This window comes from Mesoplodon densirostris, unplaced genomic scaffold (genome assembly GCF_025265405.1).
Source record: "Mesoplodon densirostris isolate mMesDen1 unplaced genomic scaffold, mMesDen1 primary haplotype scaffold_37, whole genome shotgun sequence".
Taxonomy (NCBI): Eukaryota; Metazoa; Chordata; class Mammalia; order Artiodactyla; family Ziphiidae; genus Mesoplodon; species Mesoplodon densirostris.
The window spans coordinates 11,455,404-11,527,492 of record NW_026778196.1 but is presented as its reverse complement, the minus strand read 5'-3'; positions in this window follow the sequence as shown (position 1 = coordinate 11,527,492).

Sequence of the window (72,089 nt, the reverse complement as noted above, 5' to 3'; positions counted from 1 at the left end):
TCACAATGCCCCATGACGCTGGTCAGCACAATTATCCATGGACTTCTCATCACAATGCACCATGACTTTTGTCATCACAATGTTCAATACACTTGTCATCACAATGCTCTCTGACTATTGACCTCAGTATGCACCTTGAACTCTTTCATGAGAAGGCTCCATGCCTTTTTCATCACAATGATCCATGCCAGTTTCATCTCAATGCTCCAAGACCCCTGTGATCACAATGCTCCTTGCACTTGTCATTGCAAAGCTCCATGACGCATGTCATCAGAATGCGCCATGGCCTTCTCATCATAATGCTCCATGCCCTTGTCATCACAATGCTCCAAGACCCCTGTAATCACAATGTTCCCTGCGCATTTTCATCAGAATGCTCCATGAGACTTGTCATCACAGGGATCCATGGCCTTCACATCACAGTGCTCCACGGCCTTGCCATCACAGCGCTCCATTCCCTTGTCAGGACAATGCTCCATGACCCCTGTCATCACAACACTCCATGAATATTTTCAGCCCAATGCTCCATGTCCCTTGTCATCACAATGATGCATGCCCTTGTCATCCCAATGCTCCATGACACCTGTATTCACAATGCTCCGTGACGCTTGTCATCACAATGCTCCATGATACCTGTCATCAAAATTCTCCATGCCTTTGTCAGCAAAATGCTACATGACCTTGTCATTACGATGCTCTATGCGCTTGTCATCACAATACTCCATTACCAATGCCATCACAATCCTCCATGAAACTTGGGATCACATTGCTTCATGCCCTTGTCATTACAATGCTCCATGCTCGTTGAAATCAAAATGATCCATGACCTCTGTCATCACAATGCTCCAAACACTTGTGATCACAATGTTCCATAACTCTTGTCATCACAACGCTCCATGATGCCTGTCATCACAATAATCCATGCACTTTTCATCACAATGCTCCATGACCTTTGTCATCACAGTTCTCAATACAGTTGTCATCACAATGCTCCCTGACACTTGTCTTCAGAATGCTCCTTGAACCGTGTCACGAAGAGGCTCCATGCCTTTTCATCACAATGCCCCATGCCGTTTTGATCCCAATGCTCCATGCCATTGTCATCAAAATACTCCACAAGATTGTCATCAGAATGCTGCATGACCCTTGTCATCACAATTCTCCAAGCACTTGTCAGCACAATGTTCCCTGACCCTTGTCATCACAATGCTCCAAGGCATTGTCATCACAATGCTCTATTACCTTTGTCATCAGAATCCTCCATGACACTTGGCAGAACAATGCTCCATGCCATTGTCATCACAATGGGCCATTACATATGTCATCACAATGCTCCCTGACACCTGTCTTCACAATACAGCATGACCTGGTCATTAAAATGCTCCATTCCCTTGTCATCACAATGCGCCATTCGAACTGTCATCACAATAATCTATGAAACATATTAAACCAATGATCCATGCCCTTGTCATCACAATGATCCATGCCCTTGTTATCACAATGCTCCATTAACCCTGTCATCACAATGCTCCGTGACTCCAGTCATCACAATGCTTCATGACCTTTGTCATCACAATGTTCCATGCCCTCATCATCAACAGTCTCTGTGACATTTTTAACGACAATGCTCCATGAACTTTTCATCACAATGCTCTTTGACCCTTTTCATCAAAATGCTCTATGCCTTTCTCACACAATGCTCAATTACACTTGTCATCACAATAATCCATGCGCTTCTCAGCACAATGAGCCATGACACGTCATCACAATGCGTCATGCGCTTGTCATCACAGTGATCCACAATCTTGTCATCACAATGCTCCATAAAACTTGTCATCACAATGCTCCATGCACTTCTTATCAAAATGCTCTCTCACCACTGATATCACAATGTTACATCACTATTTGTCACAATACACCCTCACCCCTGTCATCACAATGTTCCATGACTCCTGTCATCACAATGTTCCCTGCCCTTCTCATCACAATGCACAACGCCCTTGCCATCAAAATGCTCCATGACCTTTGTCATCACAAAGATCCATGACCCTTGGCATCACAATGCTCCATGTCATTGTCATCACAATGCTCCATGAACGATCTCATCACATTGCTCCTTGCCCTTGTCTTCACAAAGCTCCATGACACATGTCATCAGAATGCTCCATGGCCTTCTTATCACAATGCTCCATGCCCTTGCCATCACAATGCTCCATTACTCCAGTCGTAACCATGCTCCATGACCCCTGCAATCACGATGTTCCATGGCCTTGTCAACACAAAGCTCCATGACCCCGCTCATCACAATGGTCCAAGAACACTGTAATCACAATGCTCTATGCCCCTTTTCATCTCAATTATCCATGAACACAGTCATCACAATGCACCATGCCCATTATCATAATGCTTCATGCTATTGTCATCACAATGAAATCAAAATGCTCCATGACCTCTGTCATAACAATGCTCCAAACCCTTGTGATCACAATATTCCATATCACTTGTCATCACAATGCCCCATGACGCTCGTCATCACAGTTATCCATGGTCTTCTCATCACAATGCTCCATGACCTTTGTCATCATAATGCTCAATACACTTGTCATCAACATGCTCCCTGACAATTGTTGTCTGTATGCTCCTTGCAACCTGTCCTGACAAGGCTCCATGCCTTTTTCATCACAATGATCCATGCCCTTTTCATCACAATGCTCCAAGACCAATGTAATCACAATGCTCATGCCCTTGTCATCACAAATCTCAAAGACGCATGCCATCAGAATGCTCCTTGGACTTCTCCTCACAATGCTCCATGCCCTTGTCATCACAATGTTCCACGACCCCTGTAATCACAATGCTCCATTCCCCTTTTCATCTGTGTGCTCCATGAGACTTGTCATCACAAGGCTCCATGCTTTTGTCATCACAATGCTCCAGGACCTTGTCATCAAAATGCTTCACGACCTTGTCATCAAAATTTTCAATGGCCCTTGTCATCATAATGCTCCAATCCCTAATCATCACAATGCTCCATTATATTTGTCATCACAATCCTCCATTACATTTGGTATCACAATGCTCCATGCCATTGTCTTCGCAATGGACAATGACATATTTCATCAGAATGCTCCCTGACACCTGTCTTCACAATACTCCATGACCTTATTATCACAATGCTCCATGCCCTTGTCATTACAATGCACCATTCCCACTCTCATCACAATAATCTATGAAACTTGTCAGACCAATGCTCCATGCCACTCTCATCACAATGTTCCATGCCCTTGTCGTCACAATGCTCCGTGACACTGTCATCACAATGCTACATCCCCTTATCATCACAATGTTCCATGACCCCTGCCATCACAATGTTCCCTAAGTCCTGTCATCAAAATGCTCAATGACCCTTTCCATCCCAAAGCTCCAAGACCCCTGACATCACAATGTTCTATAACCCCTGCCATCAAAATGTTCCATTACACTTTTTATCAAATCGCTGCATGACCTGGTCATCAAAATGCTCCCTGCCATTCTCATCAAAATGCTCCATGACTTGTCATCACAAAGCTCCAAGACCCTTGGCATCACAATGCTCCATGTCATTGTCATCACAATGCTCAATGAACACTCTCATCACATTGCTCCATGCCCTTGTCATCACAAAGATCCATGACACTTGTCATCACAATGCTCGATGCCCTTCTCATCACAATGCTCCATGCCCTTGTCATTACAGTCCTGCATGACCCATGTATCACAGTGTTCCGTGCCCTTGTCATCACAATGCTCCATGCCCACTCTCATCACAATAATCCATGAAACATTTCAGACCAAATTTACATACCCTTCTCATCACAATGCTCCATTACCCCGTCATAACAATGCACCATGACACCTGCCATCACAATGATCCACGGCCTAGTCATCACAAGATTCCATGATAATTCTCATCACAATGCTCAAGACACCTAATATCACAGTGCTCCATGCCCTGATCATCACAATGCTCCATGATGCATGTCATCAGAATGTTCCATGGCCTTCTCATCACAATGCTCCTTGCACTTGTCATCACAATGCTCCAAGACCCTTGTAATCACAATGCTCCATGCCCCAATTCATCTCAATGCTCCATGAAATCTGTCATCACAATGCTCCAAGACCATTGTAATCATAATGCTGCATGCCCCTTTTCATCTCAATGCTCCATGAACCGTGTCATCACAATGCACCATGCCCATCATCATAATGCTTCAGGCTATTGTCATCACAATGAAATCAATATTCTGCATGACCTCTGTCATCATAATGCTCCAAACCCTTGTGATCACAATGTTGCATAACACGTATCATCAAAACACCCCATGACGCTCATCATCACAATTATCCATGGTCTTCTCATCACAATGCTCCATGATCTTTGTCATCACAATGCTCAATACACTTGTCATCACAATGCTCCCTGACCCTTGTCGTCAGTATGCTCCTTGAACCCTGTCATGACAAGTTTCCATGCATTTTTCATCACAATGATCCATGACCATTTCATCACAGTGCTCCAAGGTCTCTGTAATCACAATGCTCCATGCCCTTGTCATCACAAAACTCCATGACGCATGTCATCAGAATGCTTCATGGCCTTCTCATCACAATGCTCTATGCCCTAGTCATAACAATGCTCCAAGACCCCTGTAATCACAATGCTCCATGCCCCTTTTCATCAGAATGCTCCATGAGACTTGCCATCACAAGTCTCCATGGTCTTCTCATCACAATGTTCCAGGACCTTGATATCAGCATGATCCATTCCCTTGTCATCACAATGCTCCATGACCCCTGTCATCACAATAATCCATGAACATTTTCTGCCCAATGCTCCACGACCTTCTCATCACAATGCTCCATTGCCAATATCATCACAATGCTCCATGACCAGTGTCATCAAAACACTCCATGAAAACTGACAACACAATGATCCAGGACTCTTGTCATCACAATGCTCCATTCCCTTGTCGTCACAATGCTACATGACACCTGTCATCACAACTCTTCATGAACATTTTCAGCCCAGTGCTCCATGACCCTTGTCATCAAAATGATCCATGCCCTTGTCATCCCAATGCTCCATGACCCCTGTATTCACAATGCTCCTTGACGCTTGTCAACACAGTGCTCCATGACACATGTCATCACAATGGTCCATGCCTTCGTCATCAACAGTCTCTGTGACCTTTTTAACCACAATGCTCCATGAACACTTCATTACAATGCTCTTTGACCCTTGTCATCACAATGCTCTATGCCTTTCTCAGCACAATGCTCCATGACCCTTGTCATCACAAAGCTCCATGCGCTTGTCAGCACAATGCTCCATGACACATGTCATCACAATGCACCATGCGCTTGTCATCACAGTGCTCCCCAACATTGTCATCACAATGCTCCATGCACTTCTCATCAAAATGCTCTCTCACCACTGATATCACAATGCTACATCACTATTGGTCACAATACTCCCTCACCCCTGTCATCACAATGTTCCATGACTCCTGTCATCACAATGCTACATGCACTTATCATCACAATGTTCGATGACACCTGAAATCACAATGTTCCATAACACCTGTCATCAAAATGTTCCATGACACTTTTCATCAAATTGCTCCATGACCCTGTCATCAGAATGCTCCCTGCCCTTCTCATCACAATGCACCACGCCCTTGCCATCAAAATGCTCCATGACCTTTGTCATCACAAAGATCCATGACCCTTGGCATCACAATGCTCCATGTCATTGTCATCACAATGCTCCATGAACGCTCTCATCACATTGCTCCATGCACTTGTCTTCACATAGCTCCATGACACGTCATCAGAATGCTCCATGGCCTTCTCATCACAATGCTCCATGCCCTTGCCATCACAATGCTCCATTACCCCTGTCATAACAATGCTCCATGACCCCTGCCATCACGATGTTCCATGGCATTGTCATCAAAGGCTCCATGACCCTTCTCATCACAATGCTTCAAGAACACTGCAATCACAATGCTCTATGCCCCTTTTCATCTCAATGATCCATGAACCTTGTCATCACAATGCACCATGCCCATCATCATAATGCTTCATGCTATTGTCATCACAACGAAATCAAAATGTTCCATGACCTCTGTCATAACAATGCTCCAAACACTTGTGATCACAATATTCCATAACACTTATCACCACAATGCCCCATGACGCTCGTCATCACAATTATCCATGGTCTTCTCATCACAATGCTCCCTGACCTTCGTCATCACAATGCTCAATACACTTGTCATCAACATGCTCCCTGACACTTGTTGTCTGTATGCTCCTTGAACCCTGTCATGACCAGGCTCCATGCCTTTTTCATCACAATGATCCATGCCCTTTTCATCACAATGCTCCAAGTCCTATGTAATCACAATGCTCCATGCACTTGTCATCACAAAGCTCAATGACGCATGCCATCAGAATGCTCCTTGGTCTTCTCCTCACAATGCTCCATGCCCTTGTCTTCACCATGTTCCGAGACCCCTGTATTCACAATGCTCCATTCCCCTTTTCATCAGTATGCTCCATGAGACTTGTCATCACAAGGCTCCATGGTTTTGTCATCACAATGCTCCAGGACCTTGTCATCACAATGCTTCACGACCTTGTCATCAAAATTTTTAATGGCCCTTGTCATCATAATGCTCCAAACCCTAATCATCACAATGCTCCATTATATTTGTCATCACAATCCTCCATTACATTTGGTATCACAAAGCTCCATGCCATTGTCATCGCCATGGGCCATGACATATGTCATCACAAAGCTCCCTGACACCTGTCTTCACAATATTCCATGACCTTATCATGACAATGCTCCATGCCCTTGTCATCACAATGCACCATACCCAATCTCATCACAATTATCTATGAAACTTGTCAGACCAATGCTCCATGCCACTGTCATCACAATGTTCCATGCCCTTGTCATCACAATGCACCATGACCCCTGTCATCACAATGCTCCGTGACTCCAGTCATCACAATGCTTCATAACGTTTGTCATCACAATGGTCCATGCCCGTGTCATCACAAGGCTCTGTGACCTTTGTAACCACAATGCTCCATGAAATTTTCATCACAATTCTCTGAGAAACTTGTCATCACAATGCTCCATGTCTTTGTCAGAACAATGCTCCATGACCATTGTCATCACAATGTGCCACGTGCATTTCATCACGACGTTCCAAACCTTGTCATTGCAATGCTCCATAAACCTTGTAATCACAATGGTCCATGCACTTCTCTTCAAAATGCTCTCTCACCAGAGATGTCACAATATTCCATCACTAGTCATCACAATACACCCTCATCCTTGTAATCACAATGTTCCATGACACTGTCATCACAATGCTACATCCCCTTATCATCACAATGTTCCATGACCCCTGCCAGCACAATGTTCCATAAGCCCTGTCATCAAAATGCTCCATGACCCGTTCCATCCCAAAGCTCCAAGAACCCTGCCATCACAATGTTCTATAACCCCTGCCATCAAAATGTTCCATTACACTTTTTATCAAATTGCTGCATGACCCGGTCATCAAAATGCTCCCTGCCCTTCTCATCAAAATGCTCCATGACTTGTGATCACAAAGCTCCAAGACCCTTGGCATCACATTGCTCCCTGTCATTGGCATCACAATGCACCATGAACCCTCTCATCACATTGCTCCATGCCCTTGTCATCACAAAGCTCCATGACACTTGTCATCACAATGCTCGATGCCCTTCTCATCACAATGCTCCATGCCCTTGTCATTACAGTCCTGCATGACCCATGTATCACAGTGTTCCGTGCCCTTGTCATCAAAATGCTCCATGCCCACTCTCATCACAATAATCCATGAAACATTTCAGACCAAAGTTCCATACCCTTCACATCACAATGCTCCATTACCCCTGTCATAACAATGCACCATGACACCTGCCATCACAATGATCCACGGCCTAGTTATCACAAGGTTCCATGATAATTCTCATCACAATGCTCAAGACAACTGATATCACAATGCTCCATGCCCTGGTCATCACAAAGCTCCATGATGCATGTCATCAGAATGTTCCATGGCCATCTCATCACAATGCTCCATGCACTTGTCATCACAATGCTCCAAGACCCTTGTAATCACAATGCTCCATGCCCCATTTCATCTCAATGCTCCATGAAATCTGTCATCACAATGCTCCAAGACCCTTGTAATCACAATGCTCCATGTCCTTTTTCATCTCAATGCTCCATGAACCCTGTCATCACAATGCACCATGCCCATCATCATAATGCTTCAGGCTATTGTCATCACAATGAAATCAATATTCTGCATGACCTCTGTCATCATAATGTTCCAAACCCTTGTGATCACAATGTTGCATAACACGTATCAGCAAAACACCCCATGACGCTCATCATCACAATTATCCATGGTCTTCTCATCACAGTGCTCCATGATCTTTGTCATCACAATGCTCAATACACTTGTCATCACAATGCTCCCTGACCCTTGTCGTCAGTATGCTCCTTGAACCCTGTCATGACAAGTTTCCATGCATTTTTCATCACAATGATCCATGACCATTTCATCACAATGCTCCAAGGTCCCTGTAATCACAATGCTCCATGCCCTTGTCATCACAAATCTCCATAATGCATGTCATCAGAATGCTCCATGGAATTCTCATCACAATGCTCTATGCCTAGTCATAAAAATGCTCCAAGACCCCTGTAATCACAATGCTCCATGCCCCTTTTCATCAGAATGCTCCATGAGACTTGCCATCACAAGTCTCCTGTAATCACAATGCTCCATGCCCCTTTTCATCAGAATGCTCCATGAGACTTGCCATCACAAGTCTCCATGGTCTTCTCATCACAATGTTCCAGGACCTTGACATCACCATGATCCATTCCCTTGTCATAACAATGCTCCATGACCCCTGTCATCACAATAATCCATGAACATTTTCTGCCCAATGCTCCACGACCTTCTCATCACAATGCTCCATTGCCAATATCATCACAATGCTCCATGACCACGGTCATCAGAACACTCCATGACACCTGACAACACAATGATCCAGGACTCTTGTCATCACAATGCTCCATTCCCTTGTGGTCACAATGCTACATGACACCTGTCATCACAACTCTCCATGAACATTTTCAGCCAGTGCTCCATGACCCTTGTCATCACAATGATCCATGCCCTTGTCATCCCAATGCTCCATGACCCCTGTATTCACAATGTTCCTTGACCCCTGTCATCACAGTGCTCCATGACACATGTCATCACAATGGTCCATGCCTTCGTCATCATCAGTCTCTGTGACCTTTTTAACCACAATTCTCCATGAACATTTCATCAAAATGCTCTTTGACCCTTGTCATTACAATGCTCTATGCCTTTCTCAGCACAATGCTCCATGACCCTTGTCATCACAATGCTCCATGTGCTTGTCAGCACAATGCTCCATGACACATGTCATCACAATGCACCATGGGCTTGTCATCACAGTGCTCCACAACATTGTCATCACAATGCTCCATAAAATTTGTCATCACAATGCTCCATGCACTTCTCATCAAAATGCTCTCTCACCACTGATATCACAATGCTACATCACTATTTGTCACAATACTCCCTTACCCCTGTCATCACAATGTTCCATGACTCCTGTCATCACAATGCTACATGCACTTATCATCACAATGTTCGATGACCCCTGACATCACAATGTTCCATAACACCTGTCATCAAAATGTTCCATGACACTTTTCATCAAATTGCTCCATGACCTAGTCATCAGAATGCTCCCTGCCCTTCTCATCACAATGCACAAAGCCCTTGCCATCAAAATGCTCAATGACCTTTGTCATCAAAAAGATCCATGACCATTGGCATCACAATGCTCCATGTCATTGTCATCACAATGCTTCATGAACGCTCTCATCACATTGCTCCATACCCTTGTCTTCACATAGCTCCATGACACATGTAATCAGAATGCTCCATGGCCTTCTCATCACAATGCTCCATGCCCTTGCCATCATAATGCTCCATTACCCCTGTCATAACAATGCTCCATGACCCCTGCCATCACGATGTTCCATGGCCTTGTCATCACAAGGCTCCATGACCCTTGTCATCACAATGATCCAAGAACACTGTAATCACAATGCACTATGCCCCTTTTCATCTCAATGATCCATGAACCCTGTCATCACAATGCACCATGCCCATCATCATAATGCTTCATGCTATTGTCATTACAACGAAATCAAAATGTGCCATGTCCTCTGTCATAACAATGCTCCAAAACCTTGTGATCACAGTATTCCATAACACTTGTCATCACAATGCCCCATGATGCTCGTCATCACTCTTATCCATGGTCTTCTCATCACAATGCTCCATGACCTTCGTCATCACAATGCTCAATACACTTGTCATCAACATGCTCCCTGACACTTGTTGTCTGTATGCTCCTTGACGCCTGTCATGACAAAACTCAATGCCTTTTTCATCACAATGATCCATGACCTTTTCATTCCAATGCTCCAAGTCCCATGTAATCACAATGGTCCATGCAATTGTCATCACAAAGTTCAATGATGCATGCCATCAGAATGCTCCTTGGTCTTCTCCTCACAATGCTCCATGCCCTTGTCTTCACAAAGTTCCAAGACCCCTGTAATCACAATGCTCCATTCCCCTTTTCATCAGTATGCTCCATGAGACTTGTCATCACAAGGCTCCATGGTTTTGTCATCACAATGCTCCAGGACCTTGTCATCACAATGCTTCAAGACCTTGTCATCAAAATTTTCAATGGCCCTTGTCATCATAATGCTCCAAACCCTAATCATCACAATGCTCCATTATATTTGTCATCACAATCCTCCATTACATTTGGTATCACAAAGCTCCATGCCATTGTCATCACCAAGGGCCATGACATATGTCATCACAATGCTCCCTGACACCTGTCTTCACAATATCCCATGACCTTATCATCACAAAGCTCCATGACGCATGTCACCAGAATGTTCCTTGGACTTCCAAACACAATGCTCCATGCACTTGTCATCACAATGTTCCATGACCTTTCTCATCACAATTCTCAATACACTTGTCATCACAATGCTCCCTGACACTTGTCGTCAGGATGCTCCATGAACCCTGTCATTACAAGGATCCATGCGTTTTTCATCAGAATGATCCATGCCCTTTTCATCACAGTGCTCCAAGACCCCTGTAATCACAATGCACCATGCCCTTATCATCACAAATCTCGATGACGCATGTCATCAGAATGTTCCATGGACTTCTCATCACAATTCTCCATGCCCTTGTCATCACAGTGCTCCAAGACCCCTGTAATCACAATGCTCCATGCACTTGTCTTCACAGAGCTCCATGACGCATGTCATCAGAATGTTCCAAGGACTTCCCAACACAATGCTCCATTCCCTTGTCATCACAATGCTCCAAGACCCCTATAATCACAATGCTCCATGCCCCTTTTCATCTCCATGCTCCATGAACCCTGTCATCACAATGCACCATGCCTATCGTCATAATGCTTCAGGCTATTGTCATCACAATGAAATCAAAATGCTCCATGACCTCTGTCATCACAATGCTCCAAACCCTGGTGATCACAATGTTACATAACACTTATCATCACATCACCCCTTGACGCTCATCATCACAATTATCCATGGTCTTCTCATCACAGTGCTCCATGACCTTTGTCATCACAATTCTCAATTCACTTGTCATCACAATGCTTCCTGACACTTGTCGTCAGTATGCTCCATGAACACTGTCATGACAAGCCTCCATGACTTTTTCATCACAATGATCCAAGCCCTTTTCATCGCAATGTTCCAAGACTCCAGTAATCACAATGCTGCATGCCCTTGTCATCACAAAGCTCCATGACGCATGTCATCAGAATGTTCCATGGACTTCTCATCACAATGATCCATGCCCTTGTCATGACAATGCTCCAAGACCCCTGTAATCACAATGCTCCATGCCCCTTTTCATCTCAATGAACTATGAACCCTGTCATCACAATGCTCCATGCCCTTGTCATCACAAAGCTGCATGACACATATCATCACAAAGTTCCATGGACTTCTCATCACAATGCTCCATGCCCTTGTCATCACAATTCTCCAAGACCCCTGTAATCACACTGCTCCATGCCACATTTCATCTCAATGCTCCATGAACCCTGTCATCACAAGGCACCATGCCCATCATCATAATGCTTCAGGCTATTGTCAACACAATGAAATCAAAATGTTCCATGACCTGTGTCATCACAATACTCCAAACCCGGGTAATAACAAAGTTGCATAACACTTATCATCACAACACCCCATGACGCTCATCATCACATTTATCCAAGGTCTTCTCATCACAAGGCTCCATGAACTTTGTCATCACAATTCTCAATACACATGTCATCACAATGATCCCTGACACTTGTCTTCAGTATGCTCCATGAACCCTGTCATGACAAGGCTCCATGCCTTTTTCATCACAATGATCCCTGCACTTTTCATCACAATGCTCCAAGACCCCTGTAATCACAATGCTCCATGCACTTGTCATCACAAAGCTCCATGACGCATGTCATCAGAATGTTCCATGGACTTCTCATCACAATGCTCCATGCCCTTGTCATCACAATGCTCCAAGACCTCTGTAATCACAATGCTCCATGCCCCCTTTTCATCTCAATGCTCCATGAACCCTGTCATCACAAGGCACCATGCCCATCATCATAATGCTTCAGGCTATTGTCAACACAATGAAATCAAAATGCTCCATGACCTCTGTCATCACAATGCCCCAAACCCGGGTAATAACAAAGTTGCATAACACTTATCATCACAACACCCCATGACGCACATCATCACATTTATCCAAGGTCTTTTCATCACAATTCTCCATGACCTTTGTCGTCACAATTCTTAATACACGTGTCATCACAAGGCTCCCTGACACTTGTCGACAGTATGCTCCATGAACCCTGTCATGACAAGGCTCCATGCCTTTTTCATCAAAATGATCCATGCCCTTTTCATCACAATGCTCCAAGACCCCTGTAATCACAATGCTCCATGCCCTTGTCATCACAACGCTCCATGACTCATGTCATCAGAATGTGCCATGGACTTCTCATCACAATGCTCCATGCCCTTGTCATCACAATGCTCCAAGACACCTGTAATCACAATGCTCCATGCCCATTTTCATCTCAATGCTCCATGAACCCTGTCATCACAATGCACCATGCCCATTGTCATAATGCTTCAGGCTACTGTCATCACACTGAAATCAAAATGCTCCATGACCTCTGTCATCACAATGCTCCAAACCCTGGTGATCACAATGTAGCATAACACTTATCATTACAACACCCCATGACGCTCATCATCACAATTATCCATGGTCTTCTCATCACAATGCTCCATGACGTTTTTCATCACAATTCTCAATAAAATGGTCATCCCAATGCTCCCTGACACTTGTCGTCAGTATGCTCCATGAACCCTGTCATGACAAGGCTCCATGCCTTTTTCTTCACAATGATCCATGCCCTTTTGTTCACAGTGCTCCAAGACGCCTGTAATCACAATGCTCCATGACGTATGTGATCAGAATATTCCATGGACTTCTCATCACAATGCTCCATGCCCTTGTCATCACAATGTTCCAAGACGCCTCTAATCACAATGCTCCATGCATATTTTCATCTCAATGCTCAATGAACCCTGTCATCACAATGCACCATGCCCATCGTCATAATGCTTGAGGCTATTGTCATCACAATGAAATCAAAATGGTCCATGACCTGTGTCATCAAAATGCTCCAAACCCTGGTGATCACAATGTTGCATAACACTTATCTTCACAACACCCCATGATGCTCATCATCACAATTATCCATGGTCTTCTCACCACAATGCTCCATGAATTTTGTCATCACAATTCTCAATACACTTGTCATCACAATGCTCCCTGACACTTGTCGTCAGTATGCTCCATGAACCCTGTCATGACAAGGCTCCATGCCTTTTTCATCACAATGATCCATGCCCTTTTCATCACAGTGTTCCAAGACCCCTGTAATCACAATGCTCCATGCCCTTGTCATCACAAAGCTCCATGACACATGAGATCAGAATGTTCCATGGACTTCTCATCACAATGCTCCATGCCCTTGTCATCACAATGCTCCAAGACCCCTCTAATCACAATGTTCCATGCCCGTTTTCATCTCAAAGCTCCATGAACCCTGTCATGACAAGGCACCATGCCCATCATCATAATGCATCAGGCTATTGTCAACACAATGAAATCAAAATGCTCCATGACCTCTGTCATCACAATGCTCCAAACCATGGTGATCACAATGTTGCATAACACTTATCATCACAAAACCTCATGACGCTCATCATCACATTTATCCATGGTCTTCTCATCACAATGCTCCATGACCATTTTCATCACAATTCTCAATACACTTGTCATCACAATGCTCCCTGACACTTGTGGGCAGTATGCTCCATGAACCCTGTCATGACAAGGCTCCATGCCTTTTTCATCACAATGATCCATGCCCTTTTCATCACAGTGTTCCAAGAACCCTGTAATCACAATGCTCCATGCCCTTGTCATCACAAAGCTCCATGACACATGAGATCAGAATGTTCCATGGACTTCTCATCACAATGCTCCATGACGTTTTTCATCACAATTCTCAATAAAATGGTCATCCCAATGCTCCCTGACACTTGTCGTCAGTATGCTCCATGAACCCTGTCATGACAAGGCTCCATGCCTTTTTCTTCACAATGATCCATGCCCTTTTGTTCACAGTGCTCCAAGACGCCTGTAATCACAATGCTCCATGACGTATGTGATCAGAATATTCCATGGACTTCTCATCACAATGCTCCATGCCCTTGTCATCACAATGTTCCAAGACGCCTCTAATCACAATGCTCCATGCACATTTTCATCTCAATGCTCAATGAACCCTGTCATCACAATGCACCATGCCCATCGTCATAATGCTTGAGGCTATTGTCATCACAATGAAATCAAAATGGTCCATGACCTGTGTCATCACAATGCTCCAAACCCTGGTGATCACAATGTTGCATAACACTTATCTTCACAACACCCCATGATGCTCATCATCACAATTATCCATGGTCTTCTCACCACAATGCTCCATGAACTTTGTCATCACAATTCTCAATACACTTGTCATCACAATGCTCCCTGACACTTGTCGTCAGTATGCTCCATGAACCCTTTCATGACAAGGCTCCATGCCTTTTTCATCACAATGATCCATGCCCTTTTCATCACAGTGTTCCAAGACCCCTGTAATCACAATGCTCCATGCCCTTGTCATCACAAAGCTCCATGACACATGAGATCAGAATGTTCCATGGACTTCTCATCACAATGCTGCATGCCCTTGTCATCACAATGCTCCAAGACCCCTCTAATCACAATGCTCCATGCCCGTTTTCATCTCAAAGCTCCATGAACCCTGTCATGACAAGGCACCATGCCCATCATCATAATGCATCAGGCTATTGTAAACACAATGAAATCAAAATGCTCCATGACCTCTGTCATCACAATGCTCCAAACCCTGGTGATCACAATGTTGCATAACACTTATCATCACAAAACCTCATGACGCTCATCATCACATTTATCCATGGTCTTCTCATCACAATGCTCCATGATCATTGTCATCACAATTCTCAATACACTTGTCATCACAATGCTCCCTGACACTTGTGGGCAGTATGCTCCATGAACCCTGTCATGACAAGGCTCCATGCCTTTTTCATCATAATGATCCATGCCCATTTCATCACAATGCTCCAAGACCCCTGTAATCACAATGCTCCATGCACTTGTCATCACAAAGCTCCATGACGCATGTCATCAGAATGTTCCATGGACTTCTCATCACAATGCTCCATGCCCTTGTCATCACAATGCTCCAAGACCTCTGTAATCACAATGCTCCATCCCCCCTTTTCATCTCAATGCTCCATGAACCCTGTCATCACAATGCACCGTGCCCATCATGATAATGCTTCAGGCTATTGTCAACACAATGAAATCAAATTGCTCCGTGACCTCTGTCATCACAATGCTCCAAATCTGGGTAATAACAATGTTGCATAAAACTTATCATCACAACACCCCATGACGCTCATCATCACATTTATCCATGGTCTTCTCATCACAATGCTCCATGACCTTTTTCGTCACAATTCTTAATACACTTGTCATCACAATGCTCCCTGACACTTGTCGTCAGTATGCTCCATGAACCCTGTCAAGACAAGGCTCAATGCCTTTTTCATCACAATGATCCATGCCCTTTTCCTTTCAATGCTCCAAGACTCCTGTAATCACAATGCTCCATGCACTTGTCATCACAAAGCTGCATGACGCATGTCATCAGATTGTTCCATGGACTTCTCATCACAATGCTCCATGCCCTTGTCATCACAAAGCTCCAACCCCTGTAATCACAATGCTCCATGCCCCTTTTCATCTCAATGCACCATGAACCCTTTCATGACAATTCACCATGCCCATCATCATAAAGCTTCAAGCTATTGTCATCACAATGAAATAAAAATGCTCCATGACCTCTGTCATCACAATGCTCCAAAACCTGGTGATCACAATGTTGCATAACACTTATCATCACAACACCCCATGACGCTCATCCTCACAATTATCCATGGTCTGCTCATCACAATGCTCCATGAACTTTGTCATCACAATTCTCAATACACATGTCATCACAATGATCCCTGACACTTGTCGTCAGTATGCTCCATGAACACTGTCATGACAAGGCTCCATGCCTTTTTCATCACAATGATCCCTGCCCTTTTCATCACAATGCTCCAAGACCCCTGTAATCACAATGCTCCATGCACTTGTCATCACAAAGCTCCATGACGCATGTCATCAGAAAGTTCCATGGACTTCTCATCACAATGCTCCATGCCCTTGTCATCACAGTGCTCCAAGGCCCCTATAATCACAATGCTCCATGCCCTTGTCATCACAAAACTCCATGATGCATGTCATCAGAATGTTCCATGGACTTCTCATCACAATGCTCCATGCCCTTGTCATCACAATGCTCCAAGACCTCTGTAATCACAATGCTCCATGCCCCTTTTCATCTCAAGGCACCATGAACCCTGTCATCACAAGGCACCATGCCCATCATCATAATGCTTCAGGCTATTGTCAACACAATGAAATCAAAATGCTCCATGACCTCTGTCATCACAATGCTCCAAACCCAGGTAATAACAATGTTGCATAACACGTATCATCACAACACCCCATGACGCTCATCATCACAATTATCCATGATCTTCTCATCGCAATGCTCCATGACTTTTGTCATCACAATTCTCAATACACTTTTCATCACAATGCTCCCTGACCCTTGTCGTCAGTATGCTCCATGAACCCTGTCATGACAAGGCTCCATGCCATTTTCATCACAATGATACAAGCCCTTTTCATCGCAATGCTCCAAGACCCCTGTAATCACAATGCTGCATGCCCTTGTCATCACAAACTCCATGACACATGTCATCAAAATGTTCCATGGAATTCTCATCACAATTCTACATGCCATTGTCATCACAGTGCTCCAAGACACCTATAATCACAATGCTCCTTGCACTTGTCATCACAAAGCTCCATGACGCCAGTCATCAGAATGTTCCATGGACTTCTCATCACAATGCTCCATGCCCTTGTCATCACAATGTTCCAAGACCCCTCTAATCACAATGCTCCATGCCCTTTTCATCACAATGCTCCATGCACATGTCTTAACAGAGCACCATGACGCATGTCATCAGAATGTTCCAAGGACTTCCCAACACAATGCTCCATGCCCTTGTCATCACAATTCTCCAAGACCCCTGTAATCACAATGCTCCATGCCCTTTTTCATCTCAATGCTCAATGAACCCTGTCACCACAATGCATCATGTCCATCGTCATAATGCTTCAGGTTATGGTCATCACAATGAAATCAAAATGCTCCATGACCTCTGTCATCACAATGCTCCAAACCCTGGTGATCACAATGTTACATAACACGTATCATCACATCACCCCTTGAGGCTCATCATCACAATTATCCATGGTCTTCTCATCACAGTCCTCCATGACATATGTCAGCACATTTCTCAATACACTTGTCATCACAATGCTTCCTGACACTTGTCGTCAGTATACTCCATGAACCCTGTCATGACAAGGCTCCATGACATTTTCATCACAATGATCCAAGCACTTTTCAACGCAATGCTCCAAGACCCCTGTAATCACAATGCTTCATGCCCTTGTCATCACAAAGCTCCATGACGCATGTCATCAGAATGTTCCATGGAATTCTCATCACAATTCTCCATGCCCTTGTCATCACAATGCTCCAACACCCCTGTAATCACAATGATCCATGCCCCTTTTCATCTCAATGAACTATGAACCCTGTCATCACAATGCTCCATGCTCTTGTAATCACAATGCTCCATGAGGCATGTGATCAGAATGTTCCATGGACTTCTCATCACAATGCTCCATGCACTTGTCATCACAATGCTCCGAGACCCCTCTAATCAAAATGCTCCATGCCCATTTTCATCTCAATGCTCAATGAACCCTGTCATCACAATGCACCATGCCCATCGTCATAATGCTTCAGGCTATTGTCATCACAATGAAATCAAAATGCTCCGTGACCTCTGTCATCACAATGCTCCAAAACCTGGTGATCACAATGTTGCATAACACTTATCATCACAACACACCATGATGCTCATCATCACAATTATCCATGGGCTTCTCACCACAATGCTCCATGAACTTTGTTATCACATTTCTCAATACACTTGTCATCACAAGGCTCCCTGTCACTTGTCATCAGTATGCTCCATGAACCCTGTCATGACAAGGCTCCATGCCTTTTTCATCACAATGATCCATGCCCTTTTCATCACAGTGTTCCAAGACCCCTGTAATCACAATGCTCCATGCCCTTGTCATCACAAATCACCATGACGCATGTGATCAGAATGTTCCATGGACTTCTCATCACAATGCTCCATGCCCTTGTCATCAAAATGCTCCAAGACCGCTCTAATCACAATGCTCCATGCCCCTTTTCATCTCAAAGCTCCATAAACCCTGTCATCACAAGGCACCATGCACATCATCATGATGCTTCAGGCTATTGTCAACACAATGAAATCAAAATGCTCCATGACCTCTGTCATCACAATGCTCCAAACCAGGGTAATAACAATGTTGCATAACACTTATCATCACAAAACCCCATGACGCTCATCATCACATTTATCCATGGTCTTCTCATCACAATGCTCCCTGACCATTGTCATCAGAATTCTCAATACACTTGTCATCACAATGCTCCCTGACACTTGTGGTCAGTATGCTCCATGAACACTGCCATGACAAGGATCCATGCCTTTTTCATCATAATGATCCATGCCCTTTTCCTTGCAATGCTCCAAGACTCCTGTAATCACAATGCTCCATGCATTTGTCATCACAAAGCTCCATGACGCATGTCATCAGAATGTTCCATGGATTTCTCATCACAATGCTCCATGCTTTTGTAATCACAATGCTCCAAGACCTCTGTAATCACAATGCTCCATGCCCACTTTTCATCTCAATGCTCCATGAACCCTCTCATCACAAGGCACCATGCCCATCATCATAATGCTTCAGGCTATTGTCAACAAAATGAAATCAAAATGCTCCATGACCTCTGTCATCACAATGCTCCAAACCCGGGTAATAACAGTGTTGCATAACACTTATCATCACAACACCCCATGACGCTCATCATCTCATTTATCCAAGGTCTTCTCATCACAATGCTCCATGACCTTTGTCGTCACAATTCTTAATACAGGTGTCATCACAAGGCTCCCTGACACTTGTGGTCAGTATGCTCCATGAACCCTGTCATGACAAGGCTCCATGCCTTTTTCATCACAATTATCCATGCCCCTTTCCTCGCAAATCTCCAAGACTCCTGTAATCACAATGCTCTATGCAGTTGACATCACAAAGCTCCATGACACATGTCATCAGAATGTTCCATGGACTTCTCATCACAATGCTCCATGCCCTTGTCATCACAGTGCACCAAGACCACTATAATCACAATGCTCCATGCCCTTGTCATCACAAATCTCAATGACGCATGTCATCAGAATGTTCCATGGACTTCTCATCATAATGCTCCATGGCCTTGTCATCACAATGCTCCAAGAACCCTGTAAGCACAATGCTCCATGACCCTTTCATCTCAATGCACCATGTACCCTGTCATCACAAGGCATCATGCCCATCATCATAATGCTTCAGGCTATTGTCAAAACAATGAAATCAAAATGCTCCATGACCTCTGTCATCACAATGCTCCAAACACGGGTAATAACCATATTGCATAACACTTATCATCACAACACCCCATGACGCTCATCATTACATTTATCCATGGTCTTCTCATCACAATGCTCCCTGACCATTGTCATCACAATTCTCAATACACTTGTCCTCACAATGCTCCCTGACCCTTGTCGTCAGTATGCTCCATGAACCCTGTCATGACAAGGCTCCATGCCTTTTTCATCACAATAATCCATGCCGTTTTCATCACAGTGCTCCAAGACCCCTATAATAACAATGCTCCATACCCTTGTCATCACAAAGCTCCATGACGCATGTGATCAGAATATTCCATGGATTTCTCATCACAATGCTCCATGCCCTTGTCATCACAATGCTCCAAGAACCCTGTAATCACAATGCTCCATGGCCCTTTTCATCTGAATGCTCCATGAACCCTGTCATCACAATGCACCATGCCCATCATCATAATGCTTCAGGCTATTGTCATCCCAATGAAATCAAAATGCTCCATGACCTCTCTCATCACAATGCTCCAAACCCTGGTGATCACAATGTTTCATAACACTTATCATCACAACACCCCATGACGCTCATCATCACAGTTATCCATGGTCTTCTCATCACAATGCTGCATGACCTTTGTCATCACAATTCTCAATACAGTTGTCATCACAATGCTCCCTGACCTTTGTCGTCAGTATGATCCATGAACCCTGTCATGACAAGGCTCCATGCCTTTTTCATCACAATGATCCATGCCCTTTTCATCACAATGCTCAATGAACCCTGTCATCACAATGCACCATGCCCATCGTCATAATGCTTCAGGCTATTGTCATCACAATGAAATCAAAATGCTCCATGACCTCGGTCATCACAATGCTCCAAACCCTGGTGATCACAATGTAGCATAACACTTATCATCACAACACCCCATGATGCTCATCATAACAATTATCCATGGGCTTCTCACCACAATGCCCCATGAACATTGTTATCACATTTCTCAATACTTTTGTCATCACAATGCTCCCTGACACTTGTCGTCAGTATGCTCCATGAACCCTGTCATGACAAGGCTCCATGCCTTTTTCATCACAATGATCCATGCCCTTTTCATCACAATGCTCCAAGACCCCTGTAATCACAATGCTCCATGCCCTTGTCATCACAAATCTCCATGACGCATGTGATCAGAATGTTCCATGGACTTCTCATCACAATGCTCCATGCCCTTGTCATCACAATGCTCCAAGACCCCTCTAATCACAATGCTCCATGCCCGTTTTCATCTCAAAGCTCCATGAACCCTGTCATCACAAGGCACCATGCCCATTATCATAATGCTTCAGGCTATTGTCAACACAATGAAATCAAAATGCTCCATGACCTCTGTCATCACAATGCTCCAAACCCGGGTAATAACAATGTTGCATAACTCTTATCATCACAACACCCCATGACGCTCATCATCACATTTATCCAAGGGCTTCTCATCACAATGCTTCATGACCTTTGTCATCACTATTCTTAATACACGTGTCATCACAAGGCTCCCTGACACTTGTCGTCAGTATGCTCCATGAACCCTGTCATGACAAGGCTCCATGCCTTTTTCATCACAATTATCCATGCCCTTTTCCTCGCAAAGCTCCAAGACTCCTGTAATCACAATGCTCCATGCAGTTGACATCACAAAGCTCCATGACACATGACATCAGAATGTTCCATGGACTTCTCATCACAATGCTCCATGCCCTTCTCATCACAGTGCTCGAAGACCCCTACAATCACAATGCTCCATGCCCTTGTCATCAAAAAACTCCATGACGCATGTCATCAGAATGTTCCATGGACTTCTCATCACAATGATCCATGCCCTTGTCATCACAATTCTCCAAGACCCCTGTAATCACAATGCTCCATGCCCCTTTTCATCTCAATGCACCATGAACCTTGTCATCACAAGGCACCATGCCCATCATCATAATGCTTCAGGCTATTGTCAACACAATGAAATCAAAATGCTCCATGACCTCTGTCATCACAATGCTCCAAACCCGGGTAATAAAAATGTTGCATAAAATTATCATCACAACACCCCATGACGCTCATCATTACATTTATCCATGGTCTTCTCATCACAATGCTCCATGACCATTGTCATCACAATTCTCAATACACTTGTCATCACAATGCTCCCTGACACTTGTCGTCAGTATGCTCCATTAACCCTGTCATGACAAGGCTCCATGCCTTTTTCATCACAATGATCCATGCCCTTTTCATCACAGTGCTCCAAGAACCCTGTAATCAAAATGCTCCATGACGCATGTGATCAGAATGTTCCATGGACTTCTCATCACAATGCTCCATGCCCTTGTCATCACAATGCTCCAAGACCCCTCTAATCACAATGCTCCATGCCCCTTTTCATCTCAATGCTCCATGAACCCTGTCATCACAATGCACCATGCCCATCGTCATAATGCTTCAGGCTATTGTCATCACAATGAAATCAAAATGCTCCAAGACCTCTGTCATCACAATGCTCCAAACCCTGGTGATCACAATATTGCATAACAATTATCATCACAACACCCCATGATGCTCATCATCACAATTATCCATGGTCTTCTCACCACAATGCTCCATGAACTTTGTCATCACAATTCTCAATACACTTGTCATCAAAATGCGCCCTGACACTTGTCGTCAGTATGCTCCATGAACCCTGTCATGACAAGGCTCCCTGCCTTTTTCATCACAATAATCCATGCCCTTTTCATCACAGTGTTCCAAGACCCCTCTAATCAGAATGCTCCATGACCTTATCATCAGAAACCTCCATGACGCATGTGATCAGAATGTTCCATGGACTTTTCATCCCAATGCTCCATGCCATTGTCATCAAAATATTCCTCAAGCTTGTCATCAGAATGCTCCATGACCCTTGTCATCACAATTCTCCATGCACTTCTCAGCACAATTCTCCCTGACCCTTGTCATCACAATGCTCCAAGCCATTGTAACCACAATGCTCAATTACGTTTGTCATCAGAATCCTCCATGACACTTGGCATCACAATTCTCCATGCCATTGTCATTACAATGGGCCATTACATATGTCATCACAATGCTCACTGACACCTCTCTTCACAATACTGCATGACCTGGTCATCACAATGCTCCATGCACTTGTCATCACAATGTGCCATTCCAACTCTCAACACAATAATCCATGAAACTTATTAGACCAATGCTCCATGCCCTTGTTATCACCATGCTCCATGCCCTTGTTATCACAATGTTCAAAACCACTATAATTAGAATGCTCCATGCCCCTTTTCATCAGTATGCTCCATGAGACTTGTCATCACAAGGCTCCATGGTTTTCTCATCACAATGCTCCAGGACCTTGTCATCACAATGCTTCACGACATTGTCATGAAAATTCTCAATGGCGCTTGTCATCATAATGCTCCAAGCCCTAGTCATGACAATGCTCCATTATATTTGTCATCACAATCCTCCCTTACATTTGGCATCAGAATGCTCCATGCCATTGTCATCGCAATGGAACATGACATATGTCATCACAATGCCCCCTGACACCTGTCTTCACAATACTCCATGCCCTTATCATCACAATGCTCCATGCCCTTGTCATCACAATGCACCATGTCCACTGTCATCACAATAATCTATGAAACTTGTCAGACCAATGCTCCATGCCCCTGTCATCACAATGGTCCATGACTCCTGTCATCACAATGCTTCAAAACGTTTCTTATCACAACGGTCCATTCCCGCGTCATCACAAGGCTCTGTGACCTTTGTAACCACAATGCTCCATGAACTTTTCATCACCATGCTCCGTGACCCTTGTCCTCACAATGCTCCATGCCTTTGTCAGAACAATGCTCCATGACCTTTGTCATCACAATGTGCCATGCGCTTTTCATCACAATGATCCAGAACCTTGTCATCACTATGCTCCATAAACCTTGTAATCACAATGCTCCATGTACTTCTCATCCAAATGCTCTCTCACATGAGATATCACAATGTTCCATCACTAGTCATCACAATCCTCCCTCACCCTTGTTATCACAATGTTCCATGACCCCTGTCATCACAATGCTACATCCCCTTATCACCACAATGTTCCATGACCCCTGACATCACAATGTTCCATAACCCCTGTCATCAAAATGTTCCATTACACTTTTCATCAAATCGCTGCATGACCCTGTCATCAAAATGCTCCCTGCCGTTCTCATCACAATGCACCACACCCTTGTCATCAAAATGCTCCATGACCATTGTCATCACAAAGCTCCATGACACTTGTCTTCACAATTCTCGATGCCCTTCTCAACACAATGCTCCATGCCCTTGTCATTACAATCCTCCATGACCCATGTATCACAGTGTACCGTGCCCTTGTCATCACAATGCTCCATGCCCACTCTCATCACAATAATCCATGAAACATTTCAGACCAATGCTCAATGCCATTCTCATCACAATGCTCCATTAACTCTGTCATAACAATGCTCCATGACCCCTGCCATCACAATGATCCAAGGCCTTGTCATCACAAGGCTCCATGACCCTTGTCATCACAATGCTCCAAGACCCATGTAATCACAAAGCTCCATGACGCATGTCATCAGAATGTTCCATGGCTTTCTCCTCACAATGCTCCATGCCCTTGTGAACACAACGCTCCAAGAAACCAGTAATCACAATGCTCCATACCCCTTTTCATCAGAATGCTCCATTAGACTTGTCATCACAAGTCTCCATGGTCATCTCATCACAATGATCCACGACCTTGTCATCACCATGCTCCATTCCCTTGTCATCACAATGCTCCATGACCCCTGTCATCACAATACTCCATGAACATTTTCAGCCCAATGCTCCATGACCCTTGTCATCAAAATGATCCATGCCCTTCTCATCCCAATGCTCCATGACCCCTGTATTCACAATGCTACATGACACTTGTCATCACAGTACTCCATGACACCTGTCATCACAATGCTCCATGCCTTTGTCAGCAAAATGCTACATGAACTTGTCATTACAATGCTCTATGCGCTTGTCATCACAATACTCCATTACCATTGTCATCACAATCCTCCATGAACCTTGGGATCCTATTGCTTCATGCCATTGTCATCACAATGCTCCATGCTCCTTGAAATCAAAATGATCCATGACCTCTGTCACCACAATGCTCCAAACACTTGTGATCACAATGTTCCATAACACTTGTCATCACAACGCTCCATGATGCCTGTCATCACAATACTCCATGCCCTTTTCATCACAGTGCTCCATGAAGTTGTCATCACAATTCTCAATACACTTGTCATCACAATGCTCCCTGACCCTTCTCGTCAGAATGCTCCTTGAACCCTGTCACGAAAAGGCTCCATGCCTTTTCCATCACAATGCCCCATGCCGTTTTTATCCCAATGCTCCATGCCATTGCCATCAAAATACTCCACAAGCTTGTCATCAGAATGCTCCATGACCCTTGTCATCACAATTTTCAATGCACTTGTCAGCACAATGCTCCATGACCCTTGACATCACAATGCTCCAATCCATTGTCACCAAAATGCTCCATTACCTATGTAATCAGAATCCTCCACTACACTTGGCATCACAATTCTCCATGCCATTGTCATCACAATGGGCCATTACATATGTCATCATAATGCTCCCTGACACCTCTCTTCACAATACTGCATGACCTGGTCATCACAATGCTCCATGCCCTTGTCATCACAATGCGCCATTCCAACTGTCATCACAATAATCCATGAATCTTATTAGACCAGTGCTCCATGCCCTTGTCATCACAATGCTCCATGCCCTTTTTATCACAATGTTCCAAGACCCCTGTAATCAGAATGCTCCATGCCCCGTTTCATCAGTATGCTCCATGAGACTTGTCATCACAAGGCTCCATGGTTTTCTCATCACAATGCTCCATGCCCTTGTCATCACAATGCTCCTTGTCCCCTGTCATCACAATGCTCCGTGATATTTGTCATCACAATACTCCATTACATTTGACATCACAATGCTCCATGCCACGGTCATCGCAATGGACCATGACGTATGTCATCACACTGCCCCCTGACACCTGTCTTCACAATACTCTATGCCATTATCATCACAATGCACCATGCCACTGTCATCACAATGCACCATGTCCACTGTCATCACAATAATCTATGAAACTTCACAGACCAATGCTCCATGTCCCTGTCATCACAATGCTACATAATTCTAGTCATCACAGTGCTTCATAACGTTTCTCATCACAACGGTCCATGCCCGCGTTATCACAAGGCTCTGTGACCTTTGTAACCACAATGCTCCATGAACTTTTCATCAAAATGCTCCGTGACGCTTGTCATCACAATGCTCCATGCCTTTGTCAGAACAATGCTCCATGACCCTTGTCATCACAATGTGCCATGCACTTTTAATCACAATGATCCACAACCTTGTCATCACTATGCTCCATAAACCTTGTAATCACAATGCCCCATGCACTTCTCATCCAAATGCTCTCTCACATGAGATATCACAATGTTCCATCACTAGTCATCACAATCCTCCCTCACCTCTGTTATCACAGTGTTCCATGTCCCCTGTCATCACAATGCTACATCCCCTTATCAGCACAATGTTCCATGACCCCTGACATCACAATGTTCCATAACCCCTGTCATCAAAATGCTCCATGACACTTTTCATCCCAAAGCTCCATGACCCCTGGCATCACAATGTTCTATAACCCCTGTCATCAAAATGTTCCTTTACACTTTTCATCAAATTGCTGCATGACCCTGTCATCAAAATGCTCCCTGTCCTTCTCATCACAATGCACCACACCCTTGTCATCAAAATGCTCCATGACCATTGTCATCACTAAGCTCCATGACCTTTGGCATCAGAATGCTCCATGTCATTGTCATCACAATGTTACATGAACCCTCTCATCACATTGCTCCATGCCCTTGTCATCACAAAGCTCCATGACACTTGTCATCACAATGCTCGATGCCTTTCTGATCAAAATCCTCCTTGCCCTTGTCATTAAAATGCTCCATGTCCCATGTATCACAGTGTACCGTGCCCTCGTCATCACAATGCTCCATGCCCACTCTCATCACAATAATCCATGAAATATTTCAGACCAATGCTCAATGCTCTTCTCATCAAAATGCTCCATTACCTCTGTCATAACAATGCTCCATGACCACTGCCATGACAATGTTGCACGGCCTTGTCATCACAAGGCTCCATGTCCCTTGTCATCACAATGCTCCAAGACCCATGTAATCACAATGTTCCATGCCCTTGTCATCACAAAGCTCCATGACGCATGTCATCAGAATGTGTCATGTCTTTCTCCTCTACAATACTCCATGCCCTTGTCATCACAATGCTCCAAGACCCTCGTAATCACAAGGCTCCATGCACCTTTTCATCAGAATGCTCCATGAGAATTGTCATCACAAGTCTCCATGGTCATCTCATCACAATGCTCCAGGACCTTGTCATCACCATGCTCAATTCCCTTGTCATCACAATGCTCCATGACCCCTGTCATCACAATACTCCATGAACATTTTCAGTCCAGTGCTCCATGACCTACTCATCACAATGCTCCATGACCACCGTCATCACAACATTCCATGACACCTGACAACACAATGATCCGGGACTCTTGTCATCACAATGCTCCAAGACCCCTGTAATCACAATGCTCCATGACCCCTGTCATAACAATACTCCTTGAACATTTTCAGCCCAGTGCTCCATGACCCTTGTCATCACAATGATCCATGCCCTTGTCATCCCAATGTTCCATGACCCCTGTATTCACAATGCTCCGTGATGCTTGTCATCACACAGCTCCATGACACCTGTCATCACAATGCTCCATGCCTTTGTAAGCAAAATGCTACATGACCTTGTCATTACAATGCTCTATGCGCTTGTCATCACAATACTCCATTTCCATTGTCATCACAAACCTCCATGAACCTTGGGATCCTATTGCTTCATGCCGTTGTTATCACAATGCTCCATGCTCCTTGAAATCAAAATGATCCATGACCACTGTCATCACAATGCTCCAAACCCTTGTGATCACAATGTTCCATAACACCTGTCATCACAACGCACCATGATGCCTGCCATCACAAAACTCCATGCCCTTTTCATCACAATGCTCCATGAGCACTGTCATCACAATTCTCAATACACTTGTCATCACAATGCTCCCTGACACGTGTCGTCAGAATGCTCCTTGAACCCTGTCACAAAAAGGCTCCATGCCTTTTTCATCACAAAGCCCCATGCCGTTTTCATCCCAATGCTCCATGCCATTGTCATCAAAATACTCCACAAGCTTGTCATCAGAATGCTCCATGACCCTTGTCATCACAATTCTCCATGCACTTGTCAGCACAATGCTCCCTGACCCTTCTCATCACAATGTTTCAAGCCATTGTCACCACAATGCTCCATTACATTTGTCATTATAATCCTCCATGACACTTGGCATCACAATGCTCCATGCCATTGTCATCACAATTTGCCATTACATATGTCATCACAATGCTCCCTGACACCTCTCTTCACAATACTGCATGACCTGGTCATCACAATGCTCCATGCCCTTGTAATCACAATGCGCCATTCCAACTGTCATCACAATAATCCATGAAACTTATTAGACCAATGCTCCATGCCCTTGTCATCATAATGCTCCATGCACTTGTTTTCACAATGGTCCAAGACCCCTGTAATCAGAATGCTCCATGCCCCTTTTCATGAGTATGCTCCATGAGACTTGTCATCACAGGGCTCCATGGTTTTCTCATCACAATGCTCCAGGACCTTGTCATCACAATGCTTCACAATATTGCTAAGAAAATTCTCAATGGCCCTTGTCATCATAATGCTCCAAGCCCTAGTCATCACAATGCTCCATGATATTTGTCATCACAATCCTCCCTTACTTTTGGCATCACAATGTTCCATGCCATTGTCATCGCAATGGACCATGACATATGTCACCACAATGCCCCCTCACACCTGTCTTCACAATACTCCATGACCTTATCATCACAATGCTCCATTCCCTTGTCATCACAATGCTCCATGCCCTTGTCATCACAATGCACCATGTCCACTGTCATCACAATAATCTATGAAACTTGTCAGACCAATGCTCCATGACTCTGTCATCACAATGCTCCATGCCCTTGTCAACTCAGTGCTCCTTGACACATGTCATCACAATGCTCCGTGACTCCAGTCATCACAATGCTTCATAACGTTTGTCATCACAACTGTCCATGCCCGCATCATCACAAGGTTCTGTGACCTTTGTAACCACAATGCTCCATGAACATTTCATCACAATGCCCCGTGACACTTGTCATCACAATGCTCCATGCCTTTGTCAGAACAATGCTCCATGACCCTTGTCAACACAATGTGCCATGCACTTTTCATCACAATGATCCACCACCTTTTCATCGCTATGCTCCATAAAATTGTAATCACAATGCTCCATGCACTTCTCATCCAAATGCTCTCTCACATGAGATATCACAGTGTTCCATCACTAGACATCACAATCCACCCTCACCCCTGTTATCACAATGTTCCATGACCCCTGTTATCACAATGCTACCTCCCCTTATCAGCACAATGTTCCATGAACCCTGACATCACAATATTCCATAACCCATGTCATCAAAATTCTCCATGACCCTTTTCATCCCAAAGCTCCATGACCCCTGGCCTCACAATGTTCTATAACCCCTGTCATCAAAATGTTCCATTACACTTTTCATAAAACTGCCGCATGACACTGTCATCAAAATGCTCCCTGCCCTTCTCATCACAATGCACCATGCCCTTGTCATTAAAATGCTCCATGACATTTGTCATCACAAAGCTGCATGACCCTTCGCATCACAATGCTCCATGTCATTGTCATCACAATGCTCCATGAACACTCTCATCACATTGCTCCATGCCCTTGTCATCACAAAGCTGCATGACCCTTCGCATCACAATGCTCCATGTCATTGTCATCACAATGCTCCATGAACCCTCTCATCACATTGCTCCATGCCCTTATCATCACAAAGCTCCATGACACTTGTCATCAAAATGCTCGATGCCCTTCTCATCACAATGCTCCATGCCATTGTCATCACAATGGGCCATTACATATGTCATCACAATGCTCCCTGACACCTCTCTTCACAATACTGCATGACCTGGTCATCACAATGCTCCAGGCCCTTGGCATCACAATGCGCCATTGCAACTGTCATCACAATAATCCTTGAAACTTATTAGACCAATGCTCCATGCCCTTGTCATCACAATGCTCCATGCCCTTGTAATCACAATGTTCCAAGACGCTTGTAATCAGAATGCTCCATGCCCCTTTTCATCAGTATGCTCCATGAGACTTTTCATCACAAGGCTCCATGGTTTTCTCATCACGATGCTCCAGGAACTTGTCATCACAATGCTTCACGACATTGTCATGAAAATTCTCAAATGCTCTTGTCATCAACATGCTCCAAGCCCTAGTCATCACAATGCTCCATTATTTTTGTCATCACAATCCTCCATTATATTTGGCATCACAATGCTCCATGCCATTGTCATCGCAATGGACCATGATATATGTCATCACAATGCTCCCTGACAACTGTCTTCACAATACTCCATGCCCTTGTCATCACAATGCTCCATGCCCTTCTCATCACAATGCACCATGTCCAAAGTCATCACAATAATCTATGAAACTTGTCATACCAATGCTCCATACACCTGTCAACACAATGCTCCATGCACTTGTCATCACAATGCTCCATGAACCCTGTCTTCACAATGCTCCGTGACTCCAGTCATCACAATGCTTCATAACGTTTGTCATCACAACAGTCCATGCCCGCCTCATCACAAGGCTCTGTGACCTTTGTAACCACAATGCTCCATGAACTTTTCATCACAATGCTCCGTGACACTTGTCATCACAATGCTCCATGCCCACTCTCATCACAATAATCCATGAAACATTTCAGACCAATGCGCATTTTCCTTCTCATCACAATGCTCCATTACCACTGTCATAACAATGTTCCATGACCACTGCCATCACAATGTTCCACGGTCTTGTCATCCCAAGGCTCCATGACCATTGTCATCACAATCCTCCAAGACCCATGTAATCACAATGCTCCATGCCCTTGTCATCACAAAGCTCCATGACGCATGTCATCAGAATGTTCCATGGCCTTCTCCTCACAATGCTCCATGCCCTTGTCATCACAACGCTCCAAGACCCCCATAATCACAGTGCTCCATGCTTCTTTTCATCAGAATGCTCCATTAGACTTGTCAACACAAGTCTCCATGGTCATCTGAACACAATGCTCCAAGACCTTGTTATCACCATGCTCCATTCCCTTGTCATGACAATGCTCCAAGACACCTGTCATCACAGTACTCCATGAATATTTTCAGCCCAATGCTCCATGACCTTCTCATCACAATGCTCCATATCCAATATCATCACAATGCTCCATGACCACTGTCATCACAACACTCCATGACACCTGACAACACTATGATCCGGGACTATTGTCAATACAATGCTCCAAGACCCCTGTAATCACAATGCTCCGTCACCCCTGTCATCACAATACGCCATGAACATTTTCAGCCCAAAGCTCCATGACACTTGTCATCACAATCATCCATGCCCTTGTCATCCCAATGCTCCATGACCCATGTATTCACAATGCTCCGTGACCCTTGTCATCACAATGCACCATGCCCATCATCATAATGCTTCAGGCTATTGTCATCACAATGAAATCAATATTCTCCATGACCTCTTTCATCATAATGCTCCAAAACCTTGTGATCACAATGTTCCATAACACTTATCATCACAACATCTCATGACGCTCATCATCACAGTTATCCATGGACTTCTCATCACAATGCTCCATGATCTTTGTCATCACAATGCTCAATACACTTGTCATCACAATGCTCCCTGACACTTGTCGTCAGTATGCCCCTTGAACCCTGTCATGAGAAGGCTCCATGCCTTTTTCATCACAATAATCCATGACCTTTTCATCACAATGCTCCAAGATCCCTGTAATCACAATGCTCCATGCCCTTCACATCAAAAAGCTGAATGACGCATGTCATCAGAATGTTCCATGGACTTCTCATCACAATGCTCCATGCCCTTTTCATCACAATGCTCCAAGACCCCTGTAATCACAATGCTCCATGCTCCTTTTCATCATAATGCTCCATGAGACTTGTTATCACAAGTCGCCATGGCCTTCTCATCACAATGCTCCAGGACCTTGTCCTCACCATGCTCCATTCCCTTGTCATCACAATGCTCCATGACCCCTGTCATCACAACACTCCATGAACATTTTCAGCCCCATGTTCCATGACCTTCTCATCACAATGCTCCATGGCCAATATCGTCACAATGCTCCATGACCACTGTCATCACAACACTCCATGACACCTGACAACACAATGATCCGGGACTCTTGTCATCACAATGCTCCATTCCCTAGTCATCACAATTCTTCATGACCCCTGTCATCACAACACACAATGAACATTTTCAGCCCAGTGCTCCATGACCCTTGTCATCACAGTGATCCATGCCCTTGTCATCCCAATGCTCCATGACCCCTGAATTCACAAAGCTCCGTGACGCTTGTCATCACAGTGCTCCATGACACATGTCATCACAATGCTCCATGTCTTTCTCAGCAAAATGCTACATGACCTTGTCATGACAATGCTCTATGCGCTTGTCATCACAATACTCCATTTCCATTGTCATCACAATCCTCCATGAACTTTGGGATCACATTGCTTCATGCCGTTGTCATCACAATGCTCCATGCTCCTTGAAATCAAAATGATCCATGACCTCTGTCATCACAATGCTCCAAACCCTTGTGATCACAATGTTCCATAACACTTGTCATCACAACGCTCCATGATGCCTGTCATCACAATACTCCATGCCGTTTTCATCACAATTCTCCATGACCTTTGTCATCAAAATTCTCAAGACACTTGTCATCACAATGCTCCCTGGCACTTGTCATCAGAATGCTCCTTGAAACCTGTCACGAAAAGGCTCCATGCCTTTTTCATCTCAATGCCCCATGCCGTTTTCATCACAATGCTCCGTGACCCTTGTCATTACAATTCTCCATGCACTTGTCAGCACAATGTTCCCTGACCCTTCTCCTCACAATGCTCCAAGCCATTGTCATCACAATGCTCCATTACCTTTGTCATCAGAATCCTTCATGACACTTGGCATCACAATAATCCATGCCATCGTCATCACAATGGGCCATTACATATGTCATCACAATGCTCCCTGACACCTCTCTTCACAATACTGCATGACCTGGTCATCACAATGCTCCAGGCCCTTGGCATCACAATGCGCCATTGCAACTGTCATCACAATAATCCTTGAAACTTATTAGACCAATGCTCCATGCCCTTGTCATCACAATGCTCCATGCCCTTGTAATCACAATGTTCCAAGACGCTTGTAATCAGAATGCTCCATGCCCCTTTTCATCAGTATGCTCCATGAGACTTTTCATCACAAGGCTCCATGGTTTTCTCATCACGATGCTCCAGGAACTTGTCATCACAATGCTTCACGACATTGTCATGAAAATTCTCAAATGCTCTTGTCATCAACATGCTCCAAGCCCTAGTCATCACAATGCTCCATTATTTTTGTCATCACAATCCTCCATTATATTTGGCATCACAATGCTCCATGCCATTGTCATCGCAATGGACCATGACATATGTCATCACAATGCTCCCTGACAACTGTCTTCACAATACTCCATGCCCTTGTCATCACAATGCTCCATGCCCTTCTCATCACAATGCACCATGTCCAAAGTCATCACAATAATCTATGAAACTTGTCATACCAATGCTCCATACACCTGTCAACACAATGCTCCATGCACTTGTCATCACAATGCTCCATGAACCCTGTCTTCACAATGCTCCGTGACTCCAGTCATCACAATGCTTCATAACGTTTGTCATCACAACAGTCCATGCCCGCCTCATCACAAGGCTCTGTGACCTTTGTAACCACAATGCTCCATGAACTTTTCATCACAATGCTCCGTGACACTTGTCATCACAATGCTCCATGCCCACTCTCATCACAATAATCCATGAAACATTTCAGACCAATGCTCATTTTCCTTCTCATCACAATGCTCCATTACCACTGTCATAACAATGTTCCATGACCACTGCCATCACAATGTTCCACGGTCTTGTCATCCCAAGGCTCCATGACCATTGTCATCACAATCCTCCAAGACCCATGTAATCACAATGCTCCATGCCCTTGTCATCACAAAGCTCCATGACGCATGTCATCAGAATGTTCCATGGCCTTCTCCTCACAATGCTCCATGCCCTTGTCATCACAACGCTCCAAGACCCCCATAATCACAGTGCTCCATGCTTCTTTTCATCAGAATGCTCCATTAGACTTGTCAACACAAGTCTCCATGGTCATCTGAACACAATGCTCCAAGACCTTGTTATCACCATGCTCCATTCCCTTGTCATGACAATGCTCCAAGACACCTGTCATCACAGTACTCCATGAATATTTTCAGCCCAATGCTCCATGACCTTCTCATCACAATGCTCCATATCCAATATCATCACAATGCTCCATGACCACTGTCATCACAACACTCCATGACACCTGACAACACTATGATCCGGGACTATTGTCAATACAATGCTCCAAGACCCCTGTAATCACAATGCTCCGTCACCCCTGTCATCACAATACGCCATGAACATTTTCAGCCCAAAGCTCCATGACACTTGTCATCACAATCATCCATGCCCTTGTCATCCCAATGCTCCATGACCCATGTATTCACAATGCTCCGTGACCCTTGTCATCACAATGCACCATGCCCATCATCATAATGCTTCAGGCTATTGTCATCACAATGAAATCAATATTCTCCATGACCTCTTTCATCATAATGCTCCAAAACCTTGTGATGACAATGTTCCATAACACTTATCATCACAACATCTCATGACGCTCATCATCACAGTTATCCATGGACTTCTCATCACAATGCTCCATGATCTTTGTCATCACAATGCTCAATACACTTGTCATCACAATGCTCCCTGACACTTGTCGTCAGTATGCCCCTTGAACCCTGTCATGAGAAGGCTCCATGCCTTTTTCATCACAATAATCCATGACCTTTTCATCACAATGCTCCAAGATCCCTGTAATCACAATGCTCCATGCCCTTCACATCAAAAAGCTGAATGACGCATGTCATCAGAATGTTCCATGGACTTCTCATCACAATGCTCCATGCCCTTTTCATCACAATGCTCCAAGACCCCTGTAATCACAATGCTCCATGCTCCTTTTCATCATAATGCTCCATGAGACTTGTTATCACAAGTCGCCATGGCCTTCTCATCACAATGCTCCAGGACCTTGTCCTCACCATGCTCCATTCCCTTGTCATCACAATGCTCCATGACCCCTGTCATCACAACACTCCATGAACATTTTCAGCCCCATGTTCCATGACCTTCTCATCACAATGCTCCATGGCCAATATCGTCACAATGCTCCATGACCACTGTCATCACAACACTCCATGACACCTGACAACACAATGATCCGGGACTCTTGTCATCACAATGCTCCATTCCCTAGTCATCACAATTCTTCATGACCCCTGTCATCACAACACACAATGAACATTTTCAGCCCAGTGCTCCATGACCCTTGTCATCACAGTGATCCATGCCCTTGTCATCCCAATGCTCCATGACCCCTGAATTCACAAAGCTCCGTGACGCTTGTCATCACAGTGCTCCATGACACATGTCATCACAATGCTCCATGTCTTTCTCAGCAAAATGCTACATGACCTTGTCATGACAATGCTCTATGCGCTTGTCATCACAATACTCCATTTCCATTGTCATCACAATCCTCCATGAACTTTGGGATCACATTGCTTCATGCCGTTGTCATCACAATGCTCCATGCTCCTTGAAATCAAAATGATCCATGACCTCTGTCATCACAATGCTCCAAACCCTTGTGATCACAATGTTCCATAACACTTGTCATCACAACGCTCCATGATGCCTGTCATCACAATACTCCATGCCGTTTTCATCACAATTCTCCATGACCTTTGTCATCAAAATTCTCAAGACACTTGTCATCACAATGCTCCCTGGCACTTGTCATCAGAATGCTCCTTGAAACCTGTCACGAAAAGGCTCCATGCCTTTTTCATCTCAATGCCCCATGCCGTTTTCATCACAATGCTCCGTGACCCTTGTCATTACAATTCTCCATGCACTTGTCAGCACAATGCTCCCTGACCCTTCTCCTCACAATGCTCCAAGCCATTGTCATCACAATGCTCCATTACCTTTGTCATCAGAATCCTTCATGACACTTGGCATCACAATAATCCATGCCATCGTCATCACAATGGGCCATTACATATGTCATCACAATGCTCCCTGACACCTGTCTTCACAATACTGCATGATCTGCTCATCACGATGTTCCATGCCCTTGTCATCACAATGCGCCATTCCAACTCTCATCGCAATAATCCATGAAACTTATTAGACCAATGTTCCATGCCCTTGTCATCAAAATGCTCCATGCCCTTGTTAACACAATGCTCCATGACCTCTGTCATCACAATGCTCCATCATTCCAGTCACCACAATGGTTCATACCCTCGTCATCAACAGTCTCTGTGACCTTTTTAACCACAATGCTCCATGAACTTTTCATCACAATGGTCCTTGACCCTTGTCATCACAATGCTCTATGCCTTTCTCAGCACAATGCTCTATGACCCTTGTCATCACAATGCACCATGCGCTTCTCATTACAATGCTCCACAATCTTGTCATCACAATGCTCCATAAAATTTGTCATCACAATGCTCCATGCACTTCTCATCAAAATGCTCTCTCACCACTGATATCACAATGCTACATCACTATTTGTCACAACACTCCCTCACCCCTGTCATCACAATGTTACATGACTCCTGTCATCACAATGCTACATGCACTTATCATCACAATGATCGATGAGCCCTGACATCACAATGTTCCATAACACCTGTCATCAAAATGTTCCATGACACTTTTCATCAAATTGCTCCATGACCCTGTCATCACAATGCTCCCTGCCCTTCTCATCACAATGCACAACGCCCCTGCCATCAAAATGCTCCATGACCTTTGTCATCACAAAGATCCATGACCATTGGCATCACAATGCTCCATGTCATTGTCATCACATTGCTCCATGCCCTTGTCTTCACATAGCTCCATGACACATGTCATCAGAATGCTCCATGGCCTTCTCATCACAATGCTCCATGCCCTTGCCATGACAATGCTCCATTACCCCTGTCATAACAATGCTCCATGACCCCTGCCATCACGATGTTCCATGGCCTTGTCATCACAAGAATCCATGACCGTTCTCATCACAATGCTCTAAGAACACTGTAATCACAATTCTCTATGCCCCTTTTCATCTCAATGATCCATGAACCATGTCATCACAATGCACCATGCCCATCATCATAATGCTTCATGCTATTGTCATCACAATGAAATCAAAATGCTCCATGACCTCTGTCATAACAATGTTCCATACCCTTGTGATCACCATAATCCATAACACTTATCATCACAACACCCCATGACGCTCATCATCACAATTATACATGGTCTTCTCTTCACAATGCTCCATGATCTTTGTCTTCACAATTCTCAATACACTTGTCATCACAATGCTCCCTGACACTGGTCGTCAGTATGCTCCTTGAACCGTTTCATGACAAGGCTCCATGCCTTCTTCATTATAATAATCCATGCACATTTCATCACAATGCTCCAAGATGCCTCTAATCACAATGCTCCATGCACTTGTCATCTAAAAGCTCCATGACACTTGTCATCAGTATGCTCCATTCCCTAGTCATCACAATGCTCCATGACCCCTGTCATCACAACACTCCATGAACATTTTCATCCCAGTGCTCCATGACCCTTGTCATCACAATGCTCCATGCCCTTGTCATCACAATGCACCATGTCCACTGTCATCACAATAATTTTAGAAACTTGTCAGACAAATGCTCCATGCCCCTGTCATCACAATGCTACATGATTCCAGTCATCACAGTGCTTCATAACGTTTCTCATCACAACGGTCCATGCCCGCGTTATCACAAGGCTCTGTGACTTTTGTAACCACAATGCTCCATGAACTTTTCATCACAATGCTCCGTGACCCTTGTCATCACAATGCTCCATGCCTTTGTCAGAACAATGCTCCATGACCCTTGTCATCACAATGTGCCATGTGCTTTTCATCACAATGATCCACAACCTTGTCATCACTACGCTCCAAAAACCTTGTAATCACAATGCCACATGCACTTCTCATCCAAATGCTCTCTCACATGAGATATCACAATGTTCCATCACTAGTCATCACAATCCTCCCTCACCCCTGTTATCACAATGTTCCATGTCCCCTGTCATCACAATGCTACATCCCCTTATCAGCACAATGTTCCATGACCCCTGACATCACAATATTCCATAACCCCTGTCATCAAAATGCTCCATGAGCCTTTTCATCCCAAAGTTCCATGACCCCTGGCATCACAATGTTCTATACACCCTGTCATCAAAATATTCCTTTACACTTTTCATCAAATTGCTGCATGACCCTGTCATCAAAATGCTCCCTGTCCTTCTCATCACAATGCACCACACCCTTGTCATCAAAATGCTCCATGACCATTGTCATCACAAAGCTCCATGACGCTTGGCATCAGAATGCTCCATGTCATTGTCATCACAATGCTCCATGAACCGTCTCATCACATTGCTCCATGCCCTTGTCAAAACACAGCTCCATGACACTTGTCATCACAATGCTCGATGCCTTTCTCATCACAATGCTCCATGCCCTTGTCATTAAAATGCTCCATGTCCAATATATCACAGTGTACCATGCCCTTGTCATCACAATGTTCCATGCCCACTCTCACCACAATAATCCATGAAACATTTCCGACCAATGCTCAATGCTCTTCTCCTAACAATGTTCCCTGCCCTTGTAATCACAATGCACCATGTCCACTCCCATCACAATAATCTATGAAAATTGTCAGGCCAGTGCTCCATGCCCCTGTCATCACAATGATCCATGCCCTTGTCATCACAATTCTCCATGACCCCTGTCATCACAATGCTCCTTGACTCCAGTCATCACAATGCTTCATAACGTTTGTCATCACAACGGTTCATGTCCGCGTCATCAAAAGGCTCTGTGACCTTTGTAACCACAATGATCCATGAATATTTCATCAAAATGCTTCGTGACCCTTGTCATCACAATGCTCCATGCCTTTGTCAGAACAATGCACCATGACCCTTGTCATCACAATGTGCCATGCGCTTTTCATCACAATATGCCATGCGCTTTTCATCACAATGATCCACAAACTTGTCATCGCTATGCTCCATAAACCTTGTAATCACAATGTTCCATGCACTTCTCATCTAAATGCTCTCTCACATGAGATATCACAATGTTCCATCACTAGTCATCACAATCCTCCCTCACCCCTGTTATCACAGTGTTCCCTGACCCCTGTCATCACAATGCTACATCCCCTTATCAGCACAATGTTCCATGAACCATGACATCACAATGTTCCATAACCCATGTCATCAAAATGCTCCATGACCCTTTTCATCCCAAAGCTCCATGACCACTGGCATCACAATGTTCTATAACCCCTGTCATCAAAATGTTCCATTACACTTTTCATCAAATTGCTGCATGACACTCTCATCAAAATGCTCCCTGCCCTTCTCATCACAATGCACCACACACTTGTCATCAAAATGCTCCATGATCTTTGTCATCACAAAGCTCCATGACCCATGGCATCACAATGCTCCATGTCATTGTCATCACAATGTTCCATGAAGCCTCTCATCACATTGCTCCATGCCCTTGTCATCACAAAGCTCCATGACACTTGTCATCACAATGCTCCATGCCCTTCTCATCACAATGCTCCATGCCCTTGTCATTACAATCCTCCATGACCCATGTATCACAGTTTACCGTGCCCTTGTCAGCACAATGCTCCCTGACCCTTGTCATCACAGTGCTCCAAGCCATTGTCATCACAATGCTCCATTACCTTTGTCATTAGAATCCTCCATAACTCTTGGCATCACAATGCTCCATGCCATTGTCATCACAATGGGCCATGAGCTTTTCATCACAATGATCCACAACCTTGTCATCGCTATGCTCATAAACCTTGTAATCACAATGCTCCACGCACTTCTGATCCAAATGCTCTCTCACATGAGATATCACAATGTTCCATCACTAGTCATCACAATCCTCCCTCACCCCTGTTATCACAATGTTCCATGACCCCTGTCATCAAAATGCTACATCCCCTTATCAGCACAATGTTCCATGACCCCTGACATCACAATGTTCCATAACCCCTGTCATCAAAATGCTCCATGACCATTTTCATCCCAAAGCTCCATGACCCCTGGCATCACAATGTTCTATAACCCCTGTCATCAAAATGTTCCATTACACTTTTCATCAAACTGCCGCATGACACTGTCATCAAAATGCTCCCTGCCCTTCTCATCACAATGCACCATGCCCTTGTCATTAAAATGCTCCATGACATTTGTCATCACAAAGCTGCATGACACTTCGCATCACAATGCTCCATGTCATTGTCATCACAATGCTCCATGAACACTCTCATCACATTGCTCCATGCCCTTGTCATCACAAAGCTCCATGACACTTGTCATCACAATGCTCGATGCCCTTCTCATCACAATGCTCCATGCCATTGTCATCACAATGGGCCATTACATATGTCATCACAATGCTCCCTGACACCTCTCTTCACAATACTGCATGACCTGGTCATCACAATGCTCCAGCCCCTTGGCATCACAATGCGCCATTGCAACTGTCATCACAATAACCCATGAAACTTATTAGACCAATGCTCCATGCCCTTGTCATCACAATGCTCCATGCCCTTGTTATCACAATGTTCCAAGACCCTTGTAATCAGAATGCTCCATGCCCCTTTTCATCAGTATGCTCCATGAGACTTTTCATCACAAGGCTCCATGGTTTTCTCATCACAATGCTCCAGGTACTTGTCATCACAATGCTTCACGACATTGTCATGAAAATTCTCAAATGCTCTTGTCATCAACATGCTCCAAGCCCTAGTCATCACAATGCTCCATTATTTTTGTCATCACAATCCTCCATTACATTTGGCATCACAATGCTCCATGCCATTGTCATCGCAATGGACCATGACATATGTCATCACAATGCTCCCTGACAACTGTCTTCACAATACTCCATGCCCTGTCATCACAATGCTCCATGCCCTTCTCATCACAATGCATCATGTCCAAAGTCATCACAATAATCTATGAAACTTGTCATACCAATGCTCCATGCACCTGTCAACACAATGCTCCATGCACTTGTCATCACAATGCTCCATGACCCCTGTCTTCACAATGCTCCGTGACTCCAGTCATCACAATGCTTCATAACGTTTGTCATCACAACAGTCCATGCCCGCCTCATCACAAGGCTCTGTGACATTTGTTACCACAATGCTCCATGAACTTTTCATCACAATGCTCTGTGACCCTTGTCATCACAATGCCCCATGCCCACTCTCGTCACAATAATCCATGAAACATTTCAGACCAATGCTCAATTTCCTTCTCATCACAATGCTCCGTTACCACTGTCATAACAATGTTCCATGACCACTGCCATCACAATGTTCCACGGTCTTGTCATCACAAGGCTCCATGACCATTGTCATCACAATGCTCCAAGACCCATGTAATCACAATGCTCCATGCCCTTGTCATCACAAAGCTCCATGACGCATGTCATCAGAATGTTCCATGGCCTTCTCCTCACAATGCTCCATGCCCTTGTCATCACAACGCTCCAAGACCCCCATAATCACAGTGCTCCATGCTTCTTTTCATCAGAATGCTCCATTAGACTTGTCATCACAAGTCTCCATGGTCATTTCAACACAATGCTCCAAGACCTTGTTATCACCATGCTCCATTCCCTTGTCATGACAATGCTCCAAGACACCTGTCATCACAGTACTCCATGAATATTTTCAGCCCAATGCTCCATGACCTTCTCATCACAATGCTCCATATCCAATATCATCACAATGCTCCATGACCCCTGTCATCACAACACTCCATGAATATTTTCAGCACAGTGCTCCATGACCCTTGTCATCACAATGATCCATGCCCTTGTCATCCCAATGCTCCATGAACCCTGTATTCACAATGCTCCGTGACGCTTGTCAACACAGTGCTCCATGACACATGTCATCACAATGCTCCATGCCTTTGTCAGCAAAATGCTACATGACCTTGTCATTACAATCCTCTATGTGGTTGTCATCACAATACTCCATTTCCATTGTCATCACAATCCTCCATGAATTTTGGGATCACATTGCTTCATGCCCTTTTCATCACAATGCTCCATGCTCCTTGAAATCAAAATGATCCATGACCTCTGTCATCACAATGCTCCAAACTTTTGTGATTACAGTGTTCCATAACACTTGTCATCACAACGCTCCATGATGCCTGTCATCACAATACTCCATGCCCTTGTCATCACAATGCTCCTTGACACCTGTCATCACAATGCTCCGTGACTCCAGTCATCACAATGCTTCATAACGTTTGTCATCACAATGATCCATGCCCGCATCATCACAAGGCTCTGTGACCTTTGTAACCACAATGCTCCATGAACATTTCATCACAATTCTCTGTGACCCTTGTCATCACAATGCTCCATATCTTTGTCAGAACAATGCTCCATGACCATTGACATCACAATGTGCCACACGCATTTCATCACAACGGTCCACAACGTTTTCATTGCAATGCTCCATAAACCTTGTAATCACAATGGTCCATGCACTTCTCATCAAAATGCTCTCTCACCAGAGATATCACAATGTTCCATCACTAGTCGTCAAAATACTCCCTCACCCCTGGAATCACAATGATCCATGACTCTGTAATCAAAATGCTACGTCCCCTTATCATCAAAATGTTCCATGACCCCTGACATCACAATGTTCTATAACCCCTGCCATCAAAATATTCCATTACAATTTTTATCAAATTGCTGCATGACCCGGTCATCAAAATGCTCCCTGCACTTCTCATCACAATGCACAATGCCCTTGTCATTAAAATGCTCCATGACTTGTCATCACAAAGCTCCATGACCCTTGGCATCACAATGCTCAATGTCATTGTCATCACAATGCTCCATGAAAAATCTCATAACATTGCTCAATGCCCTTGTCATCATAAAGCTCCATGACACCTGTCATCACAATGCTCGAAGCCCTTCTCATCACAATGCTCCATGCCCTTGTCATTACAGTCCTGCATAACCCATGTATCACAGTGTTCCGTGCCCTTGTCATCACAATGCTCCATGCCCACTCTCATCACAATAATCCATGAAACATTTCAGACCAAAGTTCCATACCCTTCTCATCACAATGCTCCATTACCCCTGTCATAACAATGCACCATGACCGCTGCCATCAAAATGTTCCACGGCCTAGTCATCACAAGGTTCCATGACACTTCTCATCACAATGCTCAAGACCCCTGAAATCACAATGCTCCATGTCCTTGTCATCACAATGCTCAAAAATCCTTGTAATTACAATGCTCCATGCCCCTTTTCATCTCAATGCTCCATGAACCCTGTCATCACAATGCACCATGCACATCATCATAATGCTTCAGGCTATTTTCATCACAATGAAATCAATATTTTCCATGACCTCTGTCATCATAATGCTCCAAACCCTTGTGATCACAATGTTGCATAACACTTATCATCACAACACACCATGATGCTCATCATCACAATTTTCCATGGTCTTCTCATAACAATGCTCCATGATCTTTGCCATCCCAATGCTCAATACACTTGTCATCACAATGCTCCCTGACACTTGTCGTCAGTATGCTCCTTGAACCCTGTCATGACAAGGCTCCATGCCTTTTTCATCACAAAGATCCATGACTTTTTCATCTCAATACTCCAAGATCCCTGTAATCACAATGCTCCATGCCCTTGTCATCACAAAACTCCATGACGCATGTCAACAGAATGCTCCATGGCTTTCTCATCACAATGCTCCATGCCCTAGTCATCACAATGCACTAAGACCCCTGTAAACACAATGCTCCAGGCCCCTTTTCTTCAGAATGCTCCATGAGGCTTGTCATCACAACTCTCCATGGTCTTCTTTTCACAATGCTCCAAGACCTTGTCACCACCATGCTCCATTCCCTTGTCATCACAATGCTCCATGACCCCTGTCATCACAATAATCCATGAACATTTTCAGCCCAGTGCTCCACTACTTTCTCATCACAATGCTCCATGGCCAATATCATCACAATGCTCCATGACCACTGTCATCACAACACTCCATGACACCTGACAACACAATGATCCGGGACTCTTTTCATCACAGTGCTCTATTCCCTATTCATCACAATGCTCCATGACTCCTGTCATCACAACACTCCATGAACATTTTCAGCCCACTGCTCCATGACACTTGTCATCACAAAGATCCATGCCCTTGTCATCCCAATGTTCCATGACCCCTGTATTCACAACGGACGGTAACGATTGTCATCACTGTGGCCATGACACATGTCATCACAATGCTGCATGCCTTTGTCATCAAAATGCTACATGACCTTGTCATGACAATGCTCTATGCGCTTGTCATCACAATACTCCACTTCCATTGTCATCACAATCCTCCATGAACTTGGGGATCACATTGCTTCATGCCCTTGTCATCATAATTCTCCATGCTCCTTGAAATCAAAATGATCCATGACCTCTGTCATCACAATGCTCCAAACCCTTGTGATCACAATGTACCATAACACTTGTCATCACAACACTCCATGATGCCTGTCATCACAATACTCCATGCCCTTTTCATTACAAAGCTCCATGACCTTTCTCATCAGAATTCTCAATACACTTGTCATCACAATGCTCCCTGACACTTGTCATCACAATGCTCCTTGAACACTGTCACGAAAAGGCTCCATACAATGCTCCATTACATTTGTCATCAGAATCCTCCATGACACTTGGCATCACAATGCTCCAAGCCATCGTCATCATAATGGGCCATTATATATGTCATCACAATGCTGCCTGACACCTGTCTTCACAATACTGCATGACCTTGTCATCGGGATGCTCCATGCCCTTGTCATCACAATGCGCCATTCCAACTGTCATCGCAATAATCCATGAAACTTATTAGACCAATGTTCCATGCCCTTGTCATCACAATGCTCCATGCCTTTGTTATCACAATGCTCCATGACCTCTGTCATCACAATGCTCCGTGACTCCAGTCATCACAATGCTTCATGACCTTTGTCATCACAATGATTCATGCCCTCGTCATCAACAGTATCTGTGACCTTTTTAACCACAATGCTCCATGAACTTTTCATCACAATGCTCTTTGACCCTTGTCATCACAATGCTCCATGCGCTTGTCAGCAAAATGCTCCATGAAACATGTCATCACAATGCACCATGCGCTTGTCATCAGAGTGCTCCACAATCTTGTCATCACAATGCTCCATAAATTTGTCATCACAATGCTCCATGCACTTCTCATCACAATGCCCTCTCACCACTGATATCACAATGCTACATCACTATTTGTCACAATACACCCTCACCCTTGTCGTCACAATGTTCCATGACTCCTGTCATCACAATGCTACATGCAATTATCATCACAAAGTTCGATGACCCCTGACATCACAATGTTCCATAACACCTGTCATCAATATGTTGCATGATACTTTTCATCAAATTGCTCCATGACCCTGTCATCAGAATGCTCCCTGCCCTTCTCATCACAATGCACAACGCCCTTGCCATCAAAATGCTCCATGACCCTTGGCATCACAATGCTCCATGTCATTGTCATCACAATGCTCCATGAACGCTCTCATCACATTGCTCCATGCCGTTGTCATCAAAAAGCTCAATGACACATGTCATCAAAATGCTCCATGGCCTTCTCATCACAATGTTCCATGCCCTTGCCATCACAATGCTCCATTACCCCTGTCATAACAATGCTCCATGACCCCTGTCATCACGAATTTCCATGGCCTTGTCATCAAAGGCTCCATGACCCTTCTCATCACAATGCTCCAAGAACACTCTAATCACAATGCTCTATGCCCCTTTTCATCTCAATGATCCATGAAGGCTGTCATCACAATGCACCATGCCCATCATCATAATGCTTCATGCTATTGTCATCACAATGAAATCAAAATGCTCCATGACCTCTGTCATAACAATGCTCCAAACCCTTGTGAACACAATATTCCATAACACTTGTCATCACAATGCCCCATGTGGCTCGTCATCACAATTATCAATGGACTTCTCATCGCAATGCTCGTTGACCTTTGTCATCACAATGCTCAATACACTTGTCATCAAAATGCTCCCTGACACTTGTCGTCAGTATGCTCCTTGAACCCTGTCATGACAAGGATCCATGCATTTTTCATCACAATGATCCATGACCTTTTCATCACAATTCTCAATATACATGTTATCACAATGCTCCCTGACACTTGTCATCAGAATGCTCCTTGAACCCTGTCACGAAAAGGCTCCATGCATTTTTCATCACAATGCCCCATGTCGTTTTCATCACAATGCTCCATTCCACTGTCATCACAATACTCCACAAGCTCGTCATCAGAATGCTCCATGACCCTTGTCATCACAATTCTCCATGCACTTGTCAGCACAATGCTCCCTGAACCTTGTCATCACAATTCTCCAAGCCATTGTCATCACAATGCTCCATTACTTTTGTCATCAGAATCCTCCATGACACTTGGCAACACAATGCTCCATTCCCTAGTCATCACAATGCTCCATGACACCTGTCATCACAACACTCCGTTTATATTTTCAGCCCAGTGCTTCATGACACTTTTCATCACAATGATCCATGCCCTCGTCATCCCAATGCTCCTTGAACCCTGTATTCACAATGCTCCGTGACGCTTGTCAACACAGTGCTCCATGACACATGTCATTACAATGCTCCATGCATTTGTCAGCAAAATGCTACATGACCTTGTCATTAAAATCCTCTATGCGCTTGTCATCACAATACTCCATTTCCATTGTCATCACAATCCTCCATGAAACTTGGGATCACTTTTCTTCATGCCCTTGTCATCACAATGCTCCACGTCCCATGTAATCACAATGGTCCATGCCATTGTCATCACAAAGCTCAATGACGCATGTCATAAGAATGCTCCTTGGTCTTCTCCTCACAATGCTCCATGCCCTTGTCTTCAAAATGTTCCAAGACACCTGTAATCAAAATGCTCCTTTCCCCTTTTAATCAGTATGCTCCATGAGACTTGTCATCACAGGGCTCCATGGTTTTGTCATCAAAATGCTCCAGGACCTTGTCATCACAATGCTTCACGACCTTGTCATCAAAATTTTCAATGGCCCTTGTCATCATAATGTTTCAAGCCCTAATCATCACAATGCTCCATTATATTTGTCATCACAATCCACCATTACATTTGGTATCACAAAGCTCCATGCCATTGTCATCGCCATGGATCATGACATATGTCTCACAATGCTCCCTGACACCTGTCTTCACAATACTCCATGACCTTATCATCACAATGCTGCATGCCCTTGTCATCACAATGCACCATGCCCACTCTCATCACAATAATCTATGAAACTTGTCAGACCAATGCTCCATGACACTGTCATCACAATGCTCCATGCCCCTGTCATCACAATGCTCCATGATTCCAGTCATCACAATGCTTCATAACGTTTGTCATCACAATGGTCCATGCCCGCGTCATCACAAGGCTCTGTGACCTTTGTAACCACAATGCTCCATGAACTTTTCATCACAATTCTCTGAGAAACTTGTCATCACAATGCTCCATGTATTTGTCAGAACAATGCTTCATGACCATTGTCATCACAATGTGCCACGTGCATGTCATCACAATGTTCCAAACCTTGTCATTGCAATGCTCCATAAACCTTGTAATCACAATGCTCCATGCACTTCTCATCAAAATGCTCTCTCACCAGAGATATCACAATATTCAATCACGAGTCATCACAATAAACCCTCACCCTTGTAATCACAATGTTCCATGACCCTGTCATCACCATGCTACATCCCCTTATCATCGCAATGTTCCATGACCCCTGCCATCACAATGTTCCATAAGACCTGTCATCAAAATGCTCCATGACCCTTTCCATCCCAAAGCTCCAAGACCCCTGACATCACAATGTTCTATAACCACTGCCATCAAAATGTTCCATTACACATTTTAAAATATGCTGCATGACCCTGTCATCAAAATGCTCCATGACTTGTCATCACAAAGCTCCATGACCCTTGGCATCACACTGCTCCATGTCATTGTCATCACAATGCTCCATGAACACTCTCATAACATTGTTCAATGCCATTGTCATCACAAAGCTCCATGATACTTGTCATCACAACGCTCGATGCCCTTCTCATCACAATGCTCCATGCCCTTGTCATTACAGTCCTGCATGACCCATGTATCACAGTGTTCCGTGCCCTTGTCATCACAATGCTCCAAGCCCACTCTCATCACAATAATCCATGAAACATTTCAGACCAAAGTTCCATACCCTTCTCATCACAATTCTCCATTACCCCTGTCATAACAATGCACCATTACCCCTGCCATCACAATGTTCCATAACCCCTGTCATCAAAATGCTCCATGACCCTTTCCATCCCAAAGCTCCAAACCCCTGACATCACAATGTTCTATAACCCCTGCCATCTAAATGTTCCATTACACTTTTTATCAAATTACTGCATGACCCGGTCATCAAAATGCTCCCTGCCCTTCTCATCACAATGCACCATGCCCTTGTCATCAAAATGCTCCATGACTTGTCATCACAAAGCTCCATGACCCTTGGCATCACACTGCTCCATGTCAGTGTCATCACAATGCTCCATGAACCCTCTCATAACATTGTTCAATGCCATTGTCATCACAAAGCTTCTTGATACTTGTTATCACAATGCTCGATGCCCTTCTCATCACAATGCTCCATGCCCTTGTCATTACAGTCCTGCATGACCCATGTATCACAGTGTTCCGTGCCCTTGTCATCACAATGCTCCATTACCTCTGTCATTACAATGAACCATGACCCCTGCCATCACAATGTTCCACGGCCTAGTCATCAAAATGTTCCATAAAACTTGTCATCGCAATGCTGAAGACCACTGAAATCACAATGCTCCATGCCCTTGTTATCACAAAGCTCTATGACGCATGTCATCAGAAAGTTCCAAGGCCTTCTCATCACAATTCTCCTTGCCATAGTCATCACAATGCTCCAAGACCCCTGTAAACATAATGCTCCATGCCCCTTTTCATCTCAATGCTCCATGAACCCTGTCATCACAATGCACCATGCCCATCATCATAATGCTTCAGGCTATTGTCATCACAATGAAATCAATATTCTCCATGACCTCTTTCATCATAATGCTCCAAAACCTTGTGATCACAATGTTCCATAACACTTATCATCACAACATCCCATGACGCTCATCATCACAGTTATCCATGGACTTCTCATCACAATGCTCCATGATCTTTGTCATCACAATGCTCAATATACTTGTCATCACAATGCTCCCTGACACTTGTCGTCAGTATGCCCCTTGAACCCTGTCATGAGAAGGCTCCATGCCTTTTTCATCACAATAATCCATGACCTTTTCATCACAATGCTCCAAGATCCCTGTAATCACAATGCTCCATGCCCTTCACATCAAAAAGCTGAATGACGCATGTCATCAGAATGTTCCATGGACTTCTCATCACAATGCTCCATGCCCTTTTCATCACAATGCTCCAAGACCCCTGTAATCACAATGCTCCATGCTCCTTTTCATCAGAATGCTCCATGAGACTTGTCATCACAAGTCGCCATGGCCTTCTCATCACAATGCTCCAGGACCTTGTCCTCACCATGCTCCATTCCCTTGTCATCACAATGCTCTATGACCCCTGTCATCAAAACACTCCATGAACATTTTCAGCCCCATGTTCCATGACCTTCTCATCACAATGCTCCATGGCCAATATCGTCACAATGCTCCATGACCACTGTCATCACAACACTCCATGACACCTGACAACACAATGATCCGGGACTCCTGTCATCACAATGCTCCATTCCCTAGTCATCACAATGCTCCATGACCCCTGTCATCACAACACTCCATGAACATTTTCAGCCCAGTGCTCCATGTCCCTTGTCATCACAGTGATCCATGCCCTTGTCATCCCAATGCTCCATGACCCCTGAATTCACAAAGCTCCGTGACGCTTGTCATCACAGTGCTCCATTACACATGTCATCACAATGCTCCATGTCTTTCTCAGCAAAATGCTACATGATCTTGTCATGACAATGCTCTATGCGCTTGTCATCACAATACTCCATTTCCATTGTCATCACAATCCTCCATGAACTTTGGGATCACATTGCTTCATGCCCTTGTCATCACAATGCTCCATGCTCCTTGAAATCAAAATGATCCATGACCTCTGTCATCACAATGCTCCAAACCCTTGTGATCACAATGTTCCATAACACTTGTCATCACAACGCTCCATGATGCCTGTCATCACAATACTCCATGCCCTTTTCATCACAATTCTCCATGACCTTTGTCATCAAAATTCTCAAGACACTTGTCATCACAATGCTCCCTGGCACTTGTCATCAGAATGCTCCTTGAAACCTGTCACGAAAAGGCTCCATGCCTTTTTCATCTCAATGCCCCATGCCGTTTTCATCACAATGCTCCGTGACCCTTGTCATTACAATTCTCCATGCACTTGTCAGCACAATGCTCCCTGACCCTTCTCCTCACAATGCTCCAAGCCATTGTCATCACAATGCTCCATTACCTTTGTCATCAGAATCCTTCATGACACTTGGCATCACAATAATCCATGCCATCGTCATCACAATGGGCCATTACATATGTCATCACAATGCTCCCTGACACCTGTCTTCACAATACTGCATGATCTGCTCATCACGATGTTCCATGCCCTTGTCATCACAATGTGCCATTCCAACTCTCATCGCAATAATCCATGAAACTTATTAGACCAATGTTCCATGCCCTTGTCATCAAAATGCTCCATGCCCTTGTTAACACAATGCTCCATGACCTCTGTCATCACAATGCTCCATCATTCCAGTCACCACAATGGTTCATACCCTCGTCATCAACAGTCTCTGTGACCTTTTTAACCACAATGCTCCATGAACTTTTCATCACAATGGTCCTTGACCCTTGTCATCACAATGCTCTATGCCTTTCTCAGCACAATGCTCTATGACCCTTGTCATCACAATGCACCATGCGCTTCTCATTACAATGCTCCACAATCTTGTCATCACAATGCTCCATAAAATTTGTCATCACAATGCTCCATGCACTTCTCATCAAAATGCTCTCTCACCACTGATATCACAATGCTACATCACTATTTGTCACAACACTCCCTCACCCCTGTCATCACAATGTTACATGACTCCTGTCATCACAATGCTACATGCACTTATCATCACAATGATCGATGAGCCCTGACATCACAATGTTCCATAACACCTGTCATCAAAATGTTCCATGACACTTTTCATCAAATTGCTCCATGACCCTGTCATCACAATGCTCCCTGCCCTTCTCATCACAATGCACAACGCCCCTGCCATCAAAATGCTACATGACCTTTGTCATCACAAAGATCCATGACCATTGGCATCACAATGCTCCATGTCATTGTCATCACATTGCTCCATGCCCTTGTCTTCACATAGCTCCATGACACATGTCATCAGAATGCTCCATGACCTTCTCATCACAATGCTCCATGCCCTTGCCATGACAATGCTCCATTACCCCTGTCATAACAATGCTCCATGACCCCTGCCATCACGATGTTCCATGGCCTTGTCATCACAAGAATCCATGACCGTTCTCATCACAATGCTCTAAGAACACTGTAATCACAATTCTCTATGCCCCTTTTCATCTCAATGATCCATGAACCATGTCATCACAATGCACCATGCCCATCATCATAATGCTTCATGCTATTGTCATCACAATGAAATCAAAATGCTCCATGACCTCTGTCATAACAATGTTCCATACCCTTGTGATCACCATAATCCATAACACTTATCATCACAACACCCCATGACGCTCATCATCACAATTATACATGGTCTTCTCTTCACAATGCTCCATGATCTTTGTCTTCACAATTCTCAATACACTTGTCATCACAATGCTCCCTGACACTGGTGGTCAGTATGCTCCTTGAACCGTTTCATGACAAGGTTCCATGCCTTCTTCATCATAATAATCCATGCACTTTTCATCACAATGCTCCAAGATGCCTCTAATCACAATGCTCAATGCACTTGTCATCTAAAAGCTCCATGACACTTGTCATCAGAATGCTCCATTCCCTAGTCATCACAATGCTCCATGACCCCTGTCATGACAACACTCCATGAATATTTTCATCCCAGTGCTCCATGACCCTTGTCATCACAATGATCCATGCCCTTGTCATCCCAATGCTCCATGACCCCTGTATTCACAATACTCCGTGAAGCTTGTCATCACAGTGCTCTATGACACATGTCATCACAATGCTCCATGCCTTTGTCAGCAAAATGTTACAAGAACTTGTCATTACAGTCCTCTATGCGCTTGTCATCACAATACTCCTTTTCCATTGTCATCACATTCCTCCATGTACCTTGGGATCACATTGCTTCATGCTCTTGTCATCACAATGCTCCATGCTCCTTGAAGTCAAAATGATCCAAACCTCTGTCATCACAATGCTCCAAACACTTGTGATCACAATGTTCTATAACACTTGTCATCACAACGCTCCATCATGCCTGTCATCACAATACACCATGCCCTTTTCATTACAAAGCTCCATGACCTTTGTCATAACAATTCTCAATACACTTGTCATCACAATGCTCCCTGACACTTGTCATCAGAATGCTCCTTGAACCCTCTCACGAAAAGGCTTCATGCGTTTACCATCACAATGCCCCATTCCATTTTCATCACAATACTCCATGCCATTGTCATCAAAATACTCCACAAGCTTGTCATCAGAATGTTCCATGACCCTTGTCATCACAATTCTCCATGCACTTGTCAGCACAAAGCTCCCTGACCCTTGTCATCACAATGCTCCAAGCCATTGTCATCACAATGCTCCATTACCTTTGTCATCAGATTCCTCCATGACACTTTTCATCGCTATGCTCCATGCCATCGTCATCACAATGGGCCATTACATATGTCATCACAATGCTCCCTGACACCTGGCTTCACAATACTGCATGACCTGGTCATCAGGATGCTCCATGCCCTTTTCATCAAAATGCGCCATTCCAACTGTCATCGCAATAATCCATGAAACTTATTAGACCAATATTCCATGCCCTTGTCATCACAATGCACCATGCCCACTCTCAACATAATAATCTAAGAAACATGTCAGACCAGTTCTCCATGCATCTGTCATCACAGTGCACCATGCCCTTGTCATCACAATGCTCATGACCCCTGTCATCACAATGCTCCGTGACTCCAGTCATCACAATGCTTCATAACGTTTGTCATTACAATGGTCCATGCCCGCCTCATCACAAGGCTCTGTGACCTTTGTAACCACAATGCTCCATGAACTTTTCATCACAATTCTCTGTGACCCTTGTCATCACAATGCTCCATGTCTTTTTCAGAGCAATGCTCCATGACCATTGTCATCACAATGTGCCACGCGCATCTCACCACAACGTTCCAAACTTTGTCATTGCAATGCTCCATAAACCTTGTAATCACAATGGTCCATGCACTTCTCATCAAAATGCTCTCTCACCAGAGATATCACAATGTTCCATCATTAGTCATCACAATACTCCCTCACCCGTGGAATCACAATGATCCATGACCCTGTCATCACAATGCTACATCCACTTATCATCACAATGTTCCATGACCCCTGCCATCACAATGTTCCATAACCCCTGTAATCAAAATGCTCCATGACCCTTTCCATCCCAAAGCTCCATGACCCCTGGCATCACAATGTTCTATAACCCCTGCCATCTAAATGTTCCATTACACTTTTTACCAAATTGCTGCATGACCCGGTCTTCAAAATGCTCCCTGCCCTTCTCATCACAATGCACCATGCCCTTGTCCTCAAAATGCTCCATAACTTGTCATCACAAAGCTCCATGACCCTTGGCATCACACTGCTCCATGTCATTGTCATCACAATGCTCCATGAACACTCTCATAACATTGTTCAATGCCATTGTCATCACAAAGCTCCATGATACTTGTCATCACAACGCTCGATGCCCTTCTCATCACAATGTTCCATGCCCTTGTCATTACAGTCCTGCATGACCCATGTATCACAGTGTTCCGTGCCCTTGTCATCACAATGCTCCAAGCCCACTCTCATCACAATAATCCATGAAACATTTCAGACCAAAGTTCCATACCCTTCTCATCACAATTCTCCATTACCCCTGTCATAACAATGCACCATTACCCCTGCCATCACAATGTTCCATAACCCCTGTCATCAAAATGCTCCATGACCCTTTCCATCGCAAAGCTCCAAACCCCTGACATCACAATGTTCTATAACCCCTGCCATCTAAATGTTCCATTACACTTTTTATCAAATTACTGCATGACCCGGTCATCAAAATGCTCCCTGCCCTTCTCATCACAATGCACCATGCCCTTGTCATCAAAATGCTCCATGACTTGTCATCACAAAGCTCCATGACCCTTGGCATCACACTGCTCCATGTCAGTGTCATCACAATGCTCCATGAACCCTCTCATAACATTGTTCAATGCCATTGTCATCACAAAGCTTCTTGATACTTGTTATCACAATGCTCGATGCCCTTCTCATCACAATGCTCCATGCCCTTGTCATTACAGTCCTGCATGACCCATGTATCACAGTGTTCCGTGCCCTTGTCATCACAATGCTCCATTACCTCTGTCATTACAATGAACCATGACCCCTGCCATCACAATGTTCCACGGCCTAGTCATCAAAATGTTCCATAAAACTTGTCATCGCAATGCTGAAGACCACTGAAATCACAATGCTCCATGCCCTTGTTATCACAAAGCTCTATGACGCATGTCATCAGAAAGTTCCAAGGCCTTCTCATCACAATTCTCCTTGCCATAGTCATCACAATGCTCCAAGACCCCTGTAAACATAATGCTCCATGCCCCTTTTCATCTCAATGCTCCATGAACCCTGTCATCACAATGCACCATGCCCATCATCATAATGCTTCAGGCTATTGTCATCACAATGAAATCAATATTCTCCATGACCTCTTTCATCATAATGCTCCAAAACCTTGTGATCACAATGTTCCATAACACTTATCATCACAACATCCCATGACGCTCATCATCACAGTTATCCATGGACTTCTCATCACAATGCTCCATGATCTTTGTCATCACAATGCTCAATATACTTGTCATCACAATGCTCCCTGACACTTGTCGTCAGTATGCCCCTTGAACCCTGTCATGACAAGGCTCCATGCCTTTTTCATCACAATAATCCATGACCTTTTCATCACAATGCTCCAAGATCCCTGTAATCACAATGCTCCATGCCCTTCACATCAAAAGGCTGAATGACGCATGTCATCAGAATGTTCCATGGACTTCTCATCACAGTGCTCCATGCCCTTTTCATCACAATGCTCCAAGAACCCTGTAATCACAATGCTCCATGCTCCTTTTCATCAGAATGCTCCACGAGACTTGTCATCACAAGTCGCCATGGCCTTCTCATCACAATGCTCCAGGACCTTGTCCTCACCATGCTCCATTCCCTTGTCATCACAATGCTCCATGACCCCTGTCATCACAACACTCCATGAACATTTTCAGCCCCATGTTCCATGACCTTCTCATCACAATGCTCCATGGCCAATATCGTCACAATGCTCCATGACCACTGTCATCACAACACTCCATGACACCTGACAACACAATGATCCGGGACTCCTGTCATCACAATGCTCCATTCCCTAGTCATCACAATGCTCCATGACCCCTGTCATCACAACACTCCATGAACATTTTCAGCCCAGTGCTCCATGTCCCTTGTCATCACAGTGATCCATGCCCTTGTCATCCCAATGCTCCATGACCCCTGAATTCACAAAGCTCCGTGACGCTTGTCATCACAGTGCTCCATTACACATGTCATCACAATGCTCCATGTCTTTCTCAGCAAAATGCTACATGATCTTGTCATGACAATGCTCTATGCGCTTGTCATCACAATACTCCATTTCCATTGTCATCACAATCCTCCATGAACTTTGGGATCACATTGCTTCATGCCCTTGTCATCACAATGCTCCATGCTCCTTGAAATCAAAATGATCCATGACCTCTGTCATCACAATGCTCCAAACCCTTGTGATCACAATGTTCCATAACACTTGTCATCACAACGCTCCATGATGCCTGTCATCACAATACTCCATGCCCTTTTCATCACAATTCTCCATGACCTTTGTCATCAAAATTCTCAAGACACTTGTCATCACAATGCTCCCTGGCACTTGTCATCAGAATGCTCCTTGAAACCTGTCACGAAAAGGCTCCATGCCTTTTTCATCTCAATGCCCCATGCCGTTTTCATCACAATGCTCCGTGACCCTTGTCATTACAATTCTCCATGCACTTGTCAGCACAATGCTCCCTGACCCTTCTCCTCACAATGCTCCAAGCCATTGTCATCACAATGCTCCATTACCTTTGTCATCAGAATCCTTCATGACACTTGGCATCACAATAATCCATGCCATCGTCATCACAATGGGCCATTACATATGTCATCACAATGCTCCCTGACACCTGTCTTCACAATACTGCATGATCTGCTCATCACGATGTTCCATGCCCTTGTCATCACAATGCGCCATTCCAACTCTCATCGCAATAATCCATGAAACTTATTAGACCAATGTTCCATGCCCTTGTCATCAAAATGCTCCATGCCCTTGTTAACACAATGCTCCATGACCTCTGTCATCACAATGCTCCATCATTCCAGTCACCACAATGGTTCATACCCTCGTCATCAACAGTCTCTGTGACCTTTTTAACCACAATGCTCCATGAACTTTTCATCACAATGGTCCTTGACCCTTGTCATCACAATGCTCTATGCCTTTCTCAGCACAATGCTCTATGACCCTTGTCATCACAATGCACCATGCGCTTCTCATTACAATGCTCCACAATCTTGTCATCACAATGTTCCATAAAATTTGTCATCACAATGCTCCATGCACTTCTCATCAAAATGCTCTCTCACCACTGATATCACAATGCTACATCACTATTTGTCACAACACTCCCTCACCCCTGTCATCACAATGTTACATGACTCCTGTCATCACAATGCTACATGCACTTATCATCACAATGATCGATGAGCCCTGACATCACAATGTTCCATAACACCTGTCATCAAAATGTTCCATGACACTTTTCATCAAATTGCTCCATGACCCTGTCATCACAATGCTCCCTGCCCTTCTCATCACAATGCACAACGCCCCTGCCATCAAAATGCTCCATGACCTTTGTCATCACAAAGATCCATGACCATTGGCATCACAATGCTCCATGTCATTGTCATCACATTGCTCCATGCCCTTGTCTTCACATAGCTCCATGACACATGTCATCAGAATGCTCCATGGCCTTCTCATCACAATGCTCCATGCCCTTGCCATGACAATGCTCCATTACCCCTGTCATAACAATGCTCCATGACCCCTGCCATCACGATGTTCCATGGCCTTGTCATCACAAGAATCCATGACCGTTCTCATCACAATGCTCTAAGAACACTGTAATCACAATTCTCTATGCCCCTTTTCATCTCAATGATCCATAAACCATGTCATCACAATGCACCATGCCCATCATCATAATGCTTCATGCTATTGTCATCACAATGAAATCAAAATGCTCCATGACCTCTGTCATAACAATGTTCCATACCCTTGTGATCACCATAATCCATAACACTTATCATCACAACACCCCATGACGCTCATCATCACAATTATACATGGTCTTCTCTTCACAATGCTCCATGATCTTTGTCTTCACAATTCTCAATACACTTGTCATCACAATGCTCCCTGACACTGGTGGTCAGTATGCTCCTTGAACCGTTTCATGACAAGGTTCCATGCCTTCTTCATCATAATAATCCATGCACTTTTCATCACAATGCTCCAAGATGCCTCTAATCACAATGCTCAATGCACTTGTCATCTGAAAGCTCCATGACACTTGTCATCAGAATGCTCCATTCCCTAGTCATCAAAATGCTCCATGACCCCTGTCATCACAACACTCCATGAACATTTTCATCCCAGTGCTCCATGACCCTTGTCATCACAATGATCCATGCCCTTGTCATCCCAATGCTCCATGACCCCTGTATTCACAATACTCCGTGAAGCTTGTCATCACAGTGCTCTATGACACATGTCATCACAATGCTCCATGCCTTTGTCAGCAAAATGTTACAAGAACTTGTCATTACAGTCCTCTATGCGCTTGTCATCACAATACTCCTTTTCCATTGTCATCACAATCCTCCATGTACCTTGGGATCACATTGCTTCATGCTCTTGTCATCACAATGCTCCATGCTCCTTGAAGTCAAAATGATCCAAACCTCTGTCATCACAATGCTCCAAACACTTGTGATCACAATGTTCTATAACACTTGTCATCACAACGCTCCATGATGCCTGTCATCACAATACACCATGCCCTTTTCATTACAAAGCTCCATGACCTTTGTCATAACAATTCTCAATACACTTGTCATCACAATGCTCCCTGACACTTGTCATCAGAATGCTCCTTGAACCCTCTCACGAAAAGGCTTCATGCCTTTACCATCACAATGCCCCATTCCATTTTCATCACAATACTCCATTCCATTGTCATCAAAATACTCCACAAGCTTGTCATCAGAATGTTCCATGACCCTTGTCATCACAATTCTCCATGCACTTGTCAGCACAAAGCTCCCTGACCCTTGTCATCACAATGCTCCAAGCCATTGTCATCACAATGCTCCATTACCTTTGTCATCAGATTCCTCCATGACACTTGTCATCGCTATGCTCCATGCCATCGTCATCACAATGGGCCATTACATATGTCATCACAATGCTCCCTGACACCTGGCTTCACAATACTGCATGACCTGGTCATCAGGATGCTCCATGCCCTTTTCATCAAAATGCGCCATTCCAACTGTCATCGCAATAATCCATGAAACTTATTAGACCAATATTCCATGCCCTTGTCATCACAATGCACCATGCCCACTCTCAACATAATAATCTAAGAAACATGTCAGACCAGTTCTCCATGCATCTGTCATCACAGTGCACCATGCCCTTGTCATCACAATGCTCATGACCCCTGTCATCACAATGCTCCGTGACTCCAGTCATCACAATGCTTCATAACGTTTGTCATTACAATGGTCCATGCCCGCCTCATCACAAGGCTCTGTGACCTTTGTAACCACAATGCTCCATGAACTTTTCATCACAATTCTCTGTGACCCTTGTCATCACAATGCTCCATGTCTTTTTCAGAGCAATGCTCCATGACCATTGTCATCACAATGTGCCACGCGCATCTCACCACAACGTTCCAAACTTTGTCATTGCAATGCTCCATAAACCTTGTAATCACAATGGTCCATGCACTTCTCATCAAAATGCTCTCTCACCAGAGATATCACAATGTTCCATCATTAGTCATCACAATACTCCCTCACCCGTGGAATCACAATGATCCATGACCCTGTCATCACAATGCTACATCCACTTATCATCACAATGTTCCATGACCCCTGCCATCACAATGTTCCATAACCCCTGTAATCAAAATGCTCCATGACCCTTTCCATCCCAAAGCTCCATGACCCCTGGCATCACAATGTTCTATAACCCCTGCCATCTAAATGTTCCATTACACTTTTTACCAAATTGCTGCATGACCCGGTCTTCAAAATGCTCCCTGCCCTTCTCATCACAATGCACCATGCCCTTGTCCTCAAAATGCTCCATAACTTGTCATCACAAAGCTCCATGACCCTTGGCATCACACTGCTCCATGTCATTGTCATCACAATGCTCCATGAACACTCTCATAACATTGTTCAATGCCATTGTCATCACAAAGCTCCATGATACTTGTCATCACAACGCTCGATGCCCTTCTCATCACAATGCTCCATGCCCTTGTCATTACAGTCCTGCATGACCCATGTATCACAGTGTTCCGTGCCCTTGTCATCACAATGCTCCAAGCCCACTCTCATCACAATAATCCATGAAACATTTCAGACCAAAGTTCCATACCCTTCTCATCACAATTCTCCATTACCCCTGTCATAACAATGCACCATTACCCCTGCCATCACAATGTTCCATAACCCCTGTCATCAAAATGCTCCATGACCCTTTCCATCGCAAAGCTCCAAACCCCTGACATCACAATGTTCTATAACCCCTGCCATCTAAATGTTCCATTACACTTTTTATCAAATTACTGCATGACCCGGTCATCAAAATGCTCCCTGCCCTTCTCATCACAATGCACCATGCCCTTGTCATCAAAATGCTCCATGACTTGTCATCACAAAGCTCCATGACCCTTGGCATCACACTGCTCCATGTCAGTGTCATCACAATGCTCCATGAACCCTCTCATAACATTGTTCAATGCCATTGTCATCACAAAGCTTCTTGATACTTGTTATCACAATGCTCGATGCCCTTCTCATCACAATGCTCCATGCCCTTGTCATTACAGTCCTGCATGACCCATGTATCACAGTGTTCCGTGCCCTTGTCATCACAATGCTCCATTACCTCTGTCATTACAATGAACCATGACCCCTGCCATCACAATGTTCCACGGCCTAGTCATCAAAATGTTCCATAAAACTTGTCATCGCAATGCTGAAGACCACTGAAATCACAATGCTCCATGCCCTTGTTATCACAAAGCTCTATGACGCATGTCATCAGAAAGTTCCAAGGCCTTCTCATCACAATTCTCCTTGCCATAGTCATCACAATGCTCCAAGACCCCTGTAAACATAATGCTCCATGCCCCTTTTCATCTCAATGCTCCATGAACCCTGTCATCACAATGCACCATGCCCATCATCATAATGCTTCAGGCTATTGTCATCACAATGAAATCAATATTCTCCATGACCTCTTTCATCATAATGCTCCAAAACCTTGTGATCACAATGTTCCATAACACTTATCATCACAACATCCCATGACGCTCATCATCACAGTTATCCATGGACTTCTCATCACAATGCTCCATGATCTTTGTCATCACAATGCTCAATATACTTGTCATCACAATGCTCCCTGACACTTGTCGTCAGTATGCCCCTTGAACCCTGTCATGAGAAGGCTCCATGCCTTTTTCATCACAATAATCCATGACCTTTTCATCACAATGCTCCAAGATCCCTGTAATCACAATGCTCCATGCCCTTCACATCAAAAAGCTGAATGACGCATGTCATCAGAATGTTCCATGGACTTCTCATCACAATGCTCCATGCCCTTTTCATCACAATGCTCCAAGACCCCTGTAATCACAATGCTCCATGCTCCTTTTCATCAGAATGCTCCATGAGACTTGTCATCACAAGTCGCCATGGCCTTCTCATCACAATGCTCCAGGACCTTGTCCTCACCATGCTCCATTCCCTTGTCATCACAATGCTCCATGACCCCTGTCATCACAACACTCCATGAACATTTTCAGCCCCATGTTCCATGACCTTCTCATCACAATGCTCCATGGCCAATATTGTCACAATGCTCCATGACCACTGTCATCACAACACTCCATGACACCTGACAACACAATGATCCGGGACTCCTGTCATCACAATGCTCCATTCCCTAGTCATCACAATGCTCCATGACCCCTGTCATCACAACACTCCATGAACATTTTCAGCCCAGTGCTCCATGTCCCTTGTCATCACAGTGATCCATGCCCTTGTCATCCCAATGCTCCATGACCCCTGAATTCACAAAGCTCCGTGACGCTTGTCATCACAGTGCTCCATTACACATGTCATCACAATGCTCCATGTCTTTCTCAGCAAAATGCTACATGATCTTGTCATGACAATGCTCTATGCGCTTGTCATCACAATACTCCATTTCCATTGTCATCACAATCCTCCATGAACTTTGGGATCACATTGCTTCATGCCCTTGTCATCACAATGCTCCATGCTCCTTGAAATCAAAATGATCCATGACCTCTGTCATCACAATGCTCCAAACCCTTGTGATCACAATGTTCCATAACACTTGTCATCACAACGCTCCATGATGCCTGTCATCACAATACTCCATGCCCTTTTCATCACAATTCTCCATGACCTTTGTCATCAAAATTCTCAAGACACTTGTCATCACAATGCTCCCTGGCACTTGTCATCAGAATGCTCCTTGAAACCTGTCACGAAAAGGCTCCATGCCTTTTTCATCTCAATGCCCCATGCCGTTTTCATCACAATGCTCCGTGACCCTTGTCATTACAATTCTCCATGCACTTGTCAGCACAATGCTCCCTGACCCTTCTCCTCACAATGCTCCAAGCCATTGTCATCACAATGCTCCATTACCTTTGTCATCAGAATCCTTCATGACACTTGGCATCACAATAATCCATGCCATCGTCATCACAATGGGCCATTACATATGTCATCACAATGCTCCCTGACACCTGTCTTCACAATACTGCATGATCTGCTCATCACGATGTTCCATGCCCTTGGCATCACAATGCGCCATTCCAACTCTCATCGCAATAATCCATGAAACTTATTAGACCAATGTTCCATGCCCTTGTCATCAAAATGCTCCATGCCCTTGTTAACACAATGCTCCATGACCTCTGTCATCACAATGCTCCATCATTCCAGTCACCACAATGGTTCATACCCTCGTCATCAACAGTCTCTGTGACCTTTTTAACCACAATGCTCCATGAACTTTTCATCACAATGGTCCTTGACCCTTGTCATCACAATGCTCTATGCCTTTCTCAGCACAATGCTCTATGACCCTTGTCATCACAATGCACCATGCGCTTCTCATTACAATGCTCCACAATCTTGTCATCACAATGCTCCATAAAATTTGTCATCACAATGCTCCATGCACTTCTCATCAAAATGCTCTCTCACCACTGATATCACAATGCTACATCACTATTTGTCACAACACTCCCTCACCCCTGTCATCACAATGTTACATGACTCCTGTCATCACAATGCTACATGCACTTATCATCACAATGATCGATGAGCCCTGACATCACAATGTTCCATAACACCTGTCATCAAAATGTTCCATGACACTTTTCATCAAATTGCTCCATGACCCTGTCATCACAATGCTCCCTGCCCTTCTCATCACAATGCACAACGCCCCTGCCATCAAAATGCTCCATGACCTTTGTCATCACAAAGATCCATGACCATTGGCATCACAATGCTCCATGTCATTGTCATCACATTGCTCCATGCCCTTGTCTTCACATAGCTCCATGACACATGTCATCAGAATGCTCCATGGCCTTCTCATCACAATGCTCCATGCCCTTGCCATGACAATGCTCCATTACCCCTGTCATAACAATGCTCCATGACCCCTGCCATCACGATGTTCCATGGCCTTGTCATCACAAGAATCCATGACCGTTCTCATCACAATGCTCTAAGAACACTGTAATCACAATTCTCTATGCCCCTTTTCATCTCAATGATCCATGAACCATGTCATCACAATGCACCATGCCCATCATCATAATGCTTCATGCTATTGTCATCACAATGAAATCAAAATGCTCCATGACCTCTGTCATAACAATGTTCCATACCCTTGTGATCACCATAATCCATAACACTTATCATCACAACACCCCATGACGCTCATCATCACAATTATACATGGTCTTCTCTTCACAATGCTCCATGATCTTTGTCTTCACAATTCTCAATACACTTGTCATCACAATGCTCCCTGACACTGGTGGTCAGTATGCTCCTTGAACCCTTTCATGACAAGGCTCCATGCCTTCTTCATCATAATAATCCATGCCCTTTTCATCACAATGCTCCAAGATGCCTGTAATCACAATGCTCCATGCACTTGTCATCTAAAAGCTCCATGACACTTGTCATCAGAATGCTCCATTCCATAGTCATCACAATGCTCCATGACCCCTGTCATCACAACACTCCATGAATATTTTCAGCACAGTGCTCCATGACCCTTGTCATCACAATGATCCATGCCCTTGTCATCCCAATGCTCCATGAACCCTGTATTCACAATGCTCCGTGACGCTTGTCAACACAGTGCTCCATGACACATGTCATCACAATGCTCCATGCCTTTGTCAGCAAAATGCTACATGACCTTGTCATTACAATCCTCTATGTGGTTGTCATCACAATACTCCATTTCCATTGTCATCACAATCCTCCATGAATTTTGGGATCACATTGCTTCATGCCCTTTTCATCACAATGCTCCATGCTCCTTGAAATCAAAATGATCCATGACCTCTGTCATCACAATGCTCCAAACTTTTGTGATTACAGTGTTCCATAACACTTGTCATCACAACGCTCCATGATGCCTGTCATCACAATACTCCATGCCCTTGTCATCACAATGCTCCTTGACACCTGTCATCACAATGCTCCGTGACTCCAGTCATCACAATGCTTCATAACGTTTGTCATCACAATGATCCATGCCCGCATCATCACAAGGCTCTGTGACCTTTGTAACCACAATGCTCCATGAACATTTCATCACAATTCTCTGTGACCCTTGTCATCACAATGCTCCATATCTTTGTCAGAACAATGCTCCATGACCATTGACATCACAATGTGCCACACGCATTTCATCACAACGGTCCACAACGTTTTCATTGCAATGCTCCATAAACCTTGTAATCACAATGGTCCATGCACTTCTCATCAAAATGCTCTCTCACCAGAGATATCACAATGTTCCATCACTAGTCGTCAAAATACTCCCTCACCCCTGGAATCACAATGATCCATGACTCTTTAATCAAAATGCTACGTCCCCTTATCATCAAAATGTTCCATGACCCCTGACATCACAATGTTCTATAACCCCTGCCATCAAAATATTCCATTACAATTTTTATCAAATTGCTGCATGACCCGGTCATCAAAATGCTCCCTGCACTTCTCATCACAATGCACAATGCCCTTGTCATTAAAATGCTCCATGACTTGTCATCACAAAGCTCCATGACCCTTGGCATCACATTGCTCAATGTCATTGTCATCACAATGCTCCATGAAAAATCTCATAACATTGCTCAATGCCCTTGTCATCATAAAGCTCCATGACACCTGTCATCACAATGCTCGAAGCCCTTCTCATCACAATGCTCCATGCCCTTCTCATTACAGTCCTGCATAACCCATGTATCACAGTGTTCCGTGCCCTTGTCATCACAATGCTCCATGCCCACTCTCATCACAATAATCCATGAAACATTTCAGACCAAAGTTCCATACCCTTCTCATCACAATGCTCCATTACCCCTGTCATAACAATGCACCATGACCGCTGCCATCAAAATGTTCCACGGCCTAGTCATCACAAGGTTCCATGACACTTCTCATCACAATGCTCAAGACCCCTGAAATCACAATGCTCCATGTCCTTGTCATCACAATGCTCAAAAATCCTTGTAATTACAATGCTCCATGCCCCTTTTCATCTCAATGCTCCATGAACCCTGTCATCACAATGCACCATGCACATCATCATAATGCTTCAGGCTATTTTCATCACAATGAAATCAATATTTTCCATGACCTCTGTCATCATAATGCTCCAAACCCTTGTGATCACAATGTTGCATAACACTTATCATCACAACACACCATGATGCTCATCATCACAATTTTCCATGGTCTTCTCATAACAATGCTCCATGATCTTTGCCATCCCAATGCTCAATACACTTGTCATCACAATGCTCCCTGACACTTGTCGTCAGTATGCTCCTTGAACCCTGTCATGACAAGGCTCCATGCCTTTTTCATCACAAAGATCCATGACTTTTTCATCTCAATACTCCAAGATCCCTGTAATCACAATGCTCCATGCCCTTGTCATCACAAAACTCCACGACGCATGTCAACAGAATGCTCCATGGCTTTCTCATCACAATGCTCCATGCCCTAGTCATCACAATGCACTAAGACCCCTGTAAACACAATGCTCCAGGCCCCTTTTCTTCAGAATGCTCCATGAGGCTTGTCATCACAACTCTCCATGGTCTTCTTTTCACAATGCTCCAAGACCTTGTCACCACCATGCTCCATTCCCTTGTCATCACAATGCTCCATGACCCCTGTCATCACAATAATCCATGAACATTTTCAGCCCAGTGCTCCACTACTTTCTCATCACAATGCTCCATGGCCAATATCATCACAATGCTCCATGACCACTGTCATCACAACACTCCATGACACCTGACAACACAATGATCCGGGACTCTTTTCATCACAGTGCTCTATTCCCTATTCATCACAATGCTCCATGACTCCTGTCATCACAACACTCCATGAACATTTTCAGCCCACTGCTCCATGACACTTGTCATCACAAAGATCCATGCCCTTGTCATCCCAATGTTCCATGACCCCTGTATTCACAACGGACGGTAACGATTGTCATCACTGTGGCCATGACACATGTCATCACAATGCTGCATGCCTTTGTCATCAAAATGCTACATGACCTTGTCATGACAATGCTCTATGCGCTTGTCATCACAATACTCCACTTCCATTGTCATCACAATCCTCCATGAACTTGGGGATCACATTGCTTCATGCCCTTGTCATCATAATTCTCCATGCTCCTTGAAATCAAAATGATCCATGACCTCTGTCATCACAATGCTCCAAAACCTTGTGATCACAATGTACCATAACACTTGTCATCACAACACTCCATGATGCCTGTCATCACAATACTCCATGCCCTTTTCATTACAAAGCTCCATGACCTTTCTCATCAGAATTCTCAATACACTTGTCATCACAATGCTCCCTGACACTTGTCATCACAATGCTCCTTGAACAGTGTCACGAAAAGGCTCCATGCTTTTTTCATCTCAATGCCCCATGCCGTTTTCATCACAATGCTCCATGCCATTGTCATCAAAATACTCCATAAGCTTGTCATCAGAATGCTCCATGACCCTTGTCATCACAATTCTTCATGCACTTGTCAGCACAATGCTCCATTACATTTGTCATCAGAATCCTCCATGACACTTGGCATCACAATGCTCCAAGCCATCGTCATCATAATGGGCCATTATATATGTCATCACAATGCTCCCTGACACCTATCTTCACAATACTGCATGACCTTGTCATCGGGATGCTCCATGCCCTTGTCATCACAATGCGCCATTCCAACTGTCATCGCAATAATCCATGAAACTTATTAGACCAATGTTCCATGCCCTTGTCATCACAATGCTCCATGCCTTTGTTATCACAGTGCTCCATGACCTCTGTCATCACAATGCTCCGTGACTCCAGTCATCACAATGCTTCATGACCTTTGTCATCACAATGATTCATGCCCTCGTCGTCAACAGTATCTGTGACCTTTTTAACCACAATGCTCCATGAACTTTTCATCACAATGCTCTTTGACCCATGTCATCACAATGCTCCATGCGCTTGTCAGCAAAATGCTCCATGAAACATGTCATCACAATGCACCATGCGCTTGTCATCAGAGTGCTCCACAATCTTGTCATCACAATGCTCCATAAATTTGTCATCACAATGCTCCATGCACTTCTCATCACAATGCCCTCTCACCACTGATATCACAATGCTACATCACTATTTGTCACAATACACCCTCACCCTTGTCGTCACAATGTTCCATGACTCCTGTCATCACAATGCTACATGCAATTATCATCACAAAGTTCGATGACCCCTGACATCACAATGTTCCATAACATCTGTCATCAATATGTTGCATGATACTTTTCATCAAATTGCTCCATGACCCTGTCATCAGAATGCTCCCTGCCCTTCTCATCACAATGCACAACGCCCTTGCCATCAAAATGCTCCATGACCTTTGTCATCACAAAGATCCATGACCATTGGCATCACAATGCTCCATGTCATTGTCATCACAATGCTCCATGAACGCTCTCATCACATTGCTCCATGCCGTTGTCATCAAAAAGCTCAATGACACATGTCATCAAAATGCTCCATGGCCTTCTCATCACAATGTTCCATGCCCTTGACATCACAATGCTCCATTACCCCTGTCATAACAATGCTCCATGACCCCTGTCATCACGAATTTCCATGGCCTTGTCATCAAAGGCTCCATGACCCTTCTCATCACAATGCTCCAAGAACACTGTAATCACAATGCTCTATGCCCCTTTTCATCTCAATGATCCATGAAGGCTGTCATCACAATGCACCATGCCCATCATCATAATGCTTCATGCTATTGTCATCACAATGAAATCAAAATGCTCCATGACCTCTGTCATAACAATGCTCCAAACCCTTGTGATCACAATATTCCATAACACTTGTCATCACAATGCCCCATGTGGCTCGTCATCACAATTATCAATGGACTTCTCATCGCAATGCTCGTTGACCTTTGTCATCACAATGCTCAATACACTTGTCATCAAAATGCTCCCTGACACTTGTCGTCAGTATGCTCCTTGAACCCTGTCATGACAAGGATCCATGCATTTTTCATCACAATGATCCATGACCTTTTCATCACAATTCTCAATATACATGTTATCACAATGCTCCCTGACACTTGTCATCAGAATGCTCCTTGAACCCTGTCACGAAAAGGCTCCATGCATTTTTCATCACAATGCCCCATGCCGTTTTCATCACAATGCTCCATTCCACTGTCATCACAATACTCCACAAGCTCGTCATCAGAATGCTCCATGACCCTTGTCATCACAATTCTCCATACACTTGTCAGCACAATGCTCCCTGAACCTTGTCATCACAATTCTCCAAGCCATTGTCATCACAATGCTCCATTACTTTTGTCATCAGAATCCTCCATGACACTTGGCAACACAATGCTCCATTCCCTAGTCATCACAATGCTCCATGACACCTGTCATCACAACACTCCGTTTATATTTTCAGCCCAGTGCTTCATGACACTTTTCATCACAATGATCCATGCCCTCGTCATCCCAATGCTCCTTGAACCCTGTATTCACAATGCTCCGTGACGCTTGTCAACACAGTGCTCCATGACACATGTCATTACAATGCTCCATGCATTTGTCAGCACAATGCTACATGACCTTGTCATTAAAATTCTCTATGCCCTTGTCATCACAATACTCCATTTCCATTGTCATCACAATCCTCCATGAAACTTGGGATCACTTTTCTTCATGCCCTTGTCATCACAATGCTCCACGTCCCATGTAATCACAATGGTCCATGCCATTGTCATCACAAAGCTCAATGACGCATGTCATAAGAATGCTCCTTGGTCTTCTCCTCACAATGCTCCATGCCCTTGTCTTCAAAATGTTCCAAGACACCTGTAATCAAAATGCTCCTTTCCCCTTTTAATCAGTATGCTCCATGAGACTTGTCATCACAGGGCTCCATGGTTTTGTCATCAAAATGCTCCAGGACCTTGTCATCACAATGCTTCACGACCTTGTCATCAAAATTTTCAATGGCCCTTGTCATCATAATGTTTCAAGCCCTAATCATCACAATGCTCCATTATATTTGTCATCACAATCCACCATTACATTTGGTATCACAAAGCTCCATGCCATTGTCATCGCCATGGATCATGACATATGTCTCACAATGCTCCCTGACACCTGTCTTCACAATACTCCATGACCTTATCATCACAATGCTGCATGCCCTTGTCATCACAATGCACCATGCCCACTCTCATCACAATAATCTATGAAACTTGTCAGACCAATGCTCCATGACACTGTCATCACAATGCTCCATGCCCCTGTCATCACAATGCTCCATGATTCCAGTCATCACAATGCTTCATAACGTTTGTCATCACAATGGTCCATGCCCGCGTCATCACAAGGCTCTGTGACCTTTGTAACCACAATGCTCCATGAACTTTTCATCACAATTCTCTGAGAAACTTGTCATCACAATGCTCCATGTATTTGTCAGAACAATGCTTCATGACCATTGTCATCACAATGTGCCACGTGCATGTCATCACAATGTTCCAAACCTTGTCATTGCAATGCTCCATAAACCTTGTAATCACAATGCTCCATGCACTTCTCATCAAAATGCTCTCTCACCAGAGATATCACAATATTCAATCACGAGTCATCACAATAAACCCTCACCCTTGTAATCACAATGTTCCATGACCCTGTCATCACCATGCTACATCCCCTTATCATCGCAATGTTCCATGACCCCTGCCATCACAATGTTCCATAAGACCTGTCATCAAAATGCTCCATGACCCTTTCCATCCCAAAGCTCCAAGAACCCTGACATCACAATGTTCTATAACCACTGCCATCAAAATGTTCCATT